Source organism: Ixodes scapularis, unplaced genomic scaffold (assembly GCF_016920785.2).
Source record: "Ixodes scapularis isolate PalLabHiFi unplaced genomic scaffold, ASM1692078v2 PGA_scaffold8__174_contigs__length_109621045, whole genome shotgun sequence".
Lineage (NCBI taxonomy): Eukaryota > Metazoa > Arthropoda > Arachnida > Ixodida > Ixodidae > Ixodes > Ixodes scapularis.
In genome coordinates, this window is record NW_024609883.1 from 91,405,932 (window position 1) to 91,462,590 (window position 56,659).

General features: G+C 45.5%; 2 protein-coding genes and 1 pseudogene across 2 annotated transcripts; 2 read left to right on the forward strand and 1 right to left on the reverse strand.

The window, feature by feature from the left end:
• Nucleotides 1-7,179: 7,179 nt before the first annotated feature.
• Nucleotides 7,180-8,863, reverse strand: LOC115310902 (probable serine carboxypeptidase CPVL). The gene is made up of 2 exons (XM_029969380.4): nucleotides 8,533-8,863; nucleotides 7,180-8,158 (listed from the first exon to the last, which is right to left on the reverse strand). Exons 1-2 carry the CDS (start codon nucleotides 8,849-8,851, stop codon nucleotides 7,344-7,346), a joined length of 1,134 nt encoding a protein of 377 aa, XP_029825240.3. The 5' UTR covers nucleotides 8,852-8,863; the 3' UTR covers nucleotides 7,180-7,343.
• A 13,204-nt stretch (nucleotides 8,864-22,067) lies between these two features.
• On the forward strand, nucleotides 22,068-27,655 carry LOC115310903 (annotated as a pseudogene).
• A 5,058-nt stretch (nucleotides 27,656-32,713) lies between these two features.
• Nucleotides 32,714-56,451, forward strand: LOC115325041 (probable serine carboxypeptidase CPVL). Its single transcript, XM_042287058.1, has 4 exons — nucleotides 32,714-32,835; nucleotides 52,042-52,216; nucleotides 53,290-53,620; nucleotides 55,658-56,451. The coding sequence occupies exons 1-4, from the start codon at nucleotides 32,714-32,716 to the stop codon at nucleotides 56,449-56,451; spliced, it is 1,422 nt and encodes a 473-aa protein (XP_042142992.1).
• The last annotated feature ends 208 nt before the right edge of the window (nucleotides 56,452-56,659 follow it).

Consider the following 56,659-nt stretch of genomic DNA (forward strand, 5'->3'; position numbering starts at 1 on the left):
CCTGATGATAGTGTCATCAGAAAGACTGCAGACGTTCTGTTTGCTGAAAATGTCCCGTTGCTTCTCTGTAGCCAGTGTCAATAGAAAAGCTACAGACTTCCTGTTGACTTTTTATTGAACATAGTATATCTTGACTCCATGTCAAAAGTCACTAAGTTCCTCAATAGTCTCTGACAAGGTGAGAACGGTAGAGAGGAGCTTCACTTGTCCCGTCTCCAGCGTGAGCCTTCTGTCCTTGACAACGCTTCGGCGTCTCAACCACCTCGAACGCGCGCGCTCGCGGTCAAAGCACGACGGAAGGCATGGGGGCATGTTGGAGGCCCGGCTTTCGAAAGACACGCACTGCCATTATCACTTCGTAAGTGGTTATAGTGACTTTGTTGACCCTATTAAACTAGTCAACTACAAAAGAAAAGCAAATTAACTATTTTAATGTGGATCAACTGCTTGATTTGCTTTGTACTGAGTGGTGCTCCGCAGAGAAGCGATAACATTTCTCCTAGGAGCCCTTTTTGTGGATATTGTTTAGCGACTGCGCCGAATTATTATTAGTTGTACCAATGCTTTTTAGAACAAGATAGAATTCACAAACTTCGAAACACTGTTTTTCCTTTGGCAGACTACCGAAAAGGAGAACGAACACTTGGAACCTTAAGTGCTGATGTGGTCACTGGCCAAATGATTACCTTCATAATATAGGCTATATGAGGCTCTGGAGCCGTCAACGGGGCTGTGATTCACGTGTTGAATGCTTCATGGTGTTCGTGTTCCTTTCTGATGTGTATTTGTTGGATGTAAGAGCAAACGCGACAGGACAATGCTGTCCTGTCGTGTTTGTTTCTCTTCATAGTCCATGATTTCTGAGCTGTTTTCTTCATCACGTATAACGCCAACCAATTGGCCCAGTTCACACCTTACCACAAGAATACCATTCCCTTATTTACATATATATATATATATATATATATATATATATATATATATATATATATATATATATATATATATATATATATATATATAACGTTATTCTGCGACAGCCCATTTGGAGCAGAGTGGAAAGCCGTAGTAAGCCTCCAAAAGTTTGTTGAATGACCAACTAAGGTGTAAAGAATTGTTTTTTTTTTATACGGCTCTCATTTTTGAATTGAAAAGCTGTAGCTTTTCAATTTAAAAGTTACAAAAACATCTTGGAGGCGGAAAAACGTCTGTTGACTTCTATGAAATAAGTGGGTCAATATTCAAAAGAAATTCAACAGAAAAGTTAGGGAAAGTAAGATGAAAAGCTCATGACATTTTACCTCCTGTGATGAATTTTTTTCAACAGCCTTTCAACAGAAAAGCACGGCAGTTTTTTTGTAAGGGGGGACGCTGCGCCCTGCCTGCGACGACAGCGACCCTTGCGTTCGCACGTACGTTTTTGCGCGAATTTCTACGATCAACCACCAAGATGGCGACATCCAAAAACATATTATGACGGCCCCCTTGACGTCGTTCTTTGCCATTTCGAGACCACTTTTAATGCAAGGCGGGATGGAAGGTGAACATATCAGTGATAACTACGTTCCAGGCACTGCAGTATAAAGAAGCTTCTCCGTTCATTTTATTCTTAGCGCTTGGATGGATACATTAAAGAGGGCAGTGGGGATTTCAAAACAAATATGAAAACCACGTATTATACAATTTACTAATGGGAACTGGTATATAGCGAAATTGAGCGAGTCGACAGTTGGGAAAAAAACATGTGAGTTATGTCTTCTTCAGTCGCAGTCAGATTGAACAAATCTTTTTGCGCATACTATTTCTAATACGGTCTTTTTTGACCTCGCTTATTTCAACTTTTACTTACTGTTTTCTAATAATTCTACCCGTACTCTCCTCCAGAACCGTAGTAAAATAAGACCGGCTACTCGTTGATCATTACTAGATCTCCCATTTATGTGTTGAATTAAGATATAGGAGGTGCATCTTAGATTTTCTTTGCTATATTTTATCAAGGAGAACACCCCTCAAGCGCGAAAAACATCGTTTATCGTTTATTTTTTTGGCAGCCAAATATGGTAAGAACCTCTTCGCGCAGCTCATGAATACTGCGCAAAACATTTGTTTTTAATGTGACAACGAGTATAGCTTCAAAATGTATAACAAGTAGCAGTGTGTTAAAGGAATTTCGAAAACTCAAGACAAAAAAGGTTGTAATGAAAAAAAAGTAAAACTTTAGAATGATGCTCACGTGGTCAAGGATGGCTTCTGAAAATTTGCTTGCGGCATCATCACTAGCAATAAAAAGCTTATAATTGAGCCAAATATATTCATTTTCGAATTTGGTGGAGGGAGGACCTGGTGCCAGATTTTCGGCTGAAAATGATGTAAATATAACAATTGAACTAAAAGTTTTGGGTAGACACTAAATGTTTTCTTCGTAACATCAAATGTATCACATAAAAAATTAGGCTTTCGTTATACAGTATGAGGTTTTCGGGCATCTGAAAGCTTCTTGAAACTGTCCAAAAACTGTATTTTATCTTGTAAAGTAAGCCGTTTATCGAGACGTTTGTTACAACGTCTGTGCCGAGAATAAAAAAGAACCTGGTCACACAGTACCATCTGCTAATGTTGCGTAACGTTTCTGAAGCTTACGTTTAGTTACTACCTCGAGACATTGGTACATCTTTGCATTTTAGGAAGCGTGAAAACCAATTCAAAGGTAGCTTTGTTCGCTACATTTGAAGCGCGAATGACCGGCAATTTTCGTTCAGACATAACGTAAGAATACATAAGCAAGCGCTCCTGTGTGAATGGGCCCTTAGGTTTCTTCACTCACCATATTGTTTGTTGAAGCCATATGATACTTACTTGTTACATTTAGCGTTATCTGCTGGTTTTCATTTGCGACGTGAGGGTCACATCGTGATGATCAGTCTGCACCACGCGAATTTGACGAGCCGCCGTAATCATCATGTCTGAAAAAAGGCAGCCATCCCTCATTGAACCCATTTGGAAATCTTCGTTTTTGTCTTCAGTCTACCACGCGCGCAACGGCAAGCACCGCAACTGGGCTCTAAAAAAAATTATATTTTTATCATGGAAGTTTGAAGGGTGGGAACTTTGTCCTTTTCTAATGTGGTGTCTGATGCCTCCTCTGGGGGCAGAAAATTTATTGCTTTGCAACAAATACCCTTCGACATTTTAAACGCAAGTCTATACTACGAATGCTAGGTGCAAAGCTGTGATAAACTTGGTAAACTCACTCGGAGCGCAAACTGTCATGTCTTTTACGGCGTGATCTTTTCTTTGGCCGCTCTTATCTGCGAGTGCCTGTAATCTCATTGACGGTGGAGCGATAATGATGTGCTTGGGACTAGTCACGCCTTGTAGTTCTTAAAGGAGTCATGAAACGATTTTTCTACTTTCGCTGAATACTACTTATAGTTACTCCCTAACGTGAATAAATTAATAAAATTGCCTAATTTTTTTTTCTTAAGCAGTGGTAGTCGGCTAAACAATTATACTAATATGAGCATCATTCATCCCCTCAACTCGGAGCCAGAGCAAGCGGCCTTGCGGTTTGGTGTAGAAAACGCGTGCTGAGCTTTAGGCATTGTTAAAGTTCGGCCATTCTAATCACCGCAGTGGTTACACATAAGCCACTACACGAGTGTCCGCCATGGCATTGATTGTTACGGGGCGAAGTCGAGTGCTCACACAGTTCTCGTGTCCAATACATGAGCCGAGCTCGATTGTCGCCAGGCGGGTGGCTTTGATATAACGTTGGTTTCGAGCAATTACGTCATCAAGCTTTTGCGAAGGCAAAACTGAAAGACATCGACCCTTTTCTATCAGGAGGGCGACGACGACGACGATGACAGGAGGCTGTACCGGGTGGCCGCGGCGATACGTTCTGGCCCTGGACATGAATGCATCGGGGGTGGCAGCCGTCTGCCTCGACCAGGCCGCCCCCTGGAGCCGCTGCCTTCACCGAAGCGGGCGGCCGCACCGTCAACCGCCAGGGCTTTTCCCATTGAGAACGTACATCGAATGGCCCGCTGTGGACCATTCGATGAAGGCCCTCGGCGGTACTGAAGGCACTGGGCCCTCATCACCCGCAGCATCGGCCCGCAACGACGCCCTCGAGCTCCATTTCAGCATTCTCGACTCCTCTTTGTCATGTGTACGTCGTCGTCCTCCCCTTGTATCATCTCCTAATCATCATCACTAGACGTGGCATCGCGGACCTCCATGGTACGGGCTGTCGCCTTTCCGCGGTGCCACGGCTCTCCTGAGCCAATAAAGATTACTAATAATAGACAGTTTTAGTATAGCGTTGCTGGATCTTACGTACGCAATATGCAATAGTATAGCGTACACTAAAAATGACCTGCTCGGACCGAATTTAGTTGTGCGTTACGTTTTCTAGTGAACAGCGCGCATGATCTTGGTTAAAGGGACTGTGCAACGACATTGGGTAGGAATATTTCTTACTTTACACCAGCCTCCTGGCACTGGCGGGGCCCAAGAATACTCGAATGCAACATCACTGACCAAGAAGCGCCTTCGTCGCTGCAGAATTTAAAGGATGAAAGCGGAGCTTTTCTTTCAATCTCTCCTTCCAAAGCCGCCTTTTGCCCCTTCGGGAAATTTGATGACGGAGCTGTGGGGACAATGGCAACAGTACGGTCCCCGGGAATGCGTCATCGAGCTTTGCGGTGACGATATTCAAATGCTGCTCACACAGTGGACGTAAAGACTGCGTACGCATTCGATCTGGGCTCGTGAAAATCGATGCCTCGACATGCATTCGGGTAGTGGCCCGTGTTTAATCGCTGCAACGACGACAATAGCCGAGCCCCAACAATGTCTGGAACTCAGCGCGTCTCCTGTGCTGAGTTCCCCCCCCCCCCCCTTTCCGAAGCCCGCTCTCTCACTCTCTCTCTCTCTCTCTCAAGCATTGCGTGCAGCACTGCCTTACCCCTATATTTGTGTGTGTGTGTGTTGGAAGCATCCATTTTTATTTCCCTTCCCCCGGTTTTTTCTCGCCATGTCCCGTCGCCCCTTCCATTCTGAAACACTTCACTTCACACACCGCTTGTGGGTGACCCCGGCAGCGTTGCTGACAGCGGCGGAAGATGAGCTCTAGAGCCGTGTACACCGTACACAGTTCAACAATGCCACGAAGTTCAATCTTCGCCCCGATTCCGAAGCGAAGATTTCGGCCTCAAATAACCTCTTCCTAAAGTTGTGAAACGTCACTTTGTGGTCACCGACAACTTCCACAAACGACGATCTTGCGACGAGAAAGTTCAGAGTATTCCCAGCCTGCCTAAGGACAATCTAGACAGTATTGATTCTAACGTGGCTTTCGGATGTAGGCACACATGGGCGCGAAATCATCAGTGCAGCCGTGATGTTACCCATGATCACGGATCAGGACAGCGCGCTCCTCGCGACGTGCAGATAAAGTTCGCTTTTCACTCTCTGTCTTTCTCTCTCGCACTATGGTTTCAAGTGGCGCCGGCAGATGACTCGTCGACCCCTGGGCACGGCAAAGACGGCTCGTGCCGCCTCATGCTCCACACGCGCCGAGCTCTAGCGAGGTTGTTGCTCGTGCAGAAAGACCACGGAGTACCGGGGTGTCACTGTCATGGCAACGAGATAATATTTTTCGCTCTCACACAGTTTCGCCGTTTGGCCGCCGGCGACACTGTCAGCCGCGGGCACGGTGGCCCAGAGCCGTTTATTGAGAGAGTCTGGCTATACATTGGTTTGAATAGGCGAGCATCTCGGGGCCAATCACAGGCCGCGAAACAGCCCCTAGCGATGGTCGTGTGCTCTAAGTTTGTGACACGACTAATTTGAGCCGTTTTAGCGTCGCTAGAGTGAAAAGGTTTAGCTCTCGGTGACTGAAAACTTTGTGCATGTGAGGTTTTAGTCACGCCAATATTCAAGTGTAGTATAAACGAACGTGTGCTCCAAACCAGGGCCGACTTGCTAGAAACAGCGTCTCAGCCGAGACGGGGAAAGAAAGCACTGCCAAAGCCAGCGCACGAGCCGAGCGGAACTCCGCGTCTCAAGACGCTCGCGCGACCCACCACTGTTCTTTTTTCAGCCAGTCTCAGCTTAGCCGCTGTTCTAGCAAACCGGCCCAGAGCGAACTGTCAGCTATACTCCATCTGCACGAACATCAGCAGTGCAGACAAAGGCATGGGCACGATCGCGTGATTTAGGAAAGTGCCTCCTATGCACGAGTTCTCGTACAAACAAAATCGTTTTGCTGAGCTAGGCTCACGCGCCTGTGCTTTTGTCTTTACTGCAGACATTTGTGAGATGGAATAGAGAGGCCGAGATTGAACGCTTCTATTTCACGCTTTAAATGTCGTTTGCAATATTGTGACGTCGCGGTCTCCTGATTGGTCGACGCTCTGTCACAAATTTTGTTTACGCTCTAAGCGCGGGGGAATATTCGGCGCCGGCGGCGGCCTTTGCTCCGCCTATTGGCCGAACTCTCCCAATAAACGGCTCTGCGATGGCCGCGGAATGATGCAGCCTTTCGGATGTCCGTCGAACGAACACTACCTGATTCCTCGCGCCGCGCGTTCAGCCCCGCCGTGTCCTCACCTAAAGAGTGTATCTTACACCGTGCCCATGATGTTGCTCGCGCGCGCTCCGATGAAGCTTGCTACAACTATGTGTTTCACAAATTTGCTAGAATTTGAGCTCCGTGAGAGCTTGGATGATTGACATCTCGTCCCGCGTGGCGCTACTGTCCCGACAGACATATCAGCACGCCCCTCGAACTTCGTCCCCAACATTGTGCTTGACGAGTTTAGCGAACTAAGCCGAAGTTCAACCCCCACATTTTGCTGGTTTCGATCCAGATTAGCACCATACCGGCGTACTTTAGGCGTACTGTCGTGTCTACTGCGTGATGCATGTTAAAGACACTATAGGCTAGCAGTCCTACTTTACTGGCTAAATTTTCCATGGATGGAGGGACGTAAACGGCTGTACCCATCATAACGGACGTCAGTTCGCGCCACCTAGCCTGAAGACCAATGCATCTACAGTATGAGCCAGTGTTGCCATTCTTTCGCTTTGTAAATACCTACAGTCTAATTTGCTTTGTTTTCCTACCACTGTGTATTTACCTGGGTTAGGTGATTCAATCCATTCATGTAAAACTGAACAATGTATGGGTATAATTTATTTTAATATCGTACACGAGATTTGAGCGGAGACTCCAAGGTGGTTGCTAGAAAATTGTATGTTTTATGGCAGGTGAAATAAGTCCTGGCATAATTGAAGGATAAAAAATCATAAGTTGTGGAATAAAAAGAAGAAAGGCTTCAGGAACAGCTAGGTCTTCTGTTTCCAAAAAATCTATCCATCATCTCATACACTGCTGCCGGTTGGTCGAAAGCGGCATGATGCCCTGCCCGCGCAACTTGTACGTACTGCATGTTCCGCACGGAGACGACATAACCGGCAAACCTGCGAGGCTTACAGCCCGTGTACCATGGCGCCCTCGTGGCGTTTCGAAACTCGTGAGCCCCGTCCCACCTCAGACTCTTGAAATACTTCTCTAAATTGGCGGCCGGAAAAAGAGTATCCATCTGGCCTGTGTACAACAAGACCCTCTGGTCATTCAGAAGGTCTTGAAGCCTGTCGCTGATGTCCGCCAGCATGTCTTGCTGTGCCAAATTGAAGGTCACTATCTCCCGCTGTGCGTCGAGAACTCTATCTTCATCGACGTGAAATGCACGCTTGAATTCGGGTGTGGCAGCGAACTTGTAGAACTGTTTGAACTCATCCGGAGGGTCTTCTACTATGGCGCTAGAGTGGGAGTTATAGCCCGTCAGGTTCTGGAAAAAGGTGTGCCGGCTTCTGGGGCCCCTCTCGGCACCGATGGTCTTCGTCAGGAGACCCAACGCTGCAGTCGCGTTGGCGCGGACTAGGTTCCTAAGGAGTTTAAACCTTTCAGAAAACAGCTGTGCGCCCCGTTCGTCCAGCATTCCGGAATAGAAGAGGAACTGGGTCGAGTCCATGGTGTCCAGGATGGGTCCAAGGAATCCAACGCCACAGATGACGCCTCTCAGCTTTAATGGAATTTCATCCGGGTCTGTGGTCTGAAGAAGGTGGCTAATGCCCACCGTTGCTCTCGCTGCAAAAAAAAGGAATGAAGGAGTTGAAGAGACAAGGGTTATGTCAGGCGTAAAAGGGATATTGGGTCTAACTTGAAGCGCGGCTATGTTGTATCGTAATAATGAATGTATTTGGTGAGGACACAGATGTCCCAGGTGAAACGTAGGCAGCAGATGAAAATAAAATCACATGACATCGAAGCCTTCTAGCTTGTAGGCACTCTGGTGGCAGAAAATGTTCGACCAGCAATGAATACTGAAATGCGTAGCTAGGGGCGTGTTCTCTGTGCGGCTTGCCTCCTTGTAAGTCCCTCGTTAAGAAGCTGCTTTTGTTGTATATAAATATATACCGGTATTATTGCTAGAGAATAATGAGATATTTGAAGAAACAAACCTCCGTAAGATTCTCCAGCAATGTAGAAGTCACGGTTCCTAAACTCCGGGAACATACTCAAGAACTGTTGGAGAAACTTTTCCATGGCTTCGCTCATTTGTCCGAGGGTTTTAACATATCCTCTGGGATCTTGCGTGTAACTGAACCCAGCTCCGACGGGTTCGTCGAGGTATATGATGTTCATGGTCTTCTGAATGGTGGGGAGTCTCCTGTACAGCCGACCAGTTGCATCGATCCCCACCGGTCCGTTGTCCAGGAATTGGCCAAAAAGGGATGATTTTCCTGGGCCACCTTGAAGCCACAGAAGGAGGGGAGCCATATGCGAGTTTTCCTGGCGAAAGCGAAAAATAAAAAAAACTGGATGTTGGATACGGCTGAACCCTACCAATCGGCTGGCAGATGAATTGGTGGATATAGCTGAGGCCTTTCAATCGGGCGGCAGCTTGCACCACCGAGCCAAAGCTTTTAGAGATAAAAATGAACCAATCTTGATAATTTTCAATAGACCGATCTCACTAAGTGTTTGACGCATGCGTGAAGCCGCAATAACTTTTGTTCTCAGGAGGCATGCGGCTGTGCAAAAAAAAAAAAAATTGGGTTGTGTGTGTGTTTATACAGCCTAGAACTTGGTCTGCCTCACAGGGGCGACGAGTCTCCCAGCTGTAGATGAGAAATTTAGCCAGTGCGGTACAGCCGCTAGCCTGGGGTCTTTAACGTGCACCACGCAGTAGTGATACACGACCGCACGCCGGTACGATGCTCACCCAGATCGAAACGGGCAGGGGTGGGGCTCGAACCCAGGATCCCTGGGTTCTGCAGCGCGAGCTTTCGCTCCACGTGCTCCGAGATGGTGTGCGCTAGACCACTCGGCCACCGATCCCCCTGCGGCAGTGCACGAGAGTGCATGTGCTGTTTCGACACAAGCTCCAGCAAGCTCCAGCATGGTTATCGCACGTTCAAAAAGACTGAAGCTCCCACGATGCATTGCGGCAGCGGCGGCGTAACCAAACTGGCTGGTGAGATCGGTCCATTCGAAGAACACTGAGGTTAAGCTCATAACAATATATTTATATGTTTCTAATTATATGAGTAGTGTTAAGAGTCACATTTTTGATATATTTACGCGTGGATTTCGCATGAAGACGTCACTCAGCGGCAGGTTTACGTACTAACGTCGGTGCAAATTGCGACGCATGCGCAAGACGTGCGTCGGCCGCTCTTAGAGGAATTATCGCATGACACTGGCTCCCTAAGAAAATGTCATCAGTCCTCTCGATACAGGGTCCTATCAAAAAACTAACACCGTCAAGTGTGGTTCACACAGCCCCGCTTACGTCACGTTCCGTTACGAGAGCTTACGCCTGCTTACGGCCAAGTCACCGGTACATCTGTGCTTGATTTTGAGCATGGCTACCAGTTTAAGGATATGACCTGGCGAGCGACATTTCAGACACGAATGTTATGACTTATTCATAACGTAAAAAAAACAAAAAAAACTGTGCTGTGTACAGTTTTCTGCCAACCAGCCTTCAGCGCAGTCGCTTGAGTGGTGTGGCACGCGAAGATAACGCCTCGCGGGTTCGTAGCTATTCTCTATTTCACATCATGTTGTACCGAAGGAAAGGCTATAAGCGCGAGCTCCTTGCTCTGGGGCACACTTCGGTGGCACAAGCTCTCGTGCGCCAGGTGCAGCTCCCAACGCTATGAGCTCGCGCTTCTAGTCTTCGCTGTTGTGCAACATAAGGTTCCGGCTGATGCCCCATGCGTGCAAGCGAATGCAGCTTGCGCGTGAAGTTAAATTTGCCTAATTCAACGTTAAGGTCAACGCTAAATTCAACGGTAACGATACCTTTTTATTATGGACTCTTAGCAAACCCTTACCATGTTCCACGTACCGCACTACCTGTGCTTTTGAAGCATGCTTTTAAGCGCGCGCCCTGGTGATACCGTGACCGCGGGGCGCGCTCCAAAGCATGCTTCAAAAGCTCCGTTAGTGCGGTAAGCGGAACAGGGTAACGGTTTGCTAATAGTTCCTATGGTTGCCACCATAGACTCTCGGTCTGAAAAACACGGTGAAGACCGAAATTTGTGGATTCAATAACTTCACGAAAGTAAATTATTCCAGTCTTATATTTTGGATACTATTTCAGCGATGTTTCTTGGTGTGTTTAGCTAATTTCCAGGCCAATCGAGGGCCATGAAGGAAATGCCGGAGTAACCAGGCTTTTAAACAAACCGATGTCGGTGATCGTTTGCCGGCTGGTCGACGGACTTGCGACGGACCGCGTGGGGCCTGCTTGCTGGCGGGGGCAAGCGAATTCTCACAATAGTGCGCGCTCGCTCACGCGAGCATACAGATGCAATTTTTGGTTGGGTGCGAGTAAAGTTCTCTCAGACGCAGAACGTCTCTAAAAAGGACCACTCGAAAGATAATCTTTGACATAAGCCAAATTACGTATTCTGGTCGTGAGGGCCGTGTTTGTTCACACATATCGTGTGTTACCCTTTTACCCTTTGTAGCCTATATATCTTAATGTCGCCAGCATAGTTATATGTCAGGGAATCTCGTAAAGTGGTAATGTCTCAGATCAAGGCCCTTAGGTGCATCTGGTCTGGAAAAATGCATTCCCGGTACTGAAAGATGGTCCTATAGGGCGTGCTGTCGACGTTAGCGGGAACTAATGTGATCGTGAAAGAAGCCTATTATAAAAATAAAAACACATCGATACTCGCCTCATTATTTCAGTCAGCGATACTGAAATAGGAACATAACTTGCCGAAGGAAATTTAACGAAACACGCCGGGCGTTTCATTTCATTTCATTTCATTTCGTTTATTATGTCTCTCAGGGCCCGAAGGCATCACATAGAGGAGTGGGGCACAGAAGCCGAGAGGAGTCGGGCGGCATTGTTTGTCGAGTGCAGGGTACAAAAAAAAATTTCAGGGTGCTTTAGAAGGTTTTAGGGATTATGTTCTGGATCCTAAGACCACGTCCATAGCTGGCACCAGCAACAGCATCGTCTCAAACGCTTCTGAGATAGTCGACGCTCACGAGCTGCTACTGTTAGGGTCAATCTAGTTTCGGTCAAAACGCCAAGAAAAGCATGCACTTATGTCCTAACTTTTGTAAATGACTCCCCTAAAGAACCTCCTCCTCTCTTCTTACTACTATCAGTGACAAATGTGTTGATTCTTGAGTGTAGCGAAAACCTATGGAGTTTTAGGACGAAACCCATCTGAATAGTGTGTACTTAGTATTTTGTACTCTCACACGTGACTCAAGAAGTGAAAATAAAAAATAAGGTTTGAAATCGTAGTCTAAATAAAGACTACATGCAAAATGAAAAACGCCATTTAGTGAACTCGTGATCAATTACCAAATTTTCGCCATATTTGAGGTTTCACGCGTACTGATAGTTTCGCCCGAGAGACAATAGTCCCGACAAATCAGGCGTCGTAGAACCAAAATTTGATCACCTGCTCTAAGTCCAGTACGAACCCTTCACACAACGTCTTCGCTAAAGACCGTTCACTGACCTGGATGACCAAGTCGACTGCTTGAGTGACGAGTCTAGCGACCTAGTTGCTAACAATTCCTTTTACAGAATTTCGCGGCCGTTCTTTTTTTTCCGCTTCATTTAACCGAAACTAAACAGCAACCCATTGTGTGCACAAATAAATTGTGCTAATACCAGGAAAACCACGTTAAGTGCAGGAGCGCCTCCTCCACAACTGGAAGATGTGAAAAAAAAAGCATGGCGGCTCCTAATGAGATGACAATGACAGCTGGCTAGAATTTTAACGCGATAGCGTTTAGGAGCTCGCGTCGCAAAAAAATCAGGCGTCGGCGTCGATATTACCAAACAATTCCATTATGCAATGCCCGTAGCCACGTGTGACGTCACACGTGACGTTAAAGTGGCTGTGACGGCATAACCCGCTGAATTTCGTGTGAAAATTTTCCGATAGATATAGCGAATACGTTTCCCACCAAATTTATAGGAAAATTTTCCCGCAGTTTAGCAAATACATTTCTTGTTAAATTTAGCGAAAAGCTTTCCCGCAAAATTTAGCGAAAGCTTTTCCTGCCAAATATAGCCGTACATTTTTCGCTTATCGGGTCGATTTATCGGGTCGATAGGACCATGACATCACAGCAACGTGTTACGTCACGTGAAACGTGATGCTACCCACTATAGTATGATACAAGTTAAGAATGACGGGACGTAGCTCCTCCCACAAAACCTTATCACCACTTCCAGGACCAAAATTCCGCGCAACAAACTTGTTCGAGCGAAATTTTATGAGCACTCTTACTGTTCTTTCCTCTCGTCATAATATTCCGATTTAAAACATACCCAGTAAAAAATTCAAAGTTCAGGACTCGCCCAAGCACAAGCCCCGAGTGTCCCGTCGTAGTCTCGTCGTCGTTCTCTTATTCTCACACTCCACCACTCAGCGCCGTTCACGTGCGGCTACTGCCCTGTCCACTTTCGCCCGCAGCCCTTCCCTTACAACACAATATGCGCTTCAGTAAAAGCGTTCTCTTGCATTTAGAATACGAAACGTGGTAAAGGTGGGGCTGTTACGCCTGCACGCTCCGTGATCGCGGTGGAGCACCTTACGTAAGCCCTGCCATCTTGAGAGAAGTTCGTTATTACGCCACAAAAAAGACTTTTTAGCATTGGCTCGAGCGGTGCTATTACCCTCTTTGAGCGGAATTTGCCCCTGTCTTTCTTAAGCTGTATCAGACTATTGAGCACGCATAAACGCTTGCACGGCTTCAGAATGAGAATGCTTTGCGAACGGGGCCCGTTAACGTTATCGCGTTCTACTCTTAAAGGCGAAGCTTGAGAATCCCCCAAATGTTTTATTTTTTACATATACATGCAAGCAAAGCTTGAGATCTGGGTAAGGACAGTGTCACAAGCGACCAGCTGGTCTCCACACACACACACACATGCACACACAAACAAGGAGCTTACACTATACGTAGATAAATATAACAGCACAAACAATAAATTACTTTCTAATAAATTACTCATTCACAAAGTTCCGCGTTATTTGGGTCCAATGCCGACCTAATTCTCACTGCCATTACGTACAGCTCATGCCATTCCTGATACACCCTTTTCAAAACCCCATCAGGCAACATTGGTGGTCGCCATGTTTTTGGGCACGAAGTGTGTGATTGGACCCGAGTGTTCGTTTTTGATACGAGCTGAGTCAAGTTCACTCCGAGCGCTGACGCAATCCTCGTCTCTAGTACATGCTCAAAATAAGTTTCCCATAAATAGCCGACTCGAATGACTGGTGCAACAGCTACGATAGATGGGCGCATTTTTTTTTTTTTTAAATCGTCTATTTCAGCGAGCGGAACTCATTCAAAATTAAGATGGCGGGCGCTGTTCGCATTACCTGTGCTCTGACGAAGAGAAAGAACAAGTGGCTTCCCAGGCTCTTGTCGATTGTAAAATAGCCAGAGTGCGCAGTGACGTCCGCCTGCTCCTTCAACAAGCGAACTTCGCTGAGATCCCGAGCAGCGGCAATTTTCCCGTTCTCCAGGTAAGACGTGAGAAACAGGGCGCCCTCAGGGCTAGAACTGCAAAAAACAAACAAATTAAATTAAAAGAAAAGACAGTCGTTTCTCATGGAGAATCAGGTATCATCCAGTCAAACCAACATTCCCCAAGAATAATCAAAGCTCGTGCACGAAGCGTATGACGTCATCACCTTGAAATCGAGCTACGACGCTGATTGGACACGAGTGCAGTGTCAGCGTTCGGCCGGGCCTCGTGTCCAGTCAACGCGTCGGAGGACGCTCGGCGTTGGGCTCGGGCCCAATGGCAGAATTGGAGCCATCCGAGAGCGATGACGTCGCTTGGACTAAAAGGATGCCGTTTGCGAACCTTGGCTTTGACTGGGCGTGCGCCGAGGTGTTATCAAAAGCAAAAAAAAAAAAAAAAAAAAAAAAAAAAAAACGCGCTGGAGGCAGAGCATTTGCTCAATTCATACCCTGTCGCCGACTACAGATCGGATTTGAATGAGTAAATTGGAGCACGTGGACCGAAGGCTCGCTTTGTAGAGTCCAGGGATCCCATACGTTCAATCCCCACCACTTACGCACGTTTAGGTTTTCGTGAAATATCGTACCAGCGTGTGTACATGAAGTCATTATTGTCTGATGCACCTTAAAGGGAAACTGAAGCGCTTCTGTATTTGAAGAAAAAAACTTAGATCGTCTTCATGTGGCCTCCAGGATAACGAACACGGATACTTCAGAAAATCATTTTCAAGCTACCACCGAAGCCTCTTCTTCCCGCAGCGTGACGTCAGAACAAGAGTTTTCGGAATCTCCGCTCTCGCACATTTTGAGCGGATATCAAAGCTATGCACGCGCACTCTTGCTATTTTCAAAAAGGTCCGAACAAGACGTCACGACCCGTGTCAGTACGGGGGAATAGACCTGGCAAGTTTGCATTTGCACGTTCTGCCCCCATGAGCGACAAGTACTTGTCTACCGGAATATCCTAGTATGACGTAACGACTGGTCTGAGTTTTTTGTGTTTTTTCGTGTTTAGTTACATCTTCGGGGAAGCGACTGATGCCATATTCAGATTCACGGGATGAAAATACTGATGAAAATAATCCCTGAAGAAGGGGAGCAACAGGGACAAAGGACAATACACAAATCTCCAAACACAGCTAAGTGACTTGTGCGCGACCGAAAAAATCCGCCTGGTCCGGGTATCGAACCCGGGACCTCACCATCACAGGTGGAGCGCTCTACCAACTGAGCTAACCAGGGGTTAGACGTCAGTAGGGCAAACGGGTTTTGTCAGCCGCCACCACAGCAGTCTAACACCAACAAGGGTAAAGCTTGCAATTTAAGGTTATGATCATAATGCAATTAAATGCAAAGGTGCAAGCGAGCTGGACAAGAATGATGAAAACAATCCCTGGAGAAGGGGAACAAGAGGGACAAAGGACAAACACAAATCTCCAAACACAGCTAGGTGACTGTCCCTTTTGTTCCCCTTCTTCGGGGATTATTTTCATCATTCTTGTCCAGCTCGCTTGCACCTTTGCATTTAATTGCATTATAATCATAACCCTCAATTGCAATCTTCACCCTTATTGGTGTTAGACTGGTGGCGGCTGATAAAACCGGGTTGCTCTACTGACGTCTAACCCCTGGTTAGCTCAGTTGGTAGAGCGCTCTACCTGTAATGGAGAGGTCCCGAGCTCGATACCCGGACAAGGCAGATTTTTTCGGTCGAACACCAGTCACCTAGCTGTGTTTGGAGATTTGTGTCTGTCCTCTGTCCCTCTTGTTCTCCTTCTCCAGGGATTGTTTTCATGATTCTTGTCCAGCTCGCTTGCACCTTTGCATTTAATTGCATTATAATCATAAAAAAAACTATAGAGTTCAACTCTCATTTTCTTTAAGAGCCTCTTCAGCTTCCTTCCAAAAACCCCATGCTAGGGGTAGTACTGCACAATCAACATTTTTCATCTGCAGCGGAGACGTCAGACGCTATTTTAAAACAAACACTTCTCCTACATCATTCCTTAATCTCTTAATGTGCTGGCAGCGCACATAACTCTGGGGTGGTTTCCTAGATGTCCCGGCGTTAACGACAAGTCTTGAGGACGTGCGTAGGACATTTGCATCTGCTGGAGTAGTAAAACGATACTGTTGGAATCGGCCTTAGCGGGTGATACGCGCGATGCTTCGAGCAAGAATTGCGAGCTAGATTACTCACATTTTAAGACCATAGATAGTACCGTTGGCTCACGTCGCCTTATGTTATGAAAGCCTACGTCTGCTGACGTTACAAGTGAAGCTGATATTCACGCTTCGTACGACGCGTGGGAGCCATCTACAGGAGTGGACTTGCAGGCTACATTCAAAGCAGGAATGCTTAGGAGAATAATAACGTTACGAAAAGCAAATGTTAGCAAGCGCTTTGGTGTGAATGGTCTTTTATGCTATGAAATTCCACTTTAACAGCAATATTTTATCACCGTCAGATGGCGGATTAGATGGCGTTCAGCGCTGAGAGACCATTGTTGAAATATTTCGCGCCCCACTGTCTGCTTGGCGCGTTGTTACCTTTCACTCTGAGGCAGGTGAGAGTATTAAAGAATGAAAGAAGGCAAGAGAAGGAAATCAGAAAGCAAGACAGACCACGTGAAAACGTCGTTCTGTGTTCATTTCATTTCTCGTCTGTATGAAGCGCTTGATTCGACACGAGCGTACATCGGTGCATCGTAAATCGGCACGAGTGAACACCGCAAAGAAAAAAAAAAAACCAGCAAAACCCACAGAATATCGTCTCACATTCAATGGCGTAATTGATTTAGTCGATGAAAAACAAAACGCACAAAAGTGACGAGCGCCATAGCAATTCATTTTGGTGCTGCTTGATTTACTCCATCTGAGTATTGCGTCAGTTGGGGTCATACTTAAAGTGAAACGGTGGATAGGAATAAAGAGATACAACAAAACTAATCATAGTATCAGTTCTTCTTTAGTTTTTGTTTTTACTTACCTTTCGCGCCGATTATGTATTGCGGTTGCCGAAGCATGAATTCCCAGTCCGATACCGACGGCGCACGCCATTATGAAGATGGCCCAAAGATATCGCCGAATCTTGCCGTTTTCGAACCCCATCTTTGTAATTCGGCTTGACCTGGAACGGAATAGAGACTGCTGATAGAGAATTATCTGCGAGTATACCTCCACATCACTCCCTAGCTCTTCAAATTTTTGCAATATATCTATTATCAAAGAGAGCTTAGAAGCGGAGGGCGTCTTTTAACGGAGGGCGTAGCTCGTTAAAACCAAGCTATAGAGTTAGAGGCTAATTTTAAGTTCATGTTTAGCAGCATCAAACAGAATGAAGGAATGAATGGAAATAGGGCGATAGAAAAACAAATGAGTGAGGGAATCACGCCCTTTACAGTCTCAACACTGCACATGAAAGAAAGACTTTATTGTATTAGTACACAGTGTACTGGTACAATATAGTGCTTATTGCCCCAGGGCAGTGGACAGGATGCTCCTTGGTTGGTGGCTAGTCAGTTAAGCATCTAGCTGAAAAGAGCAACATTGCGGAGGCTATGCTACCGAACGATTGGGCCCAAGCGCGGATGTTACACTTCGGCAGGACCTCAATTTAGATAGACCTCGGCGCATCTAAAAAATTTTTGAGCTGAACTGAAAAAAAAAATGGGTTACAGTGAACACACCTAACTTTTGAAGTTCTACAAGTTTAATGATTTCAGGAATATGTCACTTCCACCAAATTTTATAAGCCCTACTCGACTATCGTTCAAAGTGAGAAGCATATGCTGAAAAATGTTGATTTTTGTATACTCGGGAAGTAATTTAACTACGCACTAATCGGTCTGAGTGCGAGCTGGAAGAGTTCCTAACGTCTGCCTCATTTGTCCTTGTGTAAGCCTGAGTTTTACGGGTTTTTTTTCACAGAAATGCTTTAATAGCTGTATCTGCTTTTGCGTGCCTAATTGTTTTGTACTCTCTGGTTTGTTTGGTCAATGATGTACTGCTAATGTGTCATTTGTACTTTGAGGTTTGGCACTGTCCGAGCTTGATTTTTAGACAGTGTTTGCTTGTTTACAATGTTGCGTAAAGTACATCTAAAAATACTTGAAGTACAAAGTAAATGACAGGTTATGTACTTCAAGTAAAGTAGTAAGTACACCGGGTGACTGACCAACTACACGCTGTATAAATATGCCCAGAGCCCAATTTTTCATGACACCCTTTCGTTCCCCATACGGTGTTTTTTAACTGGTATGCATTGCTCCAGGGGTAATCGGAGGTGCATCAGTTTTTTTTACTGAAATGGCAGCAAATATTGTATAAGGTCAAGTCGCCGCAGAGTAGTTGTTTTACTCTCGCTGAGGAGCTATTTGACATGATCAACTTAAAGGCACTTACTTCCGTCGATCTTACAGCCGCCATTACTTTACTCAGAGAAATGATCGGATGACGTCTCGAAAGAAAGCTTTTCACACGACGATACCGCCATTTTTTTTTATTCGAGGAATGTACATTGAAGGGGGGAGTTTTACTTACCTTGGAAAATGCAAGTACAAATTCAAAGAATTTACTTCAAGTAAAGTACAATTTTTCTAAACAGTAGTACTTTAAGTACCATGTACGTAGAGTACTTCCCCACACTGCTTGTTTATTATTTTTTATATAAAAACGTTGGGAGAATTACTACAGGTTTTTCGAATGATCTATGAATCTTTGAAGACCTGCATATTCTGAGTTTTGGGAGGAGGCAACGTAAAAATGTAATCTTTGCGTTACCCTTTAACATGCGATTCGTCGAGTACAGCACAAACTACGGGAGCACAAAATGAGATTGAGAGCAGGTGCTGCATTTTGTTGCCTCCTTTGAGTGAGGATGCAGTGTGTGCACCTCCCGTTTTGGGCGAGAGTTTCTACGTTGGGGAGAAGCGGGGACAAGCCCTTTCTTCAAAAGGGACGGTCGAGTCCTCTTGAGCTTCGAGACACAGAGAAACGCCAGTCTTCGGCACTAATCCCGCAGCTACTCGGCCTCTCTTGCGTTGTGTCTGTTCGCTCCCCGCGCCTCGTAGCTGTGTTGTTGCAGTGGAGGGGAGGGGGGGGGGGGGGGGGACGGTGGCTGGTGAAACTTTTGGGGGGTTTAGGACTCTCTAAACCATTTCCTCCCCCCCCCCTTTTACTTCGCCACATGCTTCCCCCTCTTTGCGAATATTAACTTGTCTTCGCAAATCTTATCCCCTTTGTGCAGGAATGTTTGTTGATAGGCAGAACAACTACTAGAATTCGAAAGTAATTTGTAACTTGAGTAGAAGTTACTCAAAAAAGTAATTAAAATAAACTACTAATTATCAAAATAAAAATGTAATTGAAAGTTACTAAACTACTCACAAAAGTAGTTAAACTGCAGTAACTTGGGAGTAGTTGAACTACGTACAAGTCTGGTAGCACACTCGGCTTCCACGCCGGTGACCGGTGTTCTCTCCCAAACACGAGTTGTCGAGTTTTTTTTTTTTTTTTTTTTTTTTTCAGGATTATTTAGCGGTTAGGGACTGACTGACCTATACACTTCGTGCTTACGCGGCTCCTTGGTTGGTTGGCCCTATCAAACTACAGCTTTAAAAAAAAAAAAAAAAGCCCTTTTGAAAATTCTTATTTGTATGAAAAATTTCTTTGTCCAATAAACTCATATGAATCATACAAGATATATAAGAACATATAAGAACCGTATAAGAACCATATTAGAGATATATAAACTATTAGAGATGTATGAGAACAGACAAGCACCATATAAGAAACTAGTGGGAAATTTCTTATAAGTTTCTTATGGGGTTCTTATATATCTTATATAATTCTGATATAGTTCTCATATAATTCTTATATGGTTCTTATATGTCCTTATATGTTCTTATATATCTTGTATGATTCATATGTGTTTATTGTACACAATAAATTTCTCATACAAATGATTTTTTTTACTAGGAAAGAAAAAAGAAAAAAGCCTACTCGAGCAGATACAACATATGCGCGCTGTGTACGCGGCTGTACGTGGCCCTATAATAACCTTCCTTCGAAACGGCAAAGTTCGCATGAGCGTGAACCTCTCAACCACTGTCGGGGTGCAGCACATGCGGATGGGCCCAATCAGAATCCTAACAAAAACGCGAGAGTGCTATATTTAGGTTTAAGGACAGCGAGAAGATAAGTCAATATAATTTTCATCGGAATTCAAGTATAATATTTGTCTTACCATAATTCAGGTAGTCTTTTTCGAGAGTTATTTAGTCTCCTAAATTAGGTTTTGAATATATTACGTTTGTTGTGCGTGTGCTCGCACCTTTTCTATCATTTTATTGTCTACCGCGTTGAAAAAAGCGGCCTCACGGACTTATTGTTGCGGCTGAATAATTTAAACAAGATGATCAGATGACACAAAAAACTATAGGCACCTTTCGTATGACCATTAAACTTTATATAACAAACGAACTAAACATGACGACCCTGAAACTGTTCAAAAATCCACAGATAATAGTGAAAAAAAGAAGGAAATGTATTTCGCAGGGAATGAAAGGCTGTCCAATCATTGTCACAACACTGTGTGGCTCTCGAACTAATAAGAACTTTATTCTATCTTTTTCTTCAACGTAATTGTAATGCGATATTTCGGTGGAGTGATAATTGTTTTTGTCACTACTAAAATTTAAGGATATACCTTGTACGTCTAAGGGAATATAACCTGGACTTCTAAGTACTGCCAACTTCTAAGCATTTCCACAGTAATTTGCACAAGGCTGACTTATTGGCGATATTTTCTTTTTTAATGTCTTATAGACACCTCTAGCTTGAGAAACAAACGGTGTGAGAAATTTTGAGCATCTTAGTATCGATGCGCAGTCAACGAAATTGTAGAATTAGCCAAAAAGAAAGACGAATAACAAGTCAAGTTTCTAAAACTTTCCCTGACCACAGATCTCTCGTAATAGGCGGCTTCCAATATCTTCGCACATTTTGTTTTAGACATCGCTTGACTAGCTGTACCTTTGTCATATTTCACTTTAAATTAGAAGAGTTCTACGTTTAATGGAGCCTAAAATAGCAACAAGATATCGTATACACCCCCGTTCATGGCACAGATGTTGACAAACAACAGCTCTTTAATACCATCTTCAATCGTACTCTAGCTCTTGGATCCTTTCTTGAGTTCGTTTGAGAGAGAACTTGTGCAACAGCTTGTGTTTCATTCACGTATTTTGAATGCACCATGCCGTTCGGCCTTGAGACGCGAAAGTCCAATCGAGCTTCGGACTTACCGACCGCCGCCTTCTTCAGACCGAGATGAAGATTGACGTTCGAGCTACTTTCGCGACGGCAGCCTCTGGGGTGGAGCGATACCAGTGATAGCCTTTGGAGCTAGCGAGGGCGTTATCGCGCCTTCCGCACCTCTTAAGGCGATGATTATCTCGGACCTCTACTGAATTCTAACGCTCTGGCGAGCCGCTAGGAAGGCTAGAAAGAAGGGATACCGGGAATGATTGAGAAACACTAGTTTTTTTTTACGACCTCGTCTCTATTGCGTAGGTAGAAACACTATTATCAGCTGTGATATCTGCCGCCATGCTAGGTACTCAAACGACCAAATGCTTTATATAGCGCTCTGGCGCTTTATGTCAAGGCTAATCTGATCATCTACGTTTATTAGCTCTGTCATTGGATTTGCGAAAAAAAAACGATTACAGAGAGATGAAGCTAGAATATGTTTTTAGTCTACTCCATTGTGCAGTTTAGAAGCTTGTATGATAACAATAAGCCCTGCAGTTTAAGCGCTAAATGTCCCTATGTATCAAATCGCTAAGCCTCCCTATTTATCTAAAAAACGACATTTCATTCTTTTATTCACAGATGCATCTTGTTCTATTTAGAGCAGAGCTGATATAAAATAACATAGTCAGCCAAAATATAGATGTTGTGGAATATGACCAAGTGAGGAACAGCGATAAAGAAAGGCTGGTGAAACCATTATCATCCTGATCATTGACCTTATTGATGAACGCCTATGTTCATAACGATCATTCTCGAATATTACAACTTTTCCCATGTAGGAAATAAGTTGCCTATTATTAACAAGTTTTCATCCTAACGTACTCTCAGCGATAAGTCACCCACGATAGTGAACGGACAACTTCAAGAGTATGTCACACCCCCCCCCCCTTTCCCCCTTCCTGTTTCTCAAGATGTGACGAATATGTAAGTGTAGCCAACGAATGACACTCTGGTAAACTTCGTCTGCAAACTCGTGCTGAAACAAAAAGGAGAGCACTCGATTAAAACATAAAACATAACCATACCTTTGGAAGCCGCATGCACCAGCTCTTCTTTGCAGCAAGAGCAGATCAGGAAATTCTAAAAGAAACCGCCCTTGTACCCACTTCCTCTTGGGGCCCCCCTGGGAGCCCCTTCGCAATATCCGGCAAAAAGTTGTTTCCGCAATGTTGGGTCCCGATAAACGAGCTGACAGGCGCGGCGCTTAGACTCGTAGGTCCCCATCATGCTCCTTTAGAGAGGTTTCTTCCTCAAGTGAGGTGGATGAAAACTGTATGAGATCAAAACAACAAAAAACGCGTGATATAATCAACGGTTTTCAGATTGTGCGGCGTTGACGCAGGCAGTGTAGTATACAAGGAACGTTATGGCTATAGTCACTGACTGATAGAAACACTTGATAGAAACACAAAATCTTGACGGGCCTTACACGAAAAGCAAATTTTCTTGGCCATACTTCGGCCGCTCTTCTTGTAGAGCATAAGTCTAAAGAATAAAACTGGTGCGCGTAGACCATATTGAACGGTAGTTTTACCAAATGATTATTCTTTGATTAAATAAACCATCATTTGCTTGCAGTATACAGGACAGCCCACTGCTTCTATCCCTATACATCCAAGACGGGAAAATTGAGGACGCAAAACTGTATAGCAGAGTGACATTTTTTTTACGAATCGAAAGGAGTTGAAGCATTTTCAGGGTTCATCACGATCAACGAGGATGCTCAAACTAATTACTATTTTCTTCATACTAAAATACACGTTCTTGCACAGATCGTCCAGGTGAGTGCTATATGACTTTACATTGTGACCAGATTGCATGCTTGAGCAAGCCGAATTTAGCACCCGATTAAAGCTGCTCAAGTGTGACAGATTCCCTCGACAGCCATTTTATATAGTCGATTGTCTCAAACGTTTACACCGTCTTATACTCGAGAACAGTAAAAGAAGGCGTGATTGTAATCGGCAGTGCCATGGGTTCAAACTTGCAAAATCGAGGTGACCAATTGAATCTATACTGCTCTGATATGAAAATGAATCAGTGCGTATACACTCCAAAGAAAGTCGGTGAGTTCACTTTCCTGCTGCACCCGAAGGCAGTCAATCAGTGTCAGTAACAGAAGTATCTCAGATTATAATGAAACTTGTAATACGATTAGATCTGAAAAATGTAGTGGTCGCAGGGTCAATTAGCAAGTAAAATGTCATGGGCATATTATTATTTTTTCTGCTAAGCTTATTCGGAGCTTCGTCATTCGCTGGTATTTATTGTTCGCCTTGATCTTTTTTCTTGGTTCTGATGAGAATTCAGCTCATACACTTTCTGTAAGCCTGCATGGCCCGGATGCTACGTCGCGACGAAGCTCGAAGATTCCCACAAGGTATATTCTCTTTAAATGTTAACGCTCCACTCTAATGGATTGTAGATCAGGCAACTGTACATGTCGTCAAAACCAGGTAGACAGTTTTTCTTGGGAAAGCGCGACAAACTGCTAATGAATATAAAAACACCTTGTTTATTTGAAGCTGACAGTTCTGACCCATTTCTCCAACCTACTCTGATTCATTTTGATAACATATTGCTTGTAAATATGACTAAACAATAATGTTTAATTGCAGATAGTAAGAAAACCGCCCCCTCTAATTCTATGGCTGTCAGCAGGCCTGGGATCATCATCTTTGATGGCACAGTTTGTGTACAATGGGCCTGTCGCCATCGACGCTACTGGACGCACCGGGGAAAGATCGAATTCTCTGGCTAATTTTGCTGACGCAATCTACTTGGACCAGCCAGCGAGAACAGGATTCAGTTTCTAAGCAAATGAGAACGGGCCTTCACAAAGTATAGAATAAATGTCAGCCAATATTATGACTTTCCTGCAGCAGTACCTTATAATACTCAGCGAGTACAATGGCCGTGAATTCAGCGAGTACAATGGTGAGTACGTCACTTAGTTTTTTTTTTATTATTATAGAACTCACACACGCGCTTAGACAGTGTGAATACAACCTTATATGAAGTGGATATGATCGTCAGCTAAAATACTTGTTAGTCGGTGGAGAATGCATGCTCTAAAGATTATAATAGACATAGGTTGTGTAAATGCACTAAAAGCCTTATCACAGCTTCTAATATATCTGCCATGAAATGAATTGTTAAAACATCTATGCTTCGATTATTCTCCACGAGCATTGATTTTAGCGGTGCGAAACCTCGGGTGTATTATTCTCGGACGTGACATCCCAGTTAGCATATTTTTTTGGGGGGGGCCAAACATTGATCTTTGGCTGGGAATTTAGGGCCTTAACAAGTCTGAAGAAGAGAAGGTAAAGCCAAACAACCTTTTTTGGCAAGAGTTTGGGTATCTTGATCGTAAAACACCAAACAAAATGGCAAACATAGGTTTCACTGCTGTTAGTTTGGTTGTCATCTAGCATCTTTGAGCCAAAACCGCCGAACAAGTGCCAGGGTAAGACTTCACATTTGGTTGTTTAGTTGTTTCGTGACCCCTTTTGGCGTAAGATGCCAAACAAGTGCTAGATCTAGGAGTTATTGCTGGTTCTTCGGTTCATACGTGGCAGCTTTGGCTAAAGTATGACACTTTGACGATTATAAATCGAGCCCCCCACCCCCCCCAAAAAAAAGCCATGGGCAGATCAACGAAACGTAGTCTTGCACTAATTATTGCTCTGAAGCAAAACTCTATTAGACTCATGTTAGGCCTCTAGGAGTGCCAAATTTGTGACAATTCGGGCGTTTCACTGGCGTGCAACTTGGGATGAGCTGGATATCCAAACTTTCTGAGGTACTGGCCAAGCAATATAAGCTATTGGAACGAGGCACCCCTTCTGTATCATTCCATTAGCCTCATTTCACCTACTAAACCCTTTTTCCCTACACAGGACAGACGAGTTTACGCAGGAGCAGAACTACTATAAACGTCTTCATTCACCCACGCGTTTATCTATTTCGGTTTCCAGTGTGGCAACGTTATTAAACCACTCAGTTGGGAAACTGCCATAGAGACTGCTTCGAAAAAGTAACCCCGATTTGTCCTCGAGCATCGAGCTAATGACGAACACAACGCCACCATTTCTCCCGCAGCAGCCATTCGGGGAACCGCACGTTACTTCCATTTTGGCTTTGATCGGCCGTTCTGGCGCCGAAACAGATACAGGGATGCCACCCCCGTCTCCCAGCGGACGCGCCGCGTCATACTACCGAAGTTAAAATGCATCTAGGTCGGGACGCGCTACCTGAAAGCACCGCTGAGGTATGGTTGTATAAAAACAATATTAATTGTGCCGTGGAACCTTGCAAACTAAAGATTTTAAAAACATTACGCGCCCCTCATTTTGTACTAAACTCTAATGAATTTTATACAAAAAGAGTCTTTTCCGTTTGTTTTTACGCAAAAACAGGCTTTTTAAAAGCTCAAGGTGGCCACAGTACAGACAAATGATAAAGAGTGGCGCTGTCGTCGTATTTTGCTTGGTCTCGATGGACGCCAGCGGCCCAGGTTTCGACGGAAAGTTTCCCAACTGAGTGTTTTAGTAACATTGGCTAGAGGTCACAACCAGATGCTAAAGTTACAACCCCAACGGACACCTAATTAGAAAGTTATCAGTGATTTTCTGAAAATTTCAATGGGAAAATCGCGGCCGACGGAGTTTTCGAATACATGGAGCTCTATGGCACAGGAAACCAAAAAACAAGCGAAAATGGGCTCCATGTTCTCGTTGAAATTTTCAGAAAATCACTTATAGTTTTTGAGTAAGATATCGAATCGGGCTGAAACTTTGGCATCTGGTTGTGACCTCTAGGGTCACCTTTGGGCGCAGAACGAGCGTTCGGCGTTGCCTAGTTTATTTTTGCGGTGAAACAAACCCTGTAATTTTTTTTTTGTGACACCCTCTATATATATTTTAATTCTCTACGCAAAAGGGGGAGGTAGTAACGCTTAGCAAGAAGCCGGCCATTTTTTTTTTTTTTTAAATAGGAACGTTTTTAAGGTCAAATCGAGTATAGAAGACATTAGAGATTTTCCGTTTTTGAGTCGGTTGGCTTTCGATCAACAGTATCCATCTCCCTTCTAACTTTAGTTGTAGACAATCTTGTTAGACTTTGTTGTTTTGTTTTATGGCCTAAACGTTCGTGGCCGCGCTCAGAGGGATATGCAGCGAGGGTGATTATTTTTTGATCCCTACAACACTAATAATGATTTTGGTGTTTTATTCAAATTCCCGATTCCCCTCATATTTTTTTTCATTCGCGCACACATTAGTGATTATTATGCAATCCCCAATATGTAATAATTGAGCTGCCCATCAAGCTTCTGGAAGTGATTTGTCTTTAAATAGTATGTTAGACGTTGCATGAAGTACTTACTGTCTTACATGTGTTGCTTTCTTTGTTCATGCAGCAACCCAAGCCATGCATCTTGCGTACGCTCTTCATAACAACCTAAAGTTTTCTTTAAATCTGGCTGGAGTGATCAGGGGCGTGAGATTTTTTGGGGTCAAGCCTTGCAGGTATTAAACCATAGTGATATTCTTACCAATGGGGCAGTGTCGAATAAATCAGCAAAGCATCAGCTTGAGGAAACCTGCAAAAAAACTGCAGAAGTTCGTATTGACGACAATCATATACGAACACAGCCAAGATCAAGCAAAGCCATTTATAACTCGAAACCAAAATCTGATACACCTTTAAACGAAATTCTCGCAGCCCCAGTCAGGGGTGCAATCACATTGCCAGAGAGAATTCGTTTGTACTACGTCACCGTTAACTCCACCGATATGAGAAGAAAATTGCACATCGGTGATTCTTCCCCACTCCAAGACGCCGAAGAACTCGTCTTTGCAAAGTTTGAAACAGATGGCCCCTCAACATATTTGTCGTGTTTAGTCGAGAACGTGATGAAGAGACACAATGTGCTATTTTACTTTTCTCTGTTTGGCACCCATTGCAGTACGACTGAAACTGAAGGAAAGCTTCTCTATTCAACGTTAAGAAAATCAGATAAGTTCGTGGAAAGGCTAAACATGATCATAAACTAGACCGGCGATGATGTGCACAGAATCGACGTGGGCAACGCCACTTGCGTCCTGATTAACCGGACAGTTTGTCTCTCTGAACAAGCCTGACGTTGTTTATGAACTCATCAAAGAATTTGCTACCGAAACCAAGGCGAAGCCTTCCAAAGTGAAACAGATACATATAAATGACGTTTTCGAATGAATAACCCGCATACACGCTAATAAGCCTAGTGCGTCTGTGTTTTTTTCAGAAAACATAGACGTAGACATACCACATGGCGCCCCACGTGGGGCGCCATGTGGTAGGGTTGCCTTGCTGCATGCCCATCCGGGAAGAACAACACGGAGCCGGGGTTTCCAAAACGAGAAACTACATTTATTAAAGTAACAGGAATGGATTGTTAGTATCAAGGTCAAAGTAAAACATTGCCGGAGCGTTCGAACTGCACGCCTCCGTGGCCACGGTCCGTCCCTTCATCTCTGTGAGCGTGTGCCTTCTTTTATAGGCTTTTGTGCTTTTCTATACGTGCGCTATTGCGCGCCTCCGCCGTTGTCCAGTTTGGGCATTCGGCAGCGGCCTCCGGCCGTGGTGGGAGACTTGCTCCCACAACATAACAACACTTTTGCTGCTTAGCATAGGCTTTAGGTAAATCTCGCTGTGGATATATACAAATAATACATATTTGCAACATCGCGAACAAATACTTTAATGAGTCATTTGGAACAACGTACAATATTTTCTAAGGTGTAGAAATATGCTTCAGATGACCGGTTTTATAGGCTGGACAGACCTTCAAGAACAACTCCAGTCAATATTTTCGCATTTGGGATTACGATTGTTTTTAGGTCAATCAGTGTCCCTGAATTACAAGAATTTTTTTCTCAATATTGTGTGTATTTTTATAAATATCATGGTTAAAAGTTTGGTTTCTCCTTATGGAATAAGGTTGCTATTATATAAGTCCCTATTTTACTCACAAAGTAATTACGAGCATTTAATTTGGCAAACAATCACTAATACGAATCTACAAAAGATATTTTTATTACAAGCAACAAATACACTACGAAGCATTTGCAATGTTTCACCGGAATTTCCGACGGAAAAATTATTTAGCCGGCTATATGTAGTAAAAAGGTTTCACTTGCATCGATACCGCTTGTGTGGTAAATATAGTAAAGCTGAAATGAGTATGAATGTACGACAGTTTACCAGCTTAGCTGACTTAAAAGAAAAAGTATATGCATATCCAACGAGTCACAAAACCTTGGAAAGTCCCATTTTTTAGAGCTCATTACAGCATTCAAACCATGGCGTTTTACCCCCCCCCCCCCCCCCCCCCCCCCCAACCACTCTCAACTATTTTTGTGCTCAACGCATAGACTCATGGAGCTGGATAATATGTCTGCCCCCAGGTAACTTAAGGAACATAATAATTCTTAGCCAAACCGATCAAATTTTAGTGGCATGTTTATGTGTTCATTTTTCGTTATATCAATACTACAGCTACTGTGACTTTTCTGTTTTTTTTAACATATTGTTGATGTATATGATTTTTCTGTAAACGTTTTCCGCTGTTTTTATACTTCTGAGAGCACAGGACCAGTGAAGCTATTTTAACAGCCACTGTTAACTCGCCAAATGTTTGCAGGACAGCTGACACACTAAAGGCAAACTGCGCAAAACGAAACAAAGGTCACTATCTACCGATTGCACGTCGAGAGCGTAACTGAAATAGATTTCCTGACGACAAAGCATGCTGACCTAGAGTAACACAAGGCAATTATTTCCACGAACGAAATTCTGTTCAAACTTCAACCGCATGCTGACCTAGAGTAACACAAAGCAATTATTTCCATCCGTTTTTTTGATTATATTTTTACTTAGTGCGTTCCTTAACAACATAGTCGTACATCGACGCGCAGATGGCGTCGAAAGAGATTTGTACCTTTTATGTTTTCTTTTCAAACACAGATGATTCTTCCCTATAGCCGGTGTGGGTATAGAGGATAATCATCTATGTTTGAACATAAGGTACGAATAAAAATTGGGCTGTGTTTCTGTTGGGCCTGGGTGTAGACTACGGCGAAATGCAATATCATCGCTTGTGCTCTGTAAAGGCTACACTTTGTACTTTAAATTCCATTTAATCATTCGGCTGGTAACTAAGTATCACAAGACCGCGTCAAATTGGCGCCGTATTTCATGCCGTATAGAATCTTTTGTGGGCTCTTCCTTTCCTTTGACGATATTTCGTCGCAGTAGAACGAGCACAATTGCTGGGTTGGCGGCGCCATCCAACGTTACTAGATTAGCAGAGTTACGAAACTGCCCCTTGACCAGGGTGTAAGATAGACAGTTGGGGAAACGAGAGCCAAATGAGCGACCGTACTGTGTCCCCTTCGGGTTTCTCTTTTTCTGTGGCGCCATCTATGTGGAGCACCGCGAACTATCACTCCGGGTGGGCCACCGGTGGCGACCGGCTAAACTGACGGAGATGATTTCTCAAAGATTTTCAATGAAGGACTGTCGTGCTCTCGGTTTATTTTGCGCACTCTCCCATAGAGTTCCATGCAAATCCTATTCCAATTTTTTTTCCTCTCGCCGCAGCGCCATCTGTCGCAGATCCGGGGTACCCAAAGCAGACGAGTACACAATCCGGTCACGGCGCTGCGGTAGGCTTCTATGGGCCGTTTCCCCATTTGTCTATCTTACACCCTGCCCTTGACGCTGCTTGCACGAACAGTGCTTTCCCTCTCCCCCCACAGCCCGCGTCCCGTCGTTCGACGCGCCACATTTTCTGGTGGAAGTCTGGTATGGTAACTGCTGTGTATTCTGTGAACGGCATATCATTCGAAGCACAGAGTTTAGATGGCGTTTCACTGGTACTCTATGGAACGCGCAGTTTCGAAACGAAAATTTAGATGGCGCTTTAAACAACGGGAGGCGGAGGGAGGGGAGTTAGGGGACTCCGCGGGAGTTCCATCACTGACCTAATCTACAGGATGTTTGCGCCATCCGGAGTGTGATGACATTCCATGAAGGTTAGGCGCCCCAAAACGCGTCTCCGACTGGTGTGTTTATAACGCCCTAAAATGCGGTCCCTAAATTTCAGCTTGATGATGTCATATAAGTGTCACCTCGGCTATGCTCTAAATATTACCCAAGTAACCTGTCTCCTACATCAGCGGCAAATACCACGTGACATCGCGAGTAAACGATCCGCGACTCGATTTTGGAACGGCGGGGATTATCACATGAATGTTATGCACGGATTGGCTTCGCCTTGGGCTACGGCAATAAAACAACAACATAGCAGTCACAGCAAAAAATAGCAGACGATCACTTTTGTTCATGAAAGAAGCACTCGAAAAGGCGGAAATATTTACCGCTAGAACGATTTTCTTTTTCTTTTTGTTTGTTTTAGCGTTAACGTGGACAGGAAAATCCTAGAGAGTTTTACAACGAAAAATAGGAAAAGGAGTATTTCATGGGAAAACTTAAAGCAATATCTTGAGCTCTAATCAAAAAATTTTTCGGGGCATGTTGCATTGGCCCACCTTCCAACGGTGTTTTCAAGCTTATAGCAGTTATTATGTATAAAAAAGGTAAAAATTATTCACTCAGATCGGAGTGAATGTCGTACTGACTCCCATCTCATTCAGCAAGCTGCTTGGGACGTAAAATATAGAAAGGCAAGGTAAAACAACCATCGGTCGTCATATTTTAGTAAATGATGTTTTGCATGTGGGCTTTATTTATTTCGTCAGATTTTATATAATGCAGGGTGACCCTCCTGACTAGCAACGCTTTACGGCTAAGGAAAGACTTCGCGTGGAATCCGTCCTTCAATCTGTGTGTTTTCTTTTTTTTCTAAATATACATACAAAGTCGACTTGTGCTCTGAATAAATTGTGTTTTGTTTGTTTTGTTATCGGGCTTGCATTGTATGAATCACTGGTCACCAAAAAAAAAGAGACCACAAAGCGCACATGTGATATGAGCAGCTTGTCGATTTATACCCGTGAATGCAAACTAACGATAAATTATGTTCTATATTAAAGCCCATGAGACACATTAAACGAATGCACCTGCACTTTGGAAAAAGGTCCGGCATAAAATAAGTTTTCTTTTTTTATCATTTCAGGCGCAAAGTGGCCAATATCTTAGGGTATCCGGAGACCATGCATCCTCCCCCGCCAGTCTCCCGAGGACTGCAAGTAATTTTCGTCGTTTTGAAGGTCTTCAGTTGAGAGAATCATGATGTTGCTCGCCCCTCAGCTGCAAGTCCCTCGGGGACGGCCGACCATAAACGTCACCAAGCAGACTCTCATACTCGTGTGGAGTCTTTCCCATATAAAGTTTTTCGGGTGACTTTGCAGGCACGGTTATTTCTCGATCCTGGACAAAATAATGGACATCCACAACTCGCTGTATGTCTATAGCTATAGTGCCCCTGTCCAATTGCTCGGTGTTTTAATGTCTGAATTTGCGCTTCCGTAGTACCGCTCTCTGACCAGCGCAGGACTAGTAGTATCCTCGCCCTCCTCCCCTTTCCTTTTATGTGTCGTATTCACGTGATTATGCTGTAATTAGCAGATATGTAAGGGTTCCATAGAGAGACGTCAGTGTTCGAGAGATGGGGTGGGGTGCTCTGCTGGGCATGAGGAGGGGGTGGGGGGGGGGGGGTAGATGTTCCTCTTAAACTTTTTGAGATGTCTGGTTGACTACAAAAATGTCTTCAGTGACTAGCTGTTCGGCGCCACCGAAGAGGTCTGATCCCTTTAAATTTCCAAGGACAAAACACGCGTAGGCTGTATTTAAGAACAGAATAAATTTGATTTATTAATGCGAAAGCATTAACTGTCCCATGGAGCAAGCTGACGTCATCAATTTGAAGCGCGAAAACGGCACCTAGTCGTCAGTTTTGACGACCGCTCACCCCATGGCGATGCGTGTCCAAGATCAGCTTGCCCAGGGGAGCTCGCGCGCTGACGGGTGACCAAAAGTACGCAGCAGACGAAAAAGGGAGCTGACGAGCGGCTTGCATGCTTTCGCATTCACAACTCATAAGAGGTGCTTAGCTCTACATCGAGCTTTTATTATATCATTTAGATGCTGGCTCTCTTTATATTTTCCAGGTCTGTTGGAGATCACTCTGCACTCTCCAAATCCACTGTTTGCAGGGTGGTGCACCGAGTTGGTCTTGCTGCTTTAGCCCACGGGCCATGCTTTGTGTCGCTGCCGATGGAGGAAAAGGCAATGCATATTATCTGCAGTTTCAAAGCCAAAGCAGGCTTCCTTGGAGTCTTCGGAACAATCGGCGGGAGCCGCATCGTTTGCAAGGGGCTTCATGGCAAGGAGGCCCAGTCGTATGACAACCGGTATGTTTTGCCTTCGGCCCTCCTTCAGGCCATCTGCAACCACGAGGTGAGGTTGCTTCACTGCAGCGCAGAATACACCGGGTTCGTGCACGACGCATGCATGCACAGGCGATCCGAGCTGCCGACGATCTTGACTGCAGACAAGATCCCACTTCGACAACAACCTCCGCGGAGCTTAGCCGCTTCGTCAAAGCCTCTTTGTCCCCAACAGGAATTGCGGCCGACTGACTGAGCAGCACAGAAAGTGTGACACAAAGCACGCAACAACGCGAGAGGCATTTAGGCATTTGGAATTCTAAAGGGGCGGTTCGACATCTTATGTGCAATGAAGCTCGCCGCCCAGAACGCATCGTCACGACGATTGTGGCAGCCTGCGTCATGCACAACGCGTGCTTGGAGTGCCGGGACATGTGCGACGGTCCCCTACACCCCGAGAATGACGGACCCGCAGATCACGGAGCGGGCAGCGACTCCAGCGAGTCCGGTCTGTCCTTCTCGGACGAAGAGGACGCACCCTTGGCGGGCCATGACAAGGCCAGAGGCAAGGCAAAAAAAGGGACTTTATCATGCACAGCATGTGAAGCCCCGGTATATACATAGTTCACATATATTAACAAAAATATGAGAACAACGTATTTTTAAATGTTTTCATATCCACCAATTTACTGTCCATAATTAAAAACTACAAGGAAAAATAAAAAAGGTAACAGCAAATTTTTTATTTTTTTGCGGGGTAGTACAGAGTTTATGAAAAGTCATTTTCAACATAGTGACCTCCTCGGTCGAAACATGTGCACAAACGCCTCACCAATGCAAGTATCTGAAAACGTTGGGCCAATGTCTCTTAAACAGCTCAGTAAAACACACAAAAGCTGATGTCACAGAATAGCTGCGGGACCTGTTTCTCAATCGAATACGTTTTGGCATGATGATAAAGGAAGTCAAATACCCTACTTCGTTTCACCATAAGTTCGGCCGCCACCGAGGCAACGAGCTGCTGGGACAAATCATATAGCATCAAAAACGTACCATCATGGTGTTGGTCATGTTTCTGTAATATCACTGAACTGTCACGATCTTTCTCGAACGTGGACGAAGGGGGCCGAAGCACCCGCCGAGGAGAGACGACACGCAGCCTGGTAGTGAGGGTGGACGATGTCTGACTGGAGCAGCGTGTGCTCAACGGTGTTTATTCGTGAGGTGAACAATGTTGCCCGCCGAGCCAGGCGGCCGCGGACGGGCGGACTGGAGGGGGGCGCCACTAACTTGTTACACTCCTCCCCCCCAGTTTGTTTTTCCTAAAAACAAAAAAAAACTAAATACACGACGCGCACGGCCGACACCAACACGGCGTCTGATCGTGCAAAGTCCTGGCCGGTCGATGATGAAGATCACCCAGGCGAGTAGCGGTCAGGTGGCCTCCGCTGCCGTGCACTCCGCCTGGGTACAGGTGTCGACGGGCCAGGTGTGGCAACGTCGGGCGCTGCCTGAACCGGTCGCGCTCCACCCGGTGGAGCTGCAGGGACCGGATTTGGGAGTGGCACTGGTGCCACGGGAGTGGCGATGCTTGTCGCCTACGGGGTGGGTGGCGCTCCGCTCGCCACGACTGGTGCTGTTGGGCCCCCTGCAGGCTGGACCTCTGAAGCGACGGCCGAGGGTGCAAGCCAGGTCCCGGAACGAGGCCTGACATGGTCGGCGTGCCGGTGCCAGGTGGTCCCGTCGGGCATGCGGACGAGCAGCGATGAGGCACTCGCTGGTGAAACCACACGCCCGGCAGACCAGGGTGGGCCAGGACGGAAGTTCCTGGCGTACACCGACGCTCCCGGCTCCGGCAAAGGCCCGGGACGGCACCCTCGGTCAGCAGCCAGCTTCTGCTTCAGCTGCTTCAGGAGCGCCGAGGACCGGAGGTCTGGGTGCAAGACGTCCAAGGGTGTCTTGACCATCCGGCCCAGCAGAAGCTCGCAGGGGGCACGGCCAGTGACCTCGTGAGGTGTGGTCCGGTACTGGAATAGCACCCGGGCCACCTGCGTCCGGAAATCCCCGGGCTGGCTCCTCTTCAGCTTGTTCTTGAGGGTCTGTACCACCCGCTCTGCTCCACCATTTGAAGCGGGGTGGTACGGCGGAACCAGCATCCGGCGGATCCCATTCCTCTGCAGCCAGTCGAGGTACTCGGCGCTAGCGAAAGCGGGACCATTGTCGGACACAATGATGTCCGGCAATCCCTGCGCCGCGAAGACCTGCCGCAGAGCCGCAATGGTCGCGCTTGCCGAGGGACTGGTGACTGGCAGTGCCTCCACCCACTTGGAGAAGGCGTCCACTACCACCAGGAAGTAGTGGCCCTTGAAGGGTCCCGCATAGTCCACATGCAAGCGGGACCACGGCCTCTGTGGGAACGGCCAGGGGGTGATTTCCACGTGGCGCGAGGCTCGCTGGTTCTCCTGGCAGACTTGGCAGCCTTGCACCTGGTGCACGATGTCCTGGTCCAAGCCAGGCCACCAAACGTGCGACCGTGCCACCATTTTGGTCTTTTCAATGCCAGGATGCCCCGCGTGCAGCAGCTGCAGCACCTTGGCCCGCAGACTTTGTGGAATCACCACCCTGGAACCCCACAGGAGGCAGCCTTGCTCCAAGCTCAGCTCGGCGGTCTTGTGGCTGTATGCCTGGTGACGCAGCTCCTCCCCTCGGGCAACCGCCTTGACCACCTGAGACAGGACCGGGTCCCGGCTGGTCGCCTGCGCCACCGCAGTCCTGGTAAGCACCCCCGGGTAGGCCCGCTCCAGCAGGAACACGTCAGCTGGCTCTGGAACGGCAGCAGGCACCTCCGGCAGGGGCAGGCGGCTCAAGGCGTCAGCAGGTCCCAGGTCCTTCCCAGGGCGGTAGACCAGCTTGTACCTGTAGGCTGCCAGCGTCAAGGCCCAGCGTACCACACGAGGCGATGCTTGCACTGGGACCGCCTTGTCAGGTCCCAGCAGCCCCAGCAGCGGCTTGTGGTCCGTGACTGCCTCGAACTGCCGGCCCCACAGGTACTGATGGAAGCGCTGGACCCCGAAGATGAGGGCCAAGCCTTCCTTGTCGAGCTGGCTGTAGCGTTGCTCCGCCGCATGTAGTCGACGAGAAGCAAACGCCACAGGGCGTTCCTGACCATCCTGACCCCGGTGCGACAGGACGGCTCCTACCCCGTACGGCGACGCATCCACGGTGAGGACTACAGGCTTGGCCGGATCGAAGTGCGCCAGCACTGGAGCCTTAACAACGAGCTCCTTGCTGCGCTGGAAGGCCAAGTCCTGCTCCTTCTTCCAGGCCCACTGCTGCCCATCACGAAGCAGGCGATGCAGTGGCTCCAGATGCGTCGACAGGTTGGGCAGGAACCTCCTGTAGAAGTTGATGAGGCCGAGGTAGCTTTGAAGCTCCTTCTTGCTCTTGGGCTTCGGCGCCTTGAGCACGGCCTCAATCTTGCGGGGTGCCGGGGCCAGGCCAGCCTGGGAGATGATGTGTCCCAGGTACTCCACGCTGGGGGTCAGGAACATGCACTTGTCCAGCCTCAGCTTGAGACCGGCGTCCTGCAATCGTGTCAGGACTTTGCGCAGGTTCTGCAGGTGGTCCCCGTCGTCGGTACCGGTAACCAGGATGCCGTCCAAGTACACCGCCACGTGCCTCATGCCCCTGAAGAGGTTATCCATCTCTCTCTGGAAGATGGCTGGGGCTGAGGCCACGCCGAACGGTAGGCGCGTGTGCTGGAAGAGTCCCATGGTTGTTGAAATGGTGACATACTTCCGGGCGGCATCCTGGAGTACCAGCTGCTGGTAGGCATCTCGAAGGTCGAGCTTGGTGAACTTCTGTCCCCCGGACAGAGCCGACCAGAGATCTTCTACCCGAGGCAGCGGGTACTTCTCGACGGTAGCGACGGGGTTGATGGTGACCTTGCAGTCCCCGCAGATCCTGACGCGGCCGTCTCGCTTGAGGACTGGAACAATCGGTGCAGCCCACTCGGAAGACTTGACGGGCACCAGGATTCCCTCTCGCTGCAGCCGTTGCAGCTCCTGGGTGACCCCGTCCTTCAGGGCGAACGGCAGCGGACGCGGCTTGAAGAATCGAGGCCGGGCTCCCTCAGGAACGTGGCTGCCGACCGTCGTGCCGGCGAAGGTGCCCACCCCCGGCTGGAACAGGGACTGGAAGTCGGTCAGGAGGCTCGGGATGTCTTGCACCACGTGCAGCGCAGCTTCTTGGTACTCCGGCAGCCGAACACCCAGCGAGTGAACCCAGTTCCGGCCCAGCAGCGTCGGCGACGACCCCTTGGTTAAGTAAAGGGGAAGGATTGCCTCCCTGTCGCCAAGGCGAACGCTGACTTGGGCCCGACCCTGGACCTGGGAAAGCTGCCCGGAGTAGCTGCGCAGCATGACGTCAGACGCCTCGATGGACACGCCGGGGAAGGTCCGCTTGAACAGCTTCCCGGGCATGACCGACACGCTGGCCCCTGTGTCCAGCTCCATGGTGATGGGGTGGCCGCAGATTTCGACGGACACCAAGTAAGGTGGCACGGACGATGGAGGCTTACTCGTCTGCCGCACGTCGAAAATCTGCGGGTCCTTGGCCACGACGTGGACCCTGGCTGACGACGAACCCGGGCCTGGTGCCGCTCGTCCCCGCCGCGTTTTCTTGCGACGACCACCCTGGCCGCGGGCTTGGCTGGAACCCGGGCTTGAACCAGGCTGCTGCTGCTGCTGGCCGCCGCTCGTCCTCCCCCCTCGGCAGACACGTGCGAGGTGCCCAGTTCTCCCGCACGTGAAACATTGCGCGTGGACGAACTGGCACTGTGAGGGGGAGTGGGCAGCACCGCAGCGGCTGCAGGCACCGCTCCTTGCCGCCACCTTGTTCACCGCCGCTTCCGTCGACGGTGAGCCGGCCGCACGCGCTATCTCGCTGGCGTCTTTCGCTGCTGCTTCCATCGCCAGCGCTGCCTTCACCGCGTCGTCCAGCGAGGGGTCGGGGAGCTCCAGGAGTCGCGTCTGCATGGCAGGGTTGTTGATGCCGCAGACGAACCGGTCCCGGAGTAGCGAGTCCAACTGGTCGCCGAAGGCGCAGGTGCTCGCTAACCCTCGTAGCGCAGCGACGAACTGCCCGAGGGTCTCCCCGTCCTGGCGGCTCCGGTTGTTGAAGCGGAACCGCTCCATCAGCGTGGACGGCGCCGGGCTGAAGTGCGAGCGCAGCGTGGCGAGCAGCTCACCCAGCGTTTTGACGTGCGGCGTGGCCGGCTTGAGGAGGTCGAGAAGGAGGCTGAAGACGCGGGTCCCGCAGCTGGCCAGGAAGATGTCCCGTTGTTTCACCTCGGGCGTGTCGTTCGCCCAGAAGAACACGTGGACCTGTTCTTCGTAGACCGGCCAGGCGGACCCATCTCCCTCGAACGGCTCGAGCCTCCCGTAGAGCGGCATGGCGACAGGAGCGGGCGGCGGTGTTGCGACTCTCTCGGCGGCGTGGGCCGAACCGTGCACGTTGGTGGCCTCCAGTGCCACGGTTCCTCGTCGCCAGTGTCACGATCTTTCTAGAACGTGGACGAAGGGGGCCGAAGCACCCGCCGAGAAGAGACGACACGCAGCCTGGTTGAGAGGGTGGACGATGTCTGACTGGAGCAGCGTGTGCTCAACGGTGTTTATTCGTGAGGTGAACAATGTTGCCCGCCGAGCCAGGCGGCCGCGGACGGGCGGACTGGAGGGGGGGAGCCACTAACTTGTTACATGAACCAATCATAAAAAAGACCTAGTGACTTCTTCCTTTTAAGCTGCTTGATTGGTCCCATTACCTCGTAGCGACGGCCGTGTATGGATTTAGACTGAAACAAAGTATAAAACTAAAACTAAAGACTAAATTCCAAAAATCTAGATCATCCGAGTTAAACACAGTAGAGGTGCGACAGCTAGGGCTTCTATGAGGATATTCCGCGGGCTTCACATGGGTTGACATTTCTACCAGCGGAACAATAATTTAATTATTATAACCAAATCGCACGCTGACTCCCATTTAAGACTTAAATTTAAATATTTTCATACACATTAATTGTTACAGTTCATTAATAAGACTTTTGAAATCATTGTATGGCATAATAAAAATAAATCGTCGTAGAAATTGTCTCATAATGTTTGCATAATTTTGTAAGTCACTTTTTGCTAGAAAATTGCGTAATACCTAAAAGTCACTAACTGCCTAAACATTTCTAGTTCACAACATAGATGCTGACCTTCGATAGAATATTTAGGTCAGGTTTATGCGGGCAGTCTTAAAAAAATATCCTAGCACGAGTTAAATCGAAAAACAATATAGATATTTATAGATGTATCTTCACGCAGTGGTTTTTGAAGAAGCCATGCCATGTACCCAATAGAATACCTAAAACCACACAAAAAAAGAAAACAACGAGGGATCGGTTTCAATAAACGTCAGTACTTGCTGCAGTGTCAGTGCGATAGTTTGCGGATATATACCTGTACGATGATATATAAATACGCAAACTATGTTAACATAGCCTTTAGACCGAAGTTGCCTTGTATAAAGCAGAATAAGGCACGTGGAAAGCAAACGTTTCCTGTTACTGGCTGGAAATATGTTTTTCAAACTATATATGGTATAGTTTGGAGGGGCAGAAGGGAAAAAGCCTCCTTTGGAGGCTTTTTCCCTTCTGCCCCTCCAATTCATTTGGAAAATAAAGTTATTATTATAACCCCAAAACGCTGCTCTGGAATAATTGCCATCTCATTTGGATTTCATATTTTCAGGCAGTACAGTCCTTAAAAAAAAGAAACTCGTTTGGATCATTGTTTTTGGTTATGAAGGTGCAGGTGGCATCGTAAAACTTTCGCGTGTTTTTGCTTTATTTTAAAGTACGTATGCCTCTGTACACTTAGTGTTTCAAGTGCGTGAATTTGCATTGACAAAAGATGATTCCTTGGAAGCTTGAAAACCATCTTCTGTTATCTAACTGATAAGCGAGTAATCTTCAAATATGAAACATGACTCATGAGTTTAGCGTCTCTTCGCCCTTCAATTTATCTCTCGTCAAAGACAATTTTATTAGAAAAATGGGGTACTCTTACGGTCGAGTATACTTGCTCCAAAATAGTAGGTTTTTTTTTTTTGTTGTAATAAGTTTTCCTTTTGCAAAATTTGTTACTGACACAAAACAAATACTAATATTTGTCTTCCTATGTGCTGATTGTGCCTAAAAAATGTTCATAGAGAACTTAAAAAATTCCGAAAATTTTGAAAAACAACAGATACTTTCTTAATGATAATCTTATATAGAAACTTTCTGCTAATCTAGTTTGCACAGATATGCAGCAGAGAAGACTTTTCCGAAACGTCTGTATCAATAAAACCTCCGTGTTATTCAGTTTTTTTTTTTTTTTTGACGCACCTGTATGTTTAAAGGGGCAACAGTACGGCTTTCAGAACTAAAAGTCTCCTCAATTGGCGCAAGATAATTGACAATTTTGAGCGGAAGTCATATAGAGTAGGAGTGTTTCTTGAATCCCCAAAAAACGTTTGATTCAATCAAGCAAAACGTTCTTCTCGGAAGCGGGTCCAAATATGGAATCAGGAGAATTTCACATAGTTTAATAAAAAGCTTTTTATTAAATCGTTCGCAATATACCGGCATTATTCACGCGTGGTCCAATATAGGTCAAATCAATTACGATGTCTCGTAAAGGGTCATTCTCGGCCCTCTCCTATTTTTAATTTACATGTATGACATTATAAGAGTACCTCCAACACCAGATATAATTTTATATGCTCATTACACAAACATATCTTCTTCTGGAACAAGCCTAAGAGTACTTGAGTGCAAAACCAACGCATAGCTTGATAATTTATGACCGTGGCTTAGAGTAAACCATATTCAATTAAACACGAAAAAAAAAGTATATTATATTTCGGATTGGTAAAGGCGAGCGGGTTGAACATGAATACATGTGGACAAGCAGGTGGTTGTCCTGTGCTTGTCCTCCGTGTTTTATTCTTTCAATTTTATGTATTATATATCGACTACGGAACAAATGGATTCAACAAGAAGTTCAAATTCGATTTCAAAGCGAAATCATCGAACGCGTTATATTACATAAATACATAGGTGCTTTGTTTTATAAAACTGTAAATTGGCCTTCCCCTGTACAGACAGTGAGAACGGAAATCTCACAATCAATCGGGATTATCTATAGACTTAAAACTTTACTGCTTCCCTGCTAAAAAAAAGACAACTATAATTTACCTGAGCTCATTTACGTCTTTACTATTGTCTTCTTTTATGAGGGACCACAATAAAACAAAATATTGCAACCCTGCACAAACTCCAGAAAACGGCCTTGCGGTTAGTCGAAAATGCCCCGTACCAAAGTCGATCTGCTCCACACTTTAGAAAGCGCAGAATATTAGCAATTCAAAATGTCATAAAGAAGAAGTTATTTTTATTAATCTACATTCAGACCAAATTTGAACCGACTGCCTTTTTCAGTAAGTATACTTGCAAAGGTGATCGAATACACTTTTCTGCACACAAGCTACAGAAAGCAAAAAATACGCTCAAATTTTGGCAAAGAAAAATTAGATTAATACTCGTACTTCTAAATAGCCACCCTGATTTCAGGACCATTATTCAATGAGGTATATCTGTGCAAGCTTTAAGGCAAAACATCTATTGTCACTTCAAAATAACAAATGCTTTTTTTTTTTTTTTGCGTGCGCGGGTGGTGTTTTTCTTTTTTTTTTTTTGTGCAGCATTTTCTTGAAGGTTTAAAGATTTTTTTTTTTGTGGGGATGGTTGGTTGGCTTTACTAGGTTGTTGCATGTAAGCCCATCGTCTGCCGGTTTTTTTTTGTTTTTTTTGCATGTTTAAAAAAAATAATTTGCGTCGTTTTTGCCTCGGCGTGGGGGATAACATGTATTTAATTACTTGGTTTTGGTCTTTGTATACAGTTTTCTTTTACTCCTTAGGGGCTTTTATATTTGATTCGTACTGATCATATAGTTTTAGTCCTCTGTCAGACATTCCTTTTGTCTTGGCATGCTGGATCGGCTGGCCGTGAAGAGAGGGTGGGGTGTGGCCTTGGTCAGGCATCTCGATGTATTTTGTGGCGGCCCCCCAGAACAGTCTATTCTTCCACGGCTGTCTCCAAAAATTTGTCAGCTACGGTTTCCATTTTTCCGTCACAATGAAGCCACCATATGCATGCCAGTTGCGCGGTACCCACAATACCAACACACCTTCAAGTCTTGATTTCCAATCCAGTAATTTTTTACTTTATAGCATGTTCCATAATTATAAACGCCCCCCCAAAAAACGGACAACCGCAAAGGAAATTTCAATAACACGAAAACCATTTCCGGTTAGGGGACTGTCATGCATGCGGCATGCATGAGGCAGCAGATTCAGCGCCGTCGCCGACGGGTTATCGGGCTTTGTGATTGTTATCTTTTTGTTACCCGTGGTGTGCGCTGATTGGTGCGTCCAGAAAAGGCGAGGTGACGACGGAAGGAAGAATCGACCAGGGGCCCTAATCTGGACACTTGGCGAGAACGACGGCGAGAAATTCGGCGGCTCTGATTGGCCGGCGCCAAGGTCAAGTGCGGCGTCGGCCAATCACGGTCGCCAGATTTCTCGCCGACTTTTCCACCAAGTGTCCAGATTAGGGCCCCAGACGGGCAGTTCTGGGGCTGGAGCTGGTTTAAGCAACACTTAAGAGCTCGAATAAAGCGCTTCCCCCCCAAAGACTGGCTCCCTGCCTTCCCGGGTCCCACGGCGCCCAAACCGCAAGCCGTGACCGGCACAGTACCGAAAGTCGACAGGCCGACTGCCATTCGAACACTGATCGGCAGCGCTCATTCATTTGACACCGGTGCAAGCCGAACATCTTCCTCGAGCGTCTTCGTGTTACTCCCGGCGGGGGAAAAACATCACGTTCTCAGTCATACAACTGCGCTCTGCTCCGTGAAACGAGCACACTCCGGGCTTCCCCAAGAAAATAGCGCAAAGAATTAAAAAAAAACGCAGAGAGAAAAAAAATTCTCATGTTTCACGCATGGTTTGGGGTAGTTCCAAGCGAGGTAAAAATGATTTTTTAAATATAATACTTCAAATTTATTTTAGAACAATTTTATTTAAATTATTTTAATTTATTTAAGTTACTTTGCTTTACATCTGATTATTTTGTTAAATCAATTGATTTTGATCTAAATCAAAATCATTTTATTTACATCACGAACCTAGAAAAAAGTGATTCTTTATCACCAGATGTATCTTTAAACATGACGGTTTATTGATCAATCAGTCCGATAACTGAAAAGAATGCGTAAGCAAGACTTGCTGCAAATTTTAACTTTTAAGGTACAGTCTAATTAACATCTTTTTATTGATGCAAACCCCAAACCCCCCAAACATCAAGACAGTTTTTTTTTTGTTTATTTTTCAATGCGTGAAAAAGTTTTATTTGCCTTTCTTTCTCGTTCTCATCTGCCTATCGGACAATACCAAGCTTCGAACAAGGTGGGAAGTCGAAAGAATGCTCAATGCTTGAGGTGATCACAAAGAGGTCGCTTTTCTTCATGTTCAGCCTGCCATAAATATTTCTTTCTTGGTGAATATTTTATTTAAATACAAAACAAAAGCACACAGAACGCATGAAACGATAAGCAAAAGGTCAAAAATGTATTTTAGCGAATTTTTTTTTTTTGCAAAGGTTGGATATAAATCATCACGGTAAAACCGGTGTGATTTATATTACGATTTATATCATGATTTAAATCAGGACTCAAATCGTCTTAACTTTTATATTCCATTATCACTCGAAATGTTCGGTTTTTTTTTTTTTTCTTTTTGCCATGAGCTGGTGCAAGGGCTCTGCTCGGCGCTGCCACGTTCCCATTGTTCTGTTTTCCGCACACCTCGCCTACTGCATCTCACCATAGCCTCCTCTATACTCACAAAATCTGGCAGTTCGACGACGAAGTCAGACTGCTCGGTCGCAGATTTGGAGTGCGAGGATCTGGTAGCACAGAGCATCAACCAGCCATTTCTCGGGAAACCTGGACGTCGGCGCACAGCTTTTGCAGCGGCGAGGACCCGAAACACACTTGTTCGCTCGGAAGACGTGTGCTCCGGCGTCTCGCCGCAGCGGGGAGCCAGTCACGTGGCTCTTTTCTCATCCGTTGGCTGCCGCTCCACCTTTTCCATTTCGGCGGCCGCGTCTCGTAGCGACCTGCCACGCTTTGTCACTATATAGGAGCCTATAATCTCACACTTTAACAGGCTCCGAGATAGATGCATTTACACTGCAACCACAGAAATTGAGACCCTAAAGTAATACATCCACAAAGCATTCACGTGCGTACCTTTCACTGCACAGGACCGCTTCCTGCCATCCAGTGTCCACATGTGGACACAATTTTTATATCCACGAACACATCACCTTTTGTGCTACCATTGCCTTTGCACACGAGTACTGAATAAGGGCGACTTTTTTCAGTTTTGGGTTTCTCATTGTCGAGTTAGTTCATCAACTTACTTGTTTTTATTTTATTGTTAATGATGGCATACTGCTGTAGAATTGCGCGTGAATATTCTGCGTATTTATTTTCACTTTCTGCTTGCAGCCAGGGCCATTTTAAGGCTGTCAAATTCTCCATAGCACCATTAGAGTGTACTAGAAGGGATGAGTGAGGCCACCGGAGCGCTCTCTAGGTGTCTCCGCATGTGAAAAAAACCGACTAATCCAAACCACTTCGCTGGTAGCGCCCTCTCGGCCGCTACGAGCGAAGTGGTTTGGATTAGCCGTTTCTTTTATGAAAAACCCGTTTCGGTCCAAAACTCGACCTGCTCACTGGTCAAGATCATAGCAACAGTAGCATGCCGGACTATATTTTTTATGCAACCTAGACATCAGTCGTCACGTAAATAAAGTCACCGCGACCTGACTTGTTGTCACAAAGCCATGCGACATCAGGACGACGCCTTGACGTCAACGTCGTCATCGGTGTTGACAACGTGCGTTACACGACATCATGACTGCGTTCTGACGTCATATTGCCACGCGCGTTGCCAAGCGAGAGCGCGCATGGCCGAGTGGTTTGCGTGCTTGGCTGTCGCGCGAAGGATCCGGGTTCGATTCCAGGAAGATACTGGGCGTTCTAGTAAGTTCGAGAATCTTCTCGTCCGATCCAGTTACGAATGTTCTACGATCCGAACGTTCTAGGCCGAATGTTCCAGAGAAACACGCGGGTACTAAAGGCGCTCCACGTGGCGAGCCGGAGTCGGTCTCGCCCCAGCGTTCGACTCTGCTCTTACGCCGATTTTGACGCCCGCGACGCTCTGCTGTTATCGTCTGTTTCCTTTTTAGACACAAGTTCGCCCCATTAAACGTTTAGTTTCTTCAGTTATTCGCCGCCTCATCACTTGTCATTCATGACAACATTGCGTTGACAACGACGACAATGTCAACGTTGACGTTGATGACGACGACGACAACATCACGGGACGTCAAGATGACGGCGTTTTTGTCAATGTGACGTCATAAGGACGCTCGGTGTCAGTTCGTCCACGTCGTCGTCGACATGACGCAACTCAACATAACAAAGACGTCCCGACAACTTCAGGACGTCGACGTTTACGTCATCGCCGACGACGTTACACGACGTCAGGACTTCGTCGTGACAGCGCGTCAACGTCGATGCTGGCGAAGTCGCCGACGTTACACGCCGTCAGGGCTTCGTTGTGACGTTGACGTTAACAATGACGTCAGGGCGACATTAACGTGACGTCGTAGCGACGTTTGACGTTGCGTGGGGCGTCGACGTCACCGTCGGCATCGACGTCCACGTCGCCCTCGACGCGGCGCGCGACGTCATGACCGCGTTGCAACGGCGACTTGATGTCGCGTAACGACGTTGTCCTCAACGCGATGTCACGACTGCGTTACAACGCCGACTCGACGTCGCAAAACGGCGTCGTCCTCGATGCGACGGAATGTCACGACGGCTTTACGACAGCATCTTAGCGTCGCGTAACGTCGTAGTCGACGATGACGTCGTGGCGTCGTCGTAACGTCACGTCGTCGGGTCGTGGTGCTTTGACGTTAGCTCTGACGTCAAAATCATAAAAAATACAATATAGCCACTAAGGGGCTACATTGTCTATATGACCTTGACCTCTGCCGTCGCTCGCTTCGATCGCAGTGAAGGTGGCGCTGCGATCGAGGTGGCTTGGTTTCACCTAATCGCTTCCCACATTTTGAGATGCAACTGAAAGCATGAGTGGAGCCTGTAGCTCGTCCCACTCGTATTTTCTAGTACACTCTAGCACCATCTATTTTCTTCTTCTACCTTATGTTAGAGCAATCGGGCTCGAACCTCTTCTTAACTTATGTGGATAAACGTCGGAGTAAATGTGAAGAACCTGCAATTTTGGTTTCCAAAGAGAGCGACTACAACGCTGCGGTCAACAAAATTAAGAAAAACATCTGAGCGCAGTAAATGGAACATTATGTTTTTTAAAGACGCATTAATTTTACGTACAGTATTATTTAGCGCAGAATAGCAAACAACCAACCACAGATGTTGTAAAATAGCTCCATGACCAATTTTATAGACTATGATCGTTTTATGTTTGAATAACAACCCTAACCAAAATTAAGCGTAACAATGAGGAAAGCAATAAACGCTATGCTAGTCACTTTTGGTTCATAACCTATACAACTCTCACACACACAAATCTCAAGCATGTGCCATTGATACGCGCTTGTTGAGTGTGTGCTTTTTTGTGTGTCGTTTTCGTTTTTTTTTTCGTTTTTTATTCGTAATTTTTCGCTTCTGAAAAGATATCTAAAGAGTAGAGGTAGAAAAAATGGAGGCACTACCGAGGCTTTAATTAGGTGTATATGTATACACTGCTTGACGTTCCGTACAGCTGTGATATGTTTTTATTTTTATGTAATTTTAACCAGACCTAAGCCATTCAAGCACAACGGTTTCTACCAGTCAGATTAGTTTGCTTGTATCCGCAAACAGATTGGTGACTGTTCGGGCAAGATGACTTTTGCGTCGTACTTTGTTGCATATGTGATGGGTCGGTTGTTGATTGTCATCAGTTTTGCAGTTGCTACAAGAGGGTGAGTTCATAATTGTAATTTTTTTTGTATGGGACATGGTGATTGCACAAAACAAGTTCGATTAGAAAGAGCATAAAATATATCTGTGAGATAAGGGTAAAATGTTGACTTCAATAGAATTATTCCCACTGTGCAAATAGTGAGTTTCAGAGAAATTATGAAAGCTATCGTTCAACACTTAAAATCTGTTTTTTCAAAATATAGAAATGCTTAAATAAATTTTTTTTGTTTTTTTTTGTTTTATAAACGAGAGGGGCATACAAATTGCTTAAAAAGCTTAACACTGCGCCGTTACTTGTTTCATTCGACCTTTTGAACACTGCTCTCATTTGAAACAATAAATTACTCGATATATTTCCCAAATCTACAGACTTTTAAACATACTCAAAAGTGATAGAAAAATTTAAAGTTAACAAACAGAGCGTATTTGAGGCATTGTGAATATGGATTCATGACAGAGATCGAATGTGTTAGTAGATCTAAAATCGCGTTTGACATTCCTTAAGAAAAATACTTTGCCACTTACTTTTTTTCTTTTTTAGATGGACGATTGTAATCTGTGTTTCCAGCAAAAACATCTGTTTTGAGTCGCGCTTCATGCCAACATTCCTCTTGGTCGTTTCAAACACAGTTTTTAAAGTTAATAGCTTCAAATGACGTCGTAATTGTTTGAAACACATACAAAGGTATGCTAAGAAAGCTCGCAAATCGTATGATGCTCATAAGAAACAAGTGCCTAACGCGAGGTGGTTTTGCAAGGTGATATGAAAAAAATAACCCAAAAAATTCACGTCAAAAAAAAAAAAAGTTAGGCGTTTTTGCAAGCCTAAACTTAACCAGAATGTGGCTTTAGCGGCTAGAAACTGTCAACGTTTGGCGTTAGTCCTGTTCAAAAGATAGAAGCGATTTTCAGAACTAATAGATGATAAAATGAAGCTCGTTCCCGGCAGCCGCCCCTTGCTGTCTTCATGTGCTCTATGGCTTTTTTTGGCGGCGATCGACCCCATAAATATTTCTGAAAAACAAGCTACGCTGACAATCATAACCTTTTTTTGAGAAAACGGTAGTTCGTTAGGACGATGCTTGTTGGGCCGTCAAGTTTCCTATTTAATCAGACTTCAATGAGGCGTGGGGATACTACTTCCAGCTCCATGCCCGATCTTCTTGACAACTTAGAACGTGCTGGTAATGTCAACGGGATAAAAGGAAGCAACAAAAACGCGAAAAAAACGAGGATAGGAAGGATGTCTTGTCCTGTCCTCGTCCTTTTTGACGTTCTTGTTGCCTTCCTTTATTGCCGATCTTTTCTTTTCGTCGATCACGTGCCTGCGTCAGATACCACCACTCAAAAAGAAATCGGCCCGATATATGCATCATGCAACGAAAGCAGTATTATGGTACACTTATGTACACAGAAAGCACGATTTGTCCCACCGAGGCACCTAAGGCGCACATAAAGCAGAAATTGTCCCGCGCGATAATTCCAACTCCAGTACACGTATCTTCCTACTAAAATGTTCTAGGAAAGCGAAAATTCAGTGACAAATTCTAGATACGGTATCGAATTCTCTACGTGCACAACGTCACGCCCTAAACCATCACCGGACTCAATTTCATTATAAATTGGTGATAGCTTGGCGACAACACGATAAGGTCCGGTGCGGACCGGCCTTTTTTAAGACCCGCTGGCGTGGACTTCAACGCCAATTGATCTCGTTCTAACGCTATCTCAGTAGGATGTTTGTCAATTTTTTTTTCTCTCTCTGCTGAGTCAACTTGATGTGTCGCGCAGCCAACCTACGTGCATCATTCAAGCGCTCACGCACAAGCATCACGAATTCCTAGCTTGCTTGCAGTTCTCGCTGCTCCTTCTTGTGGTAGACCGCAATCAATGGAAAAACAGGACAACGCTTGTTCAGGAGGTTAAAGGGTGAAGTTGAAGTGTTGTCTTGGTATCCGGTGTTACAGCAAAACGCAACATAAAGCAAAACATCAGCCCACTTCTCTCCAGAACAAGTGGTGATTCGAATTATCTGCATCAATGTTCTGTTGGTTGGCATAACAAAGCCGTTGGCAGCAGCGGGTGATATACGTAGAGCTTGCGTGGCGTATACCACGGTGCTTGAGATCATGGCAGCCATTTCTCTGACTCTGTTTGTAACTAGTAGTGTGGGGCATCCGTGCTTGAAGATATTTCTCCTCTTTATGACCTTCTGCACCGAGGAAGCTTGGATGTTACGGAGTAACTTTTAGCTTCAGGAAACCTGGAATGGTTCAGTTATGTCGAGTACGAATTTGTAAAATGGCACCTCGACTTCAATTGGCTGCAGGAGTCCGCAAGCGCACGTCATAGTCATCTTCACGTGCTGACAAATGTCACAACGTTTCACGATCCATTGGACATCTAGCTGCAGTCGATGCCTGAAATATTTACTATGAATGCTTTCATAGGCCCATCGGATCCTTATGTGTGATCCAAATTAACTTCCAAAAAATTCGTGAAGTATTTTCGTTTACTTTGTTTTTGGCAAGCATAAAAGACATCGTTCCTGAGCTGATCCCGTATTTTTCTTGTATAAGTCGCTTCGTACTGACCCTATTTTGTCGTGTCTTCGTACCAGCCCTTTTCTGGCACATTTCTATAATATTTGCACAGAACAGGACTTTCTTCTTCTCGGTGCTTATATCTGGCCGAAGGGTCCCATTCGAACAAACATATCGAACGCTAGGCAGAAGTATACAGGGTGCGGCCATAAAGACCAACACATTTGTCACACCGTACAAAATTACTATTTCAAATGTACACTCCTAAAAGTGTGCACCCAAACGTAGTTTTGCAAAACGTTCTATGTCTGCTTTTTACAAAGCTCATCTCAAAGGCACTCAAATGTTAAAAAATAAAACGAACTCGGAGGCCGTGTATTTCAAATGTCCTATACCAGCCTTTTTGTCGTCTGCACACTGGTTTGTGAGCTCCCTCCCAGATGGTTTGCTGAGCTAAAAACCTCCAAGAAGCAATAGTATATAATTGTGATAATTAATACTTTTAACGAAGTATGCGAACAATGGCCACCTGGGAGCAACATCACAAACCAATGGGCAGACAACGAACATACGGTGTGGGGCATAGGAATCGCACGGACGGCGTTTTTGTTCTACTTTTAATTTTTTACCGCCTCTGCTATGTGTTCTGAAACAAAACAAAAATAGTCACAAAACTTCTCGCGAAACTATACGTTTGTGTGCCCAGTCTTAGGTATGTGCGTTTGGAATACGAATTTTGCAAGGCGTGCAAAATGTAGACATAATATAGTAAGGATGCAGACGAGCTGGTGCATGTTCACCATGTTGAATAAACCTGAGACTGGGGCAGAAATGAACGTATAAGTCGAAGGAACAAAAAAGGACTGGACGACGTCGCAAACTCAGCTATTAGGTTTATTTAGTCCACCTCCTTATATAGCTCACAATCAGCCATCACCAACACAAAGGGGCAACCTCTAACCAGTTCAAACGCCAAACCCTCCGATCAGCCACCACCAACACAAAGGGCACACCTTTAAAGTTGCAGCAGTCCAGACGCGAAACCCTCCAATACACAAAGTAGTACTATGGACGGCCTTCATGCTGCTTCGCAAAGATAACTCTACAATCTCCCCCAAAATTTAACAAAAGGATCACCAACTATGCTGTTCTAACAAACATTCATAAGAAAAACAAAGCCCACTCCACAAAAAAGAAACTTTATGCCAGTGATGAAGGGATGACACACACTTAACCTATAGAACGGGGCAAAGGTGTTCAACACACACATCCCGATCATACAAAAAAAAACTATATTATTGAAATTTTTGTGGAATTTCTAGCGAACTGTAACGAAGCCTGACTTATGCAATTACCTAGAGATTTTATCCGCACCGTGTCCCTTACTAATCTTTTTGCCTCATTCCTCTCATTGTGAATGATTTCTGTCTCCGACCAAATCTCAGTGCAGTTGTTACATTCGTGGACATGTTTTGTGATTTCTGAGTTCGGTGCACTGTTCTTCCAGTTTCTTTTGTGTTCACTTAATCTGTCGTTGATGCATCGTGATGCCTGTCCTACATACTTAAACCCGCATTCCAGTGGTATCTCAGACCACTGGAATGCAATTTACCATTCTCGCAATTAACCGATTTTTCTCGGTGGTTCTTTTTGAAATGGCGTCAATCTACTGAGTTTAAAATCCGAGCTAAAAACCGTGTCTACACCAAACTTGTTCTCAAATGCGTTCAAGTTGTGAGAAATTTCATGAAAATAATTAGGGATCACAGCAAATCTTGTCCTTTCACCGTGTTCCATTTCTCTCCTTCCTTTGATAACCATTTCTAAATTCCGTTTCATAAAACTGTCTTTATACCTACACTTTTCAGTCCCTTCGACTTATATGTTCATTTCTGCCACTGTCTCACGTTTATTCAACATGGTGCAAAATGTGTTTGTCCTTACGGGCAAATACATTTTGCACCAGTACACCAACACGCGACTCCGACGTCACACCGCTGCGGTAGCGCTGCTATCGGTACAGCGCATGCGCAGACCCATTACTTGGCGAGAGCCTGATTTTCCGCACAAGAGTCAGCGCCAACACCTGGTGTGACCTAACGCGAACTCGTTTTGTAACCGGTGTGTTGGTCTATGCGTTCTTAATTGTTGGATTATCACTCATTCTCAATCGAGCATCGTCATCTATAGAGTTATCCCGGGGAATATTACGATTTATGAAGTTATTCGGCTAACATTATCGGCAGTTTTGCCTACACCTTTCTAGGAAGGGTTCAAGTGGCGTTAATGTCCCAGAATATTGGGGATGAATGGGAATCTAAATGACGCCTTCGAAAAAAATACAAACCTCACGTTTGAAATGTTTAAAGCGTATAAAAATGAAAACAATAAAACATTAAACAGTTTACTGTAGAATCGGGAATTCTCGTGTGCACTTGGGGGATTAATTAGCTCGGTACAACGCCTCCTGGTAACTGTTCCTACCACAACTTGATTACATTGTTTCCTTCCCCCCTAGAAATGATTCTCTGTACCTTACACCCTATATCGAGCAAGATAGAATCGAAGAAGCGCTGACGGAGAGCCGAGTCGGACTTTTCAAGAGTCAACTGGGAGCAGAGGCTTATTCGGGCTACGTCACTGTCAACAAGGAGTACGACAGCAACTTGTTCTTCTTGTACATACGAGCAAAGGTATACCCTAGGAGCATTCGGCTGAAATTATTTCTATACCGAGGTGCGCATTTGGTGTTGTAGTATTATAGAAGGAAAGCTTTTGTTTCTTATGTCGTAGTCACACTGGTCATACATATTACGAAAGACAGGGTTGTTCGCTACCAACATGATGACCAAATTATCTGCGGAATCGACTGAAGCATATTCGAAGCATGTTTATTCTATACACATGCATGTTTTTGACATGTCTGCAGATAATGTTTATACGGCCAATGTGACATGATAGTCAAACAAGAAAGAAACACGCCCCAAGCAGTGTCTGGAGACTGTCTTTCGTTTGATGTATTAACATTGCGAGCGTGGATTAGTCTCTTGGGCGTCCTAAGGGCGGAGTAAAGTCCCACAGTCGTTTTTCTAGGCTGGCAGCTTGGTAGGTTTTGGCGCTCGTTGGAGGTTTTTGAGGTAGTCAAGTTTCGCGAGGGCAAGATTTGAGTAAACATTTCAGCTTTTATTCTCGAAATTACGCGGAAACAAAGATGCTACTTAGTCAATGGCGTTATGTGTGACTATACCTGGGTCGCACTACCCTTTTAAAAACCGTATATGAGGCCCACCACGATCTCTGACACGTTCCCTTTTTAGCCCCTTTTTGATACGAGTCGAAAAAGCTTTCCAAGCGTAGAAGTATTCGTAAATTGCTGCTTGGCTTCCAATTACGTTTTCTTTGTAGGCACCAGAAAACGCAGGTCGTGACTTATTACGTGCACGTTGTTACGTGATTTGTTCCTGAGCAATCTCGTTGCTTAATGCTGCCATTTGATTGGCTTCAAAACGAGAATGAGGTGCCCTGGACTCACGACGCCCGGAGTCCCGATGATTATATACTGATCAGACCTGAATTCCGCATCGTTTTGTACCCTCTTGGGAAGTGGTAGAGGAAACAGTTTTTCACATTAAGATCAAAGCGTCCTTTAAGAAAAGGTACATAAATCTCCGTATCTCGTTGCAACTCCCGGTAACGTTGCTTACGGAGGGAGCATGCCACATTGTATCAGGTTTTACAACTTCAGATACAAAGTCGCTCGTTTCAGAGGAATCCTTCCGATGCACCTCTACTACTCTGGCTACAAGGCGGACCCGGACTGTCGTCGCTGTTCGGCCAGTTCCTGGAAATCGGACCTCTCGCCATTGACGGCCAAGGAAAGACTTTCCCTCGAAAGCCCACACTTCAGAAAAATATGAACATGATCTTCCTCGACCAACCTGTGGGTTCTGGGTATAGTTACACAAAAAGTCAAAATGGGTACGCTAAAAACCTGGACGATGTTGCCACGAGCATCACGGAGTTCCTCAGGCAGTTCCTTAAGATGTTCCCAGAGTTCAATGGTCGAGATTTTTACGTCGGCGGAGAATCTTATGGAGGTATGAACATTTGGTTACTTGAAAAAAATCTAGTCATACGTTTTATACTAAATGAACAAATTCATCTTAGGCGCATATATTTAATTATATTAAGGGCATCGGCTACTGAAGCTAAGAATAAAAGCGGTTCGAATTAAATTATAAAGTCAAACGTGTTTTGTGACTAATAGAATATTAATGTTGCTTAGCGTCGTACTTGATGCGTGAGTTTTTTGTATCTGGTTTGTGCGCATAACATAGTTAGCGGTTTAAGTACCTTAGTTACTCCGGATGAACAGAAGTGCCAACTTATTATGTTTTTCTCTGCAAGTACCTGTCATATGTATAAACTCTAAAACGTCCGTTTGTGGACACAACATTGACTTTACTCTAACCTGCACATTACCGACGAGTATATTCAAAACATTTAATTCGTCGCTCTGGGTATCGTGGGACCCAAAAGCTTCACATTTTAATCATTAATCGTTGCGACATGCATAAAAAAAAGAATAATTAAATATTCGCTATGCCAGCCAGGACTGTAGAAGTGCAGAAAACAGCTTCATATTACTTTGATTTTTGTTTATTTACGAAAGAATAAATATTATACGTTGTCCTTACAAATATTTACGTCTTTTAGCTGCACTGTAAAAATGTTTTACTTTCTTTTGATTCTGGCACCCCAAGAGAATCAATTTTGTTTTTACGAAATATTTACGGTTTTGGAGAAAAAGAGCGTACTTTATTTTTCTGTGAGGTCGGAAAATCTTCCGAGCTACCCCTAAACGTTTTACTCGTCCTTGAGGTTACAAAAACGAGGCTCAACATTTTAATGGCATACCTGCAGCTTCAGCGCTTGTATGCTAGGTTGACAGTAACTATGTTGCGTTTCATGCATATGAGAAAACGCAAGCAAAGCTACAAGCACGAGCGCGTACGCGTCCTTGTCAAGCTGTGAAGCTAGATTGAGCTAATGTAATTGGATCCTGGGGAAGTGGCGCCAAGCTCCCCGTATGGTCCCCATTTTGATTCAAGGAATAAGAAATTTCTCCTTGACTTCTCCATTCTGGGTGAGCCAACCTAAAATTGCAGGTGACGGCTAGCTTTATAGATACGTTTCTTGAATACAGAGATTTTATTATCCACTAACACCAGCGAAAGAAGTGCACATCTTCGCACCTTCACCACACATGTCGCCGGTGCCTGGTACCTTTGAATTTTTTTTTAATAAGCCAGAACAACAATTTCAGTTTAAAAGACCTGTTGAGATAAGCATGATTCATAAGTGGACTGCATGCACAGCGCTAACGACTCTTAAATTGGCGAGGAACGCTTTACGTGCGATAATGCTCCATAGCGATTTTGGCGTGTCCAGTACAGAACGACCCTTTGAAGCTTCAAAGATTTTACTGCACCGAAATGGCGATTGCCATGGCAACTGAGACTGATAAGCCAATCACTTTGCGTGGTTTAGTCGTCTGTGTGTTAGTATCTGTTTCTGTCCGGTTAGCCGCTACGTTCCCGGGATCCAGTGCTTTGGATTTAGCCAGAGAGAGGAGAGAGAGAGAGAGAGATAATGCACTTTATTAAGCAACATAAGTTAAGTGTTCAGAATGTCCATGGCATGATATACCAAGGCCGTCTTATTTTCTAATTGTTCCGACACTAGCTGGGCGCTCCAGGGAGTGGGACTGGGGTTAGAGAGGAATGGGATAGGTAGAAGCAACCGCGCACTGTAAGATGCAATGTTTCCCAAGTCCTCGCGCCCGGCGCAATGACAAGGTTGTTTACTACGCATGTCAATGCGTAATAAATGTGAAACTCAATAGAGGCTGACATTGTCACCCTCGATTGATGGTAACATGCTAAGAATTTTGTAGAAACTCCGCCACCAGCATACGCCCTTTTGTACTCGCCGAGCTTTGGTTCTGCGTGCAACGAAGTTCTATGAAAGGGAGATAGCTAGCGTTGGGAGGACAAGCGTCTACCGCTTTCTTAACCCGTCCATGTCTATAGAAAGAACACATTTCTAGCTATGCCTTTTGTGTTTATTTTCAGCAAGGTTCGCAGTTGGCATCGTCCACAGCCTCTTCACGGAAAACAATCCTGAAATTCCGCTCAACGTCAAGGGTCTGATCTGCGGCGCCGGATTTCTGGGCCCCCTTTTGGAAGTAGCCGATTCCCACGAGTTTCTTTTCGAAGTGTCGATGCTTACCTCTGAAGGCCGAGACGAATTTGCTTCGCGGTTCGAATTCATCAGAACCCTAGCCGCGACCAACCAGACCGTGGCATTACTTTTGCTGTTGCAGACAGTATTTACCTCAGACACAAACCCTACCCTCTTCCAACAACTGACCGGTTACGACAATCAAGCGAGCGCCCTCTACGCCACAAAACCGGCCAACATGTTAGCCTACGAAAAGTACGTCCAGACGAAGGAATTCAAGAAGGCCGTTCACATCGGGGATTCGGTTGTTTTTCAACAGGACATGTTTGCTGTCATGTTTGGGCTTTTGAACGACTATCTCGCTAACATCGACGCGGAAATTGAAGAGCTCTTGGACACCTACAAGGTCCTCTTCTACTACGGACAGATGGACAGCCTGTTCCCTGCGGTCCATCAGAAGGCGTTCGCACGTTCTTTGAACTGGACTGGCTCCGACGTGTTCCGGAACGCAAACCGTCAGACGTGGAGAGCTGGCAATTCGGCTGTGAAGCTGTTGGGATACAAGACAACGGCTGCCCAGTTCACCGAGATCGTATTGCTTAAGGCAGGTCATTACGCTGCCGTGGACGAGCCGAGGGCGACTTATTATATGATGAGTGATTTCTTCAATGCGCAAGCACCGTAAGAGCTTAATCACTTTCTGTTTAAACACCCAGCGCTCACCGTTAACGCTTTGTGATTGTTTTTTAATAACACCATTTTTGTACGAAAACTTGTTCTTTTTTTTCGTTTTCTTAATGAGCTCCAAATAGACGAATGAAAACCACTGAGACGTTAACATTAATGTGAACTTGAAGTAGACTAGATTATGCTGAGCAAATGTTATCTTATAC

Coding starts and splice junctions, on each gene's coding strand:
- LOC115325041 (XM_042287058.1), top strand. CDS start 32,714: ATGCATATTATCTGCAGTTTCAAAGCCAAAGCAGGCTTCCTTGGAGTC. Junction 32,836..52,041: donor GCCCAGTCGTATGACAACCG/GTATGTTTTGCC, acceptor CTTCCCCCCTAG/AAATGATTCTCTGTACCTTA. Junction 52,217..53,289: donor TCTTGTACATACGAGCAAAG/GTATACCCTAGG, acceptor CGCTCGTTTCAG/AGGAATCCTTCCGATGCACC.
- LOC115310902 (XM_029969380.4), bottom strand. CDS start 8,851: ATGGCTCCCCTCCTTCTGTGGCTTCAAGGTGGCCCAGGAAAATCATCC. Junction 8,159..8,532: donor TGCTGGAGAATCTTACGGAG/GTTTGTTTCTTC, acceptor TTTTTTTTGCAG/CGAGAGCAACGGTGGGCATT.